At 35.4% G+C, this 72,089-nt stretch overlaps 2 protein-coding genes across 2 annotated transcripts; one reads left to right on the top strand and one right to left on the bottom strand.

The window, feature by feature from the left end:
• Positions 1-4,992: 4,992 nt before the first annotated feature.
• LOC129219882 (kinesin light chain-like) lies at positions 4,993-6,720 on the top strand. Its single transcript, XM_054854193.1, has one exon. It carries the CDS (start codon positions 4,993-4,995, stop codon positions 6,718-6,720), a length of 1,728 nt encoding a protein of 575 aa, XP_054710168.1.
• Positions 6,721-11,849: 5,129 nt separating this feature from the next.
• On the bottom strand, positions 11,850-65,325 carry LOC129220196 (deoxyribonuclease-1-like). The gene is made up of 10 exons (XM_054854560.1): positions 65,286-65,325; positions 44,669-44,910; positions 38,739-38,827; positions 38,093-38,176; positions 34,915-35,012; positions 33,620-33,735; positions 30,596-30,750; positions 23,696-23,792; positions 18,129-18,180; positions 11,850-12,264 (listed from the first exon to the last, which is right to left on the bottom strand). Exons 2-10 carry the CDS (start codon positions 44,885-44,887, stop codon positions 11,876-11,878), a joined length of 1,299 nt encoding a protein of 432 aa, XP_054710535.1. The 5' UTR covers positions 44,888-44,910; positions 65,286-65,325; the 3' UTR covers positions 11,850-11,875.
• Positions 65,326-72,089: the final 6,764 nt, after the last annotated feature.

Here is a 72,089-nt window from a genome sequence, read left to right as displayed (position 1 = left end):
TTTATTCTTTAAACACCATCGATAATACTTTTAAACATAATTTTTGAAGTTGGCGCAAAAACGATCGATAAAACCATTCACAGCCATAACTCAACTACAAGTATAAATTTAACCACGTGCAGTTTCTTCACTACCACATGCATTACGCATTGATGACAGCATATTTGAGTAACGATATAAATGTTTCGTTCCTAAGTTTGGATGATTTTTTGATAAAAATATGAACGAAGCATGGTTACAATGGATTTTACTTTTTGTTTTTGCGCCAACTTCAAAAATTATGTTTAAAAGTATTATCGATGGTGTTTAAAGAATAAAATTATTTTTCACTTTTTAGAGCAATTTTGAAGTCGGTTCTATTTTTTTTTTTTTCAAAATTTTTTTATTTCATTCTTTTTAGTGTAAATGTAGATATTTCAGTAAAAGTAAGAAGTTACCTAGTAAGAAGTGCGGCTCTATATCACTGTATTGCTTTAGAAAAGCCTTTATTCAAAATTATCATTACAATTACTATTAATGTTACAGTTATATGGCACTAAACTTTTATAACAATGAGTTTCATATTGTCGCGTAGATGAAGATAGCGAAAACAATGTGAAAGCCAAATGAAGCGAATACTCGTTAGTCTCAACTCGAGATCTTAATTCAGAACCACGAATGAACGTTACATCTCCTTATATACAACTTGAAAAAGTGCTGGAACTTTCCAGACTTGAAAAGATACAGAAATTAATAGAACATTCGAGAAAATACGGAAAACAGTAGAAACGAAATTTTAGTAAAATTCACTTTGTCCTAGTCGGGATTTGAACCCAGGTTGCTCGTGTGGGAGACGAGAATTCTACCACTGAGCCACCGTTATCCACGGATGACAAGTGAGAACTTTGCTACAATATCATTTTAATCATTTAATAGGGAAATTTACTGTTTTTTGCCCATAACTTTTTTTCTAAAGAACAAATATGGTCAAACAAAGTAATGGGACCTAAGTTGAGCCATCCTCTATCCATTAAAAAAAGAATCATCAAAATCGGTTCACTAGGTGAGACGCTATGAGTGGACAAACAAAAAAAAAAAACATACATACGGTATGAACTGATAACCGCCTCCTTTTTGAAGTCGGTTAAAAACAAGTCGAAAACTGCAAAGGAACGTTATTATAGTACATTTAACCATCTAACAATGATGATGAAGAGGTATTCTATTAATTTCGATTATATTTCCTTCAAAGAAGTAAAATTTGCCGCTTTTGGAATTTTGAATCATATGGGTAGCAAAATAAAAAATATATATTACAAGCAAATTGCCGAATTAATATTAAAAATTTGTCGTACCATTTCAGCTAGAACTGACAGCTGTAAGCTGGAGAAAATAGTTTTAGAAATTCTTCATCTAGTTGATTTCGGATGGAATGATATACGATGCATACAAAAATTAAGAGAAAAGTTAAAAATTAAAAATTCACATACTAAAAAAACTAGAACTGGTTGTCTGTCTAAAAATGACGCCAGATTTCAGCTATCAACTAAACTATGTTCCTTAAAAGATTTACTATTTGACATTGATTTATACGAAAAAATAGCTTTAAATTTCTCTCCATTCCTGAAGAATGAAAAATTGCAGTCACAGGTTGAAATGCTTGTACTTGATGTATTGTCAATTTATTCTGACCAGTGTCGACTTGAAAATAATCTATATTTTCTTGATCAAGATTTCCCCATATTAATTGGCAGATCCTTAAGAAATCACTTGGCTCATCATAATGACATCGTTGATGCAATTGCTTCGCCCTCAAAGTTCCTGGTTTTGAATGCTAAGAAACTGATTGAAGACGACGTCATTCAAAATCTGTGTAAAATTGGAAGATTCATTGCAGATGACCCTTTACGATTGAAAATAAACCGAGATAAAGATATCATGACTGTGGATGATCAAGAGAAAATGTTCAATGCTTTAGAGACGGGTAACCTAGAAATGTTTCAGTACTACCTAAAACAAGGGGCAGATACACGTGGGAGAGACATACATTCATGGACCGCTTTGCATTTTGCAGTCAAAGGTTCTACTCTGGAAACCGTGAAATTACTTATTGATAATGGTGCTGATGTTCACGCTGTTGATTGTAAAGGACAAACGATGTTACATATTGCTGCAAGATATGGAAGAGAAAATGTGATGGAATATTTGATAAAAAATGCTAGCTTACATATCAATTCGTCTGATAGTTACGGAAAAACGGCACTACATATCGCAGCTGAAAATGGCTATCTGCATATCGTTAAAATTTTACTGAAAAACAAAGCTAACTTTTCTGCCAGAGATAAGAATTATAATTCACCTATATTTTACGCTACAAGAAATAATCGTAGAGAAGTCATTGATATTCTTTTAGGAATGTTTCAGAATGTTGAATCTATAGAAGCTTCCTGTGGGTTAACCCTGTTGCACGAAGCTGCCAAACAGGGGTTCATTGGTTTAGTCGAACTCTTTCTTCTAAAAGGAGCGAGGATCAATGCTAGTACTGACCAAGGTTTGACACCTTTACACACCGCTGCTTCCAATGGTCACACAAACGTTGTTGATGTATTCATTTTGAATGGAGCCAACGTTAATGCCGAGACAATCCATGGTTATACCGCAGTACATTATGCGATTGAAAATGGGCACGGAACAGTGGTTGAAGTGCTCTTGGAGAACGGTGCTAATGTCGATGCTGTAGACAGCATTTACAAGAAAGCACCTTTGCATCGTGCTGTGAATTATGGATTTAACAACATCGTTCAGGTTTTGCTGAAACATGGAGCACAGGCTGATCTTCCTGATTCGGATGGAATGACGCCTCTTCATTTTGCTGCAGCAAATGGTCAATCGGAAATAGTAAAAGATCTTCTTGCATGTAACGTTAACGTTGATGCAAATAATTTATATATACGTACTCCTTTACATTTAGCAGTTGAAAATAACCGCACGGAAATTGTAGAATGTTTAATAAAGTACAACGCAAATGTTGACGCTAAAGATATCGAAGGTTTAACGCCGTTGCACATAGCTGCTTATAAAGGCAATGTTAACATTTGTCAACTTCTGATTGAGAAACACGCAGACGGGGACAATACAGATATCTATGGATTTGTGCCTCTACATAAGGCAGCTGCTAATGGTAACACGGAAATACTGGATCTCCTTCTAAACTGCAAAGTTGAAATCAATGCTGTTAATGATAGTGGAGTGACGCCCTTACTTTTAGCTGTTTTTAATGGTAATAAAGACGCTGTCAATTTTCTGATGGAAAACAAAGCCGAAATTAATATCCTAGGACATTTTAATGTAGTACCTTTGCTCATTGCGTCCATCTGTGGGGGCCACGTTGACATTGTTCAAATTTTGGTTCAAAAAACAGCTGACAAATTAACACTGACTAATGCATTATATCTAGCTGTGAATAATGGTGACGAGCAAATATTAAAGGCTTTAATTGAAAATGGTGTTCTGTTAAAAGGACAGACGAACAGTGTTACACTTTTAAACATGGCCGTTCAATTTGGTCAAGAACACATTGCTGAATACTTAGTAGAATATGTAGTTGAAGATGATACAGATGTTCACGATGCTCTAAATTTTTCCATTCTACGAGGATTTACAAATACTGTGAGGCTATTGATTACTAGATGCGATGTAAAGAATAAATTTTCTGACAATGTTACGTTTTTACATAATGCTGCTGCCGTAGGGCGCTTAGATATTGCTGAACTGTTAGTAGAAAAGGGGGCAGATATTCATGCTCAATCCGTTCAAAATAAAACGCCGTTGTTCTCTGCCGCAGAAGCAGGACATGATGATGTTGTTGCATTTTTAGTATCAAAAGGCGCCAAAGTGAATTTTGAAACAAATGCAGGTCTAACGCCAATGCATGCAGCTGCTGCTTACGGTTACAGCGACGTTGTAAAAGTTTTGCTGGAAAATCAAGCAAATGTTGCGAGCAAAAGTTACAAGAATAGGACTGCATTAGAGTTAGCAATTGGACATGGTCATCTTCATGTGGTGAAGACACTTTTACATAATAAAAATATTGATGTAGATTTTAGGAGTAGTGACGACTGGACAATTCTGCATATTGCTGCTCAAGCATCAAACCCAGAAGTTGTAAATTATTTAATAGAAGAAGGCTATGACGTACATGCAAGAGATGCTTTTGGTTTAAAGCCAATACACATAGCAACTAGAGAAGGACACATTGATACTGTAAAACTCTTTCTCAAACGTGGGCTGTCCATTAATGAAATTGATGACCTTGGTCTAACATTGATACATCATTCTGCCATGAAAAATCAGTTAGAAATTATGAAATTCCTTCTAGCAGAAGGTGCTGATGTTTGTGCCCAAGATTTGACAGGATTTACTCCTTTGCATGTTATTGCAAAATTTGGCTGTAGAAATGCCGTGCAACATTTATTAGAAAATGGAGCTATCTATGATGCAGTAGACATGCTCAATAGGAAACCTCAAGAAATGGCCGTTAATAACGATGTTACCGAAATATTTGATTTGACAAACAAGTTTTTTAAAGCTGTGGAACGAAATGTACTGTCAGATGTTGAAAACTGCATTGAAAAATTAGCATTTGTCAATCTAAAAAGCGTGCAAAACGAGACGCCATTGCATTACGCAGTTTGGAAAGGTTACGTTGAAATAGTAAATATCTTGTTGCAAAATGGAGCAAATCCGAATTTAACAGGAAAAAATTGATGCACTCCTCTGCATTATGCAGTTAAATATTCTTTTTTAAATATCGCGAAAGCTCTCTTAGCTAGTGGTGCAGTATACGATGTTGTCGATTACAGTGGAAAAAAGCCTCTAGATTTTTCTGAGGACAAAAGCATAACAAATGTACTGCAATTGTTGAGTAAATCCTTTAAAAATATTAAGGACGGTAATTCAAAATTTATTCATGATTTGAATAAAGTCAAGGACATTTCTACTATTAAGGCAATAATGTGTGCCAAAAATTCTGGAAATGAAACACTAGTTGTTTTCGCAATGAAAAATAACTTCGAACATACACAGCAGCTAAAAAATATAGCACAAGGTGATACAAACAGTCAAATAAATAAAGCTTTGCAGCTGGCTCATCAATCAAATTACCGGAAGGCTTTAAATCTACTCAAAACTTTACTGAAAAAACGAGAAGAAATTTTAGGTGAGGACAATCCTGGAACTTTCGACATTCAGAGCTATATAACTGATGTGTTGTTTGAGCAAGGAGCTTATCCAGAAAATTTAGATATACTTAAAAAAATGCTCAAGAAACAAACTGCAATACTAAGTTCAAAGCATAACGACACTTTAACAACAAAAAATTCCCTTGCTGCTGTATTAGGTAGTTTAGGACATTCGGAAGAGTCTTTGAAAGTTCATCGGGAAGTTCTTCAGACTCGAAAAGACATTTTAGATTCAAACCATCCTGATATTTTATATACCGAGTTTCAAATGGCGTTACTATTAAGCGAACGTGGAAGTCATGAAGAAGCATTAGTTATTAATCGCAAAATGTATGAAAACAGGCTGAGAACTTCAGGCCCAAATGACCAACATACTCTTCGTGCTCAAAATAATATTGCTATGGTTTTGAGAAAGCAAGGCAAGTATGATGAAGCACTAAGAATGTATGAAGAAGTGCTTGAAAGGAAGAAAATCTGTTTCGGCTTCAAGCATTTCGAAACATTAATAACATTACGGGGAATTGCTCTTGTCCTTCAAAACCAGGGAAAAGAACAATTAGCTCTAGAGACTTTGCGCAAAATATTGGACATACAAAAAACTGATCTCGGTCCAATTCACCCACAAACTTTGACTACGGAGCATAATATAGCGAACCTCTTCTATTCTCAGTATAAATACACCAGTGCATTGGAATCATATGAAAGATTTCTTAATCAGAAAAAAATTGTTTTTGGAGATTACCATCCTCTTGTTCAAGAATCTTTAGATAAAATAGAATTCATTAAGCAGAACTTTAAAAATCGATCAAATTTCAATATTGAAACCTATTTTCGCAATCAGAAGGAGATTAATGTAGCGGCCAGCAACGGTGACACAAAAAAAGTTCAATTTTTACTTGACAACGGAAGCAGTGCAAATGTGAAAGATATTGATGGCAAAACACCGTTACATTTTGCTGTGAGCAATGGACACGCAAGCGTTGTTGAAATCTTACTGGATAACGGTGCAGATGTTAGCGAAGTTACTAATGAAGGGAATACACCTTTGCACTTAGCAGTTTCTGAAAATCTTCACACAATTGTTAACATTTTGTTGCAAAACATGAATAATCGCGAACGAATTAAATTCCTGAACATGCAAACCTTTAAAGAAAGTATGACAGCACTTCACATAGCTGCCCGAAATGGTAACCAAGCAATAGCCAAGACGTTACTTGCACATGGTGCTACTTATAACGATAAAAACTCTGATGGGAAGACACCATTAAATCTTTCGGAAAATGAAGATGTATCGAAGCTGTTAGAATTACTTGATGAATTATTTCAAGATGCAGAAACTAATAATTTGGGGATTTTCAGCAAACTAAAAGGCTTAGACGATTTTGCAGTAATGACAAATGCTCGTAATAGTCTTGAGAATACATTGTTGCAAGTTGCGATTGTTAACAAAAGTAGAAACGTCTCTGATAAATTGTTGCAAATGTTGCGAAATGTAGAATGATTGGAGTAAGACTATTCACAAATCCGATAAACTATAGGAGGTGCTATACACTATTCCACCAATGGTTGCTGAAAGAGGGGAAACAAGCAAATCCAGTAACTTATAATTTGCTTTTAAGTTTAGCGAATGAAAGTAATTTTCTACCTATTTATAAGGTTAAATTTGAGGCACAAAGAAGCAAAGGGATGTAAGGGACAAAATTAAAAGTTTGGAGATAACCAGTACATATGGTAGGTGAACCTCTCCTCTGTCTTGGGGAAAGAGATGGTACTAGTCGCCATTGGTAGTTGCTGCTATACAGCATGATTTAGAAAAAAAAAAAAAAAAAAAACAATGGAAGCTTACCTAGGATGTCATCTTCAAGCGCGTTTTACTCAAAACTTGAAAATGTCCATTTACATCCCTTAGCTTCTCACTGTCTCATTTGTGTTCTTTTGAAATTATATTAACATCACAAAATACCAGAAGCCTACATCTTACCGAAAAAAAAAAAACCGAATCTATTACCCCTTTGACTAATTTCTTAAATCACCAGAAGTTGGCGTATTCAAGAACTAGAACTGCGAATTATCGAGACGGGACTTTTCGGTACATTAAACTTGGCAAGAGGTTCATGTGAAGTCACTAATTCATATTTTTCTTCGAACTGTATCCTAGATACTTTTTCGAGGTTTCACGATTCTAATTTTTCGCCTCATGCGAAGGACTTGGCTTCTAAGAGCAGGAATTAAAATGGGGGGAGCAAGCCCAATCATCGGCTCAGCAAAAGCTGACCCATAACCCCCAAGTCACGTGACTCAGCAACGACGAATGGTTGGCACGTTTTGCGTGAAACGAGCGGAAGAAACCTGATTTCTTCCAATTCTTCGCTTTAAAATCTATCACGTGACTTGAGGTCTTGGTTTCATGAATGAAAATCTTCACTCCCACTATTTTATCTCTTCTCAATGCTTGGCTTCCTCTAAATCTGATAGCAATAACCGACAGAAAAGTATGGAACGAATTTGTGATGTCATAATGCACGTAGTTCCGCGGACAATTTGATTTCTTCAGTATGATTGCACAAAATCTAAAACTCACGCTCCTTTTTTTTTTTAATTAATAGAAAGTTCCATGGATGACAAAATTTGACAAATGAAATGTTAAATGTTTTGGCAAACTTTTACTCCCTCCGTTCCAAATTAGTCGCTACATTTGTAGATCGAAAATTTTGTTCCAATTAGTTGTTACATTTGTATACTTGTGTCCTAAACATTGAACATTCTTTTGCATGACCCTAAAATGAAATGTAACATTATTGCACAACTTATCGCTCTCTCCCGATAACTTCTTAATCTTGAACCCTAAAACGCAGTTTTACGCTGTCTTTCATCGTCTTGATGGTTGATTGGGAGTTCAAGATCCCCTTGAATCCACGCTCGCTAGGTCGCGAATACAATTGTCTTAATGACTTTGTTTATCTTTGAATGGAGTTTGTACGAGAAATAATATGTATTGGAATTAATGTATTGAACTTGAATAAATATACTTCTTAAACAAAAGTATTTCTTTTGAACACTAAAGTGTTATTTTTGCAGGAGCGGATACAGGGGGAAGGTGATGGGGTCATGACCGCCATGGACCTCCCGTCATGGACCCCCCTAAACCATTGACAATATTACCCATCCACCTTGTGTTCAAACTACACTCCTGTTTGTGAAAATTGCAACACCATGAAGGACTTACGCGAGTGAGCTGAAAATTGCAGGAAATGTAAAACAGGGCATGATATGCAAATGATTAGAATTGCAGACCGGTAGCGCATGCGTATGTTGAGCAGCGCCCTCTGAACGGCGGATCAAACCGAATATAAATAGACGGCTGTAGCGAGGCGTGTATGATTATCGGTGGTTATATGCTAGAGTAAACGTTAACCGAATCTTTACTATGCCTCTTCGACGAAAGAAAGCAAAATTTGAGCAAATTTCGGAGTTTGAACAAGACAGAATCGTCGGCCTTCCTGAAGCTGGGTTGTCTTACCGTGCAGTAGCCGCTCGTGTGCAGCGTAACAGCAGCACAATCATGCGTGTTTGGAAGCAGTGAACGGACGAGGGTCGGACACCTTGGAAATCCAGGAGTGGACCCCGAAATGTGACGTCAGCTCGCGATGACAGACACCTGGTGCGTATGGCGCTGACGGACCGCACCGCTTCTAGACAATTGGCAGCACAGTGGTCAACAGCTATAGGTGTTTTATCGTGTTCTTCATTAATTCGGAGACGTCTGCTGCAGAGTGGTCCAAAGGAATCCTTGCACGATGTGCAAGGATTCCTTTATACAGGATTCCTCTCACGCAAAACCATCGCCGCTTGCGGCTACAATGGGCCAATGTGCATAGGAGCTGGCGTGCTGATTGGCAGCAGGTCGTCTTTTCTGACAAATCCCGCTTCTATTTGTGGCACCACGATGGCCGAATTCGTGTCGGGCGCTATGCCGGTGAACGGCACATTCCGGAGTGCATTATCGGACGCCACAGTGGACGAACACCCGGAGTTATGGTCTGGGGTGCCATAGCATATCATGGACGATCACAATTGCTACGAATTGTGAGTAATTTGAACAGTACCCGATACATAAACGAAGTTTTACAGCCCCAAGCTATTCCTTTCTTGCAAGGATTGCCAGGGGCTGTATTCCAGCAGGATAATGCTCGTCCACATGCCGCCAGGACAATCAAATCCTACCTTGATTCGCAGCATGTAAAGCTTCTTCATTGGCCTGCATATTCCCCGCATATGTCACCGATTGAACATGTCTGGGATTTCGTTGGGCGGCGTCTAGCTCGTAATCCTCGTCCTGTTGCTTCGACAGACGAACTTTGGTTGCGCATACGAACAATATGGAACACTCTTCCGCAGGCAGATATTCAAACTTTGTTTCACTCCATGCCGAGTCGAGAAGCAGCTCTTATTGCGGCTCGTGGTGGCCACACAAAATACTAATTTCTATCTCTTTTTATTGTTTGTTTGGTTTGAAAATGTAATCATTTATATTTGTACCATTACCACTCAACTGTGTATTAAATTTCATTCAACTATGATGCTTCCTTCATGGTGTTGCAATATTCACAAACAGGAGTGTATATAGCATTAAGACACAAAAGTAAACAATTGGGAAAAAAAAAAAAAAACAGAAGTGGAATGATAATTACTTTTTGTTTACGATTTTGCTCTGAGAACAAAAAGTAAGTTGAAAATAGCATCACACTGCCGTGCAAAGCGCAAAAGTCGTATCTGCAGCCGAGTTCAAAATGAGAAATTGCCTTTTAAAGTTTTGCACCTCCATATATTTGACTCAGATGCAACTTTTTCATTATTAAAAAAATATATACTTCTCTTTGACTAAGTGAACATCAAACATTGTATTTAGCTGAAATATGTAGAAACGAACCACCTGACGATCGTAACTCAACTTTGATAAAAAGTGAAGACACGACTTTTGAGCTTAACACGGCAGCCCAGCTGTTCGGGGAAGTAAATAATTTTGTGTTTCTTACTTAGCTCAGTTTCTAGGGCGTCGTGGAGTGAGAGTCGGACTGATTTTGGGGTAAAGGAGTCGGAGTCATAGACGGGAGTCGAAGGTTTGAAGCTCCAAGAGTCGGAGCCGGTCATTTTGCCTTCAGGTCCGCAACTCTGCCAGTGCTTGCGGAGTCAGAGTCGGACTGATCTTAGAGTAAAGGATCAGAGCTGGAGTCGAGTCATTTTCTCTTTGGCTCTGAAGCAATGATTTTAAGCTTAGAGCTGGAATTAAAATGGAGGGAGCAGGGTTCGCCGATACATATCATGATATATATCAGGATATATATCCGATATTTATTTTCAAAATATGATATTTTGATATTCTCGATATTTTTTTTTCAATCACAGTATTTTCAATATAAAAATTATATTAATCATAGTAATATTTTACATTTATTTTTGAAAATAACTAATAAGTTATGTACTATATTTTTAAGATGTATTAATACGTCATTAACATAACAAAGTAATATTGTATTCCTTTTTTATTTTATATTCTTAAAATTGTTAGTAATGTAACAATTTTAATTCCGATTAAAAGTGCTTAATTTAATATTGAACGTTGGTCAGAAAAAAAGAAAATTTCCTATGGCTGTGCACCGACTAATACACATTTTTTATTCCTCATTCATATCATAACTGTGTAAAACTAGCTAACAGAAGAAAAATGAGTAAAAATGCTAATGCTAAATTAATTCCATTTAAACTGATTAAAATATCAAATGAAATGCTAGATATAAATAATAAAAGATACCTTAATTTTATGTCTTCATATTGTAATAACAATATAAGAAAATAAAGAGTGTTTTGAAGATGCATTTGCCATTTTGAAGACTTGAGTTTGGGTTGATTGAAAACATCAGATATATATCAAAATATCCGATTTATATAAAAATTTCGGATAAATATCATGATATTTTCGAACCCTGGGAGGGAGCAAGTTCAATCATTGGCTAAGCAAAAGCTTGGGCAAAGAGCTCAAGTCACGTGATTCAACAAAGACGAAGGGTTGACACGTTTTGCGTAAAACTAGCGAAAAAACCTGATTTCTTCCACAGTGCTTTTCTTTAAAACCTACCACGTGATTTGGGGTCTTTCTTTCGCGAATGAACGTCTTCACTCCCTCCACTTTATCTCTTCTCTATGGTTTTCAGCCCGTAGCATCTCGCGGCTCAAATGGTTTAGCTAAGGCCCCTATATATACGAGCCGGCGCATCAGCTTAAGATCAGCCATTTTGGATCGGAGCGCGTGTTTGAGTGGTTGTCTTTTCTGGCGAGTTATCGCGTTTGGTAATAGTTCATTGCGAGCGATCATTAGTGGCCCATGTATTGTTTATTAAATAAAGTATTATTTTTGGCAAATTTGGCGAAACTCGAAACTTTGCTGTGGTAACCTTAGTAGCGCAACAATGAAAAATCCGATCCAAAATGGCTAAACTTAAGCTGATGCGTCGGCCTGTCTATATAGCGGCTCTAGGTTTAGCTACAGCATTTTTCTTTGCAGTTCAACATACCTTATTTTACCGGAAGCCCACGTAGAAAGGCTAATGTCCGAAGAAAACTTTTGTGGATATTTATTTTAATGTTATAAAATTGATTTAATTTATAGAAGTTGATCTACAAATCGAAGCACTAGAAAAGTCTTTCTTCACCAAAATGCTAATCTTGTAGACGGTATGTGCCACGTCAGCGTAAGAACTAGTGTCTTCCAAGCTCCCATGAAATGTCTTGTATTTTACAGCTTCCACGAGCTGCCGTGTGATGACGTCAGGTAAAGCTGCGTTAAGCATTTGCATGGCGCTTAACATAGCTTCTTCGTCACGCGTCTGGTTCTTCATGACGATGCCCGACGAAGATTTTGACACAGAAAAAAGAGCTTCAGAAGCAATTTTGGAGATGCTGTCAGTCAAGATGCTCAATCTGGTTGAGGAATCTTTTACTGTGAAGCAGACGTCGGAGCTTAGATGTTTTTCGGCAAGGGTTGATACTGTAAAATATTTCACACATAATAATAGACATTGGAGTATTGACCTCCATACTACATCCGTTGACATACCATTGACACATAGTATTGACATCTTTATTAATATTATGAATGTAAAAGTGAGTTCGGTTGGTTGTAATGTTTTCATGCCTTAACTACTCAACAGATCAGCATGAAATTACAGATAAGGTACCTTTCATCCAGAAAAACCGAACCATTCGAATTTTAATTTTAAAACCCAAAAATGACTTAAATTGGCTCTCTCTACTCGAAATAATTAGTTTAGTTTCATTCGAAAGCCCGTGAAAAATACCAGTTTAGATTTTTTTAAAAATGTATTTAAAACCACCAAAGGCCTTATCGGGGTTGTTTCCTTCAGTCAAAAGTAGTACTTTTTGTCACTGAAATTGATAGAATAAGCAAAAAAAAAAAAAAAAAAAAAAAAAACAAGGACCCAGAAAATACTTTTATTTTCTCAACAGTTTTTTTTAATTAAATTTTTTTAAAATGCCCGATTTTTGAAACAAGGCGTGGTCTTGATGACGTCACAAATGATGCACTTTGCCGCATCTTTCTACCACGATTCCACGTTATCATAATCAAGCAGCGAATTAAAATTGCGCTCTACGCTTGCTATCAAACATACCGTTGCCAATACGCGTGAGTAAAGATGCGAATTAAATGTTTTGCTCCGTGAATGGCAACACAGAATGACATTTCATCATTTGTGATGTTATCATAGACTAATAATAAGAGTAGACCGAGCTTCCCCAGACTTGCTGATGAAAAAATTGGTTCATGGATACATCATGAGACTGGTGGAAGGCTCGGCGAAAACTTTGGCGGCATGGTTGCCAGCTGGCAGGATTATCTATAGTTTGGCACTCGGCATGTATTTTAAGACGTAATGTGTTTTTATTATAATTTTTTTCCCAGGTGCAGAGATGATTAAACTGTTTTTCTTTTAGTTATGCATTATTTTGACATTAGTAATTAGTTTTTGATCGCAGTTTTCAGTAACTTTAATTTCATTCGGAACTACTACATCAGCGTTGGCGTAAACGTAATGGCGTAAACATTTTGCGTTAACGCAAAAATGTACCAATCGGTATCTTAAATTGAAATTGTAGGTAAAAATCTTACCGTTTGCCGATTCTTTTTGGGCGCTTGCATCTTTAATTGCTTAGAGAGTTATTAAAATTGAATAAAGAAAATGCACAATACTATCTAAACGAAAAACTCACTATATTAACAAAATATTTACAACTTAGAATAACAAATTTACAAATCAGACTCCATAAAAGATCATTCTTCCGTGTTTCATCAGTTCTATTTATTTTATTTCTCGCGGGCGTTGATCGTCTGCTACGATCAACGCCCGCTGTTGCTAGGATATCCACCAGTCACATGGTTTGGTTTATGAGCAGCAAAAGGGTTGCCATAGCTCGGTCTACTCTTATTATTAGTCTATTGATGTTATCGACAGAAGCATAAACATTGAAAGCACGCCGATTTAAGTAATTTTCTTAAAATATTAAACTTAAACAAATTATTTAAAAAATGGTTAAATCCAATGTATTTAAACATGCTCTTTCAGAAAAAAATACTTTTAAAATTTCGGAAACGACCCCATTCACCAGGAGAAAAACAAAACGCATTTTTAAGTTAGTAAAAATCAATTTGAAATTGGATATTTATCGTCTGCACAAGCTCAGTTTAATTAGCGTGAATAAATCATTGAGAAGAAAGATGTTGCCGTTTTTTCTCGAGAGCGAACAAATGTACTGAATGTTTAATTTTAATAATTAAAAACTGAAAGAAACAAAAATCGAAAATGTAAAATAATTAAAACAACGTTTCAACAACGACCTTTTTATTCGTAATTTTATGTTTAAAGTCTAGTAAATGCAAATTCTATTATATATAACTAGTCGACCCATGCGAAACTCCGCACTTTGCTTCGAATCGTTTCATGTTGCATTTCGCTCATTAAAAATTTCAAAGAAAGAACATCATGAAGAAGAATCGAAAAAAGTTAACGAATTAAAGTAAACGCAGAAAAGAAGGCATGTAATTTGAAGACATCAGCAACAAAATCTCGTTAAATCCAACGTTGTGAAAATGTGATCATCGCTCACCTTTTGGTTGTAAGTATTTTCTATGCAAACATAAATCATTAAAAAAGTGACTGAGTGACTCGTGAAAAAGCAGTAATTGTGCCTGTGAAAAAAACGGGTTGTGTCAAATACAGTCCTGCATATGTCAGCATCTGACGAAAAAAAAAGAAACATTAAAGAGATATTTATTGGCACGGATTTGAACTGGCGCCATTCTGATTAACAGCACGACACTCCAACCAACCGTGCAGCTGTGCCTTCGTTTTCGAATGCTTTTCATTGAAGCAATGTGTAATTAAAATCAGCAAAAAAAGCTTGTTGCTAAAAAAAAAAAAAAGAGACCATGCGTCTATGTTTTGTCATTAGCCAGCATGATACCCTATAAAATTATTCGCAAATCTGATTAAGGAATGAGAAAGATCTCGCGTAGCTATTGAAACAAACATTCTAGAGAAATAATTAATTAGATTGAAAATAAGTGTTTTTATTTTTGAAAATTGATACAATTTCGCATAGCAGACTTCTTCAACCGTTACAGCTTGAATGCCGGCACATGTCTTTCTTTAATTCGAACATTATAAAATTCAAAACCAAAACCAGTTGAACAGAGTCCATTTTTTAAGTGTAATTTTTCGAACGTAGACAAAATGCATCTCCCCCCTCCCCCGAAAGCAAAGGAGTAGAAAATTATTTCTTACTAATGAAGTTGATAATAATTTTAATATTTTACATCAATTTCGAATAAATTGTTGAAGGTTTAGTGGGTGAAACTCGTAACTTCAGCTTGGCGTAGTATTTTTTTTTTTTTCATTTATACAAAGGGTTGAATACTGCTATGAGAAAAATATACATTTCAGTATACAATAAACAAGTTTTCCTGCACAAAAACTCCCCTGAGAACTGAATGTTTAAATCTAATACTTTTTTATGCTTACATTATGATTATTGGTCTGAACGGAGTCAAAGCTTTTAAAAAAAAAAAGAACACCCGTCGATTACTAGTCAACTTATCTGAATAATAACTGTATCCAGCATAAAGGAGTCGAAATGCCAAGTAGCATTCACATCGTATTTATTTCATTTCGTTACGTGTGTCATCTGTTGTATGTTATGAGTGCATGTAATGCGCAACATTAACCTAAATTAGCTATAATGTAGGACAGCCATGGCGGGCCCGAAGTTCAGCTAGTTTATAGCCGAACGCTCTACCGAAAAAAAATTATCAATAAAACCGAACAACTCAGTCCCCCGTAAGTCTATTTTTCGTCATTAGCCGGCCCGATAAACTTTAAAATGAGGAGGAAATTTCTTCAAGAAATAAGAAAGATCTCACATGCCGATTGAAAAATAATCCACAGAAATAATATATAAGATATAAGATATTGAAGAGAAGTGTTTTTATTTTTGAAAATTCATGCAATTTGTTATTGCAGGCTGCTTGAACCATTATGGCTTAGATGGCAGCACGTGTTCATCATTTATTTCACCGAACGGTTAAAATACAAAATCATTTGAACTAAGTTCGTTGTCTACTAAGTTGTCTACGTTTATTAAGCGTAGCTTTTCGAATGTAGTAAATATGTGACTGGCTATTTGTTTTTTGCCAAAAGAAGGGGGGGAAAATGATATTTTACCCATAAAGTTGTTAGTAATTTTAATGTTTTACTTCGCATTCTAAAAAATATTCATAGTTTAGTTAAATGAAAAGTGTAATTTCAATTTGTGGTAGAATTTTTTTTTTTATTTGTACAAAGGGTCAAAAACTGTCATTAGAAGAATCTACATTTCACACACACACACACACACACAGTATACGATTTATTATTTTTTTTCTTAGCAAAAACTTTTCCATTGTATTCTAAAATCTTAAACCTGATACTTATATTTTGGCTTACAATATGCTTTAGCTTTCTGACCGGAGCCAAAAAGCTTTAAAAACATAATCTACAATTAAGAATCGATAAAGCTACATGTTGCATCAAGTTTTCGTAACAGCAAGGGACCGTATCAATCTCATTTATATTATTACCTCACTTGCATTATTTATTGCTTTTATGTAGTGCGTGATATAGATCTAATTTTTTGTTGCAGACCGTCCGGGCCGGGCCCGAACATTTGTTCTCCTAGTTACCAATCGAACGCTCTGACGATTGAGCTATACAGCTCTGTCGGTCACAGCTCAAGTTAAACTTATAAATTTAACCGAAAACCTCAGTTCCGTGCTTTAAAACAGGCTTTTTTGACAGAAAAAAAAAACAATTTTTATACCGTGAGTCTATTTTTCGTCATTAGCCTACACGATAAGCTTTATAATGAGATGTAAATAAAGAAATCGATCAGGAATTCAGGAAGATCTCGCGTAGGAACAAAAAACAGACTACAGAAATAACATATAAGGATATTACTTTGAAAGGAAATGGAGGTCATAAACCTCAATCCGGCCTCTTGGCCATGGTCTATTTAGCCAATATGTTAATCAGGGCTTGATCTTTTAAGTTTTAAGTTGTACTCTATGTGTCAAGGGAAAAGCTTGACGATCATCACATTAGTTAAGAAGACAATGTTTCATTTCACTGTGACTGAATTGATTTTATATCACTGTTTGTTTTAAAAGAAAAACTCTGTTGTCTTAACGTAAGTAAGAAATAAAATTCGTCGTTACCTATTTATCAAATTATACAAGAAAAAAAAAACGTTACAATTAAAATGAATTATTTGAATTCTTAGTCCTTTACATTCGAAGCCTTTTTCTATCAATTTTTCAACTTGAGTTCAAATTCGTTCGATTTAAGTTCAATAGTTCAGTTTTGCTCCATTTTCATTTCTCAAAAAAGTAGATTCAATGGAATCATTTTTAAACTTTGATGGTCCCGTAGAGAGGACATCCGAGGGTTATGCTGGAATTACGATGTTCCTCCGAGAAAACAAAGGAATGCAAAAAATTAATGAAATAGATGCCGATATATTAAAATTTAGTATTTCGGTTTTTAGGATAGTGACATTTTACTGCAACACTTATTGCAAAAACACCAGTTTCTTTTCTTACGCGCGCACTTTATGTCCTTTACTAGCTGCGTCGCCCGGCTTTGCACGGTTCACCTCGAAAATAAAAGTTATGTCAAGTGACGCGAGTTTAGCACTCAGGCTTGAACCAAAACAAAACAAAAAAAATTAGTGAAATTTTGCGGTAGATTGCGGAAAAAAACCCAAAAAGTAAACATTTTAAATCCCCTGATTACAGGAAAAGCCTCAAAACAAAAACAAGAATTTTACTTGTTCATATTCGAGAAAAAAAAATGGCATCACATCTTTCATCTCGATGATTTTCTTCACCGCTGTTCATACATTTTAATAAAAGCATTGTTGCGAAAAGTTGAGATGAAGCACTGAATAATAATTTCAGTGGAGGAAAGCTTTTGAAAAAAAGGGATTTTACGTCGAAATCTAAGCATCATAATTAATAGTTTTTAATTGACATCTCCGCTAATTATTATCGGAGGATTATGTTAAATAGCCAAACATGAAGACGGGAAGATTACGAATCCATCGGTACCTGGTTCGAAGGTCAGTTCACTGTCGTTCGGGAGAAGAAGCTTGGACATACATAGATACATAGGTACACACGCTCAGTTTTTAATTATATAAGATGTTTCTTCCATCTTTCAACAATTTGAAGTTCTTGTTAAAAATTGAGACAGTAATTTTCAATATCTAGTAGTCTAGAAAATTATAATTAAAAATACTACTTACATTTTCCCCTTATTTTGAACTCAATGGGCCAGTGGTCGGATACACTTCTAGTCTATAAGAAAAAAATTGCAGAAAGTCATCCCCAAGATGTAAAACTGGAGGTTTTCACTGCTGGCGTTAATCACAGAATTTTTCAAAAAAAAAAAAAAACACATTTGAATTTTGACTCCTTGAATTCAAATTATGTTTTTTTTTTTTTTTTTTTTTTTTGCAATCACGGATCAAAATATGTTTTTAATATAGAACTGGAATAGAAATGAAGAAGAAATTTGCACTCATCATACTATGACTGGTGGTTTTCATGATTAGGTAATACGAGGAATATCCATTAAAAAAAGAAATGGTCATTAGGTTGCGGTAATCAAGATCTGGTTATTATTCCAAATTTGCATCCGTACACTCTTCATAAAGATTAAATTTAGTGTTATACCTTTATGGTATATTTATTTCTTATCAATCTTAAATGATAGGGATTAGTAATTAGGAAACTTTGTATTAGGATGAAGATTTGCTTTTTAAGCTCATATTTTGATGTTTTTCCTGAAAAAAAAAGTAGTTTCGTAACCCCTTCCCCCCTTTTTAAAAGTAAATCTGCTTAAGTTAAACCGTGAATGAACACAAACGATTTGTAAGGATGGCGACAAAAATTTGTCCTCATAATAAGTAAAACAGTAAGAGCTAGACTTATTATCGTCGTCATAGTAGTCTGTAAAATCAAGGAAACGTCAACCTCGGTCAATTCGTGATTGTTCAAAAAGAAAAAAAAAAAAGGTTACAGAAAAAAATAATTTTCTTAACACTATCACTTTCCCCCGCATTCCCCTACGTGCTTGGGACTTTTAACAGCTTATTTGACAATGCCCTTCATTTTTAGATTTTAATGGACTCTTTAGGAAAACTCCCCTCTGTTTCCCACGGGAATCAAGGAATGCTCATTATTCGTTGCAGTCAGAAGGGGTGTTCACTTCTTTCTCAAAACTAAACAAATCTATGCTTGTATGATCCATTTGACAACTGCTGAGACTTAAGGTCCAAGCCAGTTACTGAAAAATTCAATTTTGAAGGAAATCACTTTGTGCGGCTCCTTTTTATAGGTCTGTAAGTAACTAATTTATTAAAAAGTCAATTAACATCTTTTCATAAATTTGGTGATAAATGATAACTTACGATGTTTAAACGGAAAGCCGAAAGGCTAAGTTCAGAAAGTCAGTCAACAATATAACTTACATTGAGAAGGAATAGATAGAGAGAGTGCAACCCTACTATCCCGATACGGCAACAATACCATGTGACCTGGGGAGCAACTTCGAGTTGATCGTAACCGCTGAAGGAGTTTTCATTAGCTGAAGCCATGAATGATAAAAACATTTAACTGTAGAAGGGAAAAATAAGATTTATAGTAATAGTGTAGTATTGTAGCATTATAAACTGTGAAGAAAAAGCCACACCAGGAAATCCAGTAATTTTTCATAGGTATGTACGAATGTTTTTTTTTTTTTCTGAATAAAGAAAAAAGTAATATATATATATGCATTCAACGAGTACATATCCCACAGTTGTCTATAATTTTTACACGTTTGCACTGATTTTACCTATAAATGTAATAAAACATTGTATGTCATGAGTGCAAACAACATTTTAGTCATATCAAAACACTTTTTACTTAACTAATAACTATTTTAACGGCTCTCAAGTACGTTTGCTTTGTTGGTGAGTAGCTTCTCGCCAAGCTCCTGTGAACAGCAGATGCGTTTAGAACAAGTTTTAGATTTGAAAATAAAGATTTGTTACTTTTATGATTTAATTTAAATGCTATTATGCCCGTGTATGAGATAGTGTCAAAACATTGATTACAAGACCCAAGAATCCATAAATGATGCGTTTTGGCGCATCTTTCTACCACGGTTCCACGTTATGATAATCAACAAGCGAATTAAAATTGCGCCCTACGCTTGCTATCAACCATATCGTTGCCAATACACGTGAGTAAAGATGCGAATTAAATATTTTGGTCTGTGAATGGCAACACTGAATGGCATTTCATCATTTGTGATGTCATCGGGCAGAAACATAAACATGAAAACGCACCGATTTAAGTAATTTTTTTAAAAATATTAAACTTAAACAAATTATTTAAAAAATGGTCAGATCCTATGTTTTTAAGCATGCTCTTTCAGAAAAAAATACTTTTAAAATTTTGGAAACGACCCCATTATAAAACTATTTTTATTCACAAAAAAAAAAAAAAAATCAGACCCCCCCCCCCATGGAGCAATTGACGCCAAAATTGAATCAACGCCTGTTTACACATGGATTTAATTTATTTCAAATTTCATCCAGAACGTAGCATTACTTCTTGAGGTATGGCACTCACAATGGGGAATAAAAGAACGTTCAATTGCGCCACCCCCTTTTCAGCTGTTGACGCCAAAATAGAATCAGCTTTTATACCCTCTAAGAGCTACTTGTCGATACATTTTTGTTTGATTCTGTTTATTATTTCTTGAGATACAGCAGTCACAATTGACGACAAAAACGTTCTGTAGCTCAAATTCCATTGGAGCTATTGACACGAAAATTGAATCAACACCTGTACCTGTTAGGGGCCACATATGGACCAAATTTTGTTTGATTCTACCAGTTACTTCCTGAGGAATGGCAAGCACGCATAACTCAAAAAACGTCCCATTGCTCCACCCTCCTTGGAGGAATTCGCGCCAAAAATCAATAGGCACTAGTTCACATAGGGGCACATATGTGTACCGAATTTCGTTCGATTTCATGCGGTAATTTTTGCTGCAGAGTGGCCACAAAAAACTGGTCACATACATACGTGACACACACACAGAGAGACAGACAGACAGACATTTTCCAAAAATGGTCGAAAAGTACTCAGCAGACCTCAAAACGTTCGAATCTGTCAAAATTCGAAATGCGAAAATTTGCACGAATCCAATACTTTCTTCTATATATTAGACTAGTAAAAATACCCGGCGTTTCCTGGGTCAGTAATAATTATGAGAAGCAATCGTTACCTGCCCTTGTTTTCTGTTTTAAGCGAGAGAATTTAAGACAAACCTTTTTGACGTGATTAAAAATCGAGCTTCTTCCTTACTCATTAAACTAAAATAGCAATAAGTATAAAGAACAAAATAGTATTCAATTAGAAACGAAAGCACGACATTTAAGCATATACAAATTTGAAGAATTCCCGAAACATGAAATTAAACTTTACATGTTTAAAAAGATTTATCTGTTAGTACTTTTTTTTTTAAATCTAAAACCTTCTCTGTATGGCTATTGATGTACGAACTGTTTTAAAAAATGTAGCCCGCCCGTTGTTCCCCTTACGCTTGCTTTAGTTATTTTGGGAAATTTCAACTTTTGTGGGCACTTCGTGCGGTTTAAAATCTTACCAAATTTGCGAGAATCATTTTGGGACACTTTCGATAATACTCCCCTTCCTTACTAATTTTTATTATAGAAATATTGTTGCCAGATGCTGAGATACTTTTGGTCAAAATAAAATATCGCTAAACGGTTTCATCCGAAATGTTTCCAAAATAAGTAGTGAAATTTGGCGATTGTTTGAAATCGTGCAAAAAGAAAAATTAATGGAAGTTTTTGTGCGGTTTATGGATTTGCCTAATTTAGTTGTTGAATTATTTTACAGTATATTTTTTTTTTTTTTTAAGTATCTTTGATTGGCGATATTTTGTTTATATGGTGAAAGCTGAGAAATATTATTACGTAGTTTTTGGGCTCAAAAACAGCGACAGTGGAAAAAACTGCCAAATGCATCAGCTACTGAAATCTTTCTGAAAAATTCTGGCGATATTTCTGCTGGTTGGTTGGATATAGTGAGCAAGTGTCCAATCAGCATAAATAATAATAATAAACCATTAATTACCAAAGTTCCGTTTAAAAGTAAAATGATCAGCCAAATCCATTTATTTTTAGCCAATCTTGTGGAAAAACAAGATTGACTTACTTTAAGATTTGACTTGAGAAAAGCCTCAAAAAGTCAGACGAAACGCAAAAATATTCAACAATACAACAATTATTGGGAGTTGAGATGACACACTAAATAAGGACTTGGGTTGATGAAAGCCTTTGAACAGGGAACAAAAAAAGCTCATAACTCGTTTTTTATACAACGTAGAAACTTCGAACAGATGCTTTCTTCAGCTGGAAAATTGGCGCTTTCGATGGACATATAATGCTAATATGTGCACGTTTTTTTCCACCCCCATATTGGGGCATTTATGCGAAAATTGGGACTAAAATTGGAATAAAAAGGAAACTATCAATGGGATTTTTTTCGAACTGGTCTATAAACCTTCCCAGTACCAAACTGAACAAACAGTGAAAGTTTCAGCCAAATCTGCCGGTTAGTTTCTGATATCTTAGGGAACAAATTTACCAAACTCCATTTTTATATATATAGATATAGAAGAAAGTAAAAACTTGCGCTATAGAAATTTATTCTTATGTTTCTAGCGCTATCTATGAAATAACTCACTAATTAGACACTTTGATCACCTTCTTCACTAATACAGGGTGATTTCACCGTATTTTGTCCACAGGTAGAATCCGCAACGTAACACTTTTCTTGCCATAACAATTTAATTTACTGTTTGATTAGCACATTGTCTTATTTTGAGTTTGTGTGTTGGTAGGACTAACTTAAAATAAAATTTTGTGCTAATCAAACTGTAGATTAAATAGAGAGAAGAAGAGGATAATTCGCAACTCCAATAAACTATAGGGGAGCTGCAGCCACTGTCTAATGGCGGAAGAAAAAGGTAAAACAAACAAATGTCGTAACTTATAACTTGTTTTGAAGCTTAGTGAATGACAGTAATTTTTCATCGTGTTTGTGGGAAGCTTTCTTTTCTATTCTTCTGAAATTACATTCTATCACAAACTGTCTGAAGCCTGTAATTTACCCGGAAGAAAACACGTGGAATGGAATGAATTTTACCTTGTTCTTTAGTATTGTTAATCACCGCAAGGTAGCGTATTCGAGCTCTGGAGTAGCCAATTATTAACAACTAAAATTTTACGATGATATTTCAGAAAATTACATATTATTCTGGTGAAAAGCAATAAGATTTTTTTAAATACAGTTAGAAAAATAAACGGTTTGGTATTCTCCCAATGTGCGATCTACTGCTCAAGTAATATAGTTACTCAATAGATAGCGCCACTTACATGTAAAGAGCAATTGGTTTTAATGGCGCTTTCCGTTGAGCACCAAAGTTTTTCTTAACATGCTGTTGATTACCTAAATGAATTATCCAACTTTCCTCCCGATATTTGTGCAAAGCCTTTGCATTTATTTATTGTTTTTCTTATTACCGATTGGCAACGAACTGTAAGAACTTTTTCAGCATTATATGACATGTGTTTTGTCATTCAACCATTATGTTATGTGAAATGTAACTGTGTCTTTTGGTTTCATGTTAACAGTGCTTATAGTATGCTGACTTAAAATAAAATAGTTATTTAAAATTATACAGTCCACGCTTATTCCTTTGCGAGCCATCGAATTTACACATGCTTACCTCGAAAACATTGAGATCATACTCCTCTTGGAAGTTAAAAATTTTCGCAGATGACATTATTACCCCTTCATTCAAATTTTCACCGGCATACACTGCTCTGAAAAAAGAAAGGCAAACAAATGGATATGCAGTTGAACTTTCTTAATACGACCATTGTTAATACGAAATCACGGCTAAAATAAACATCTTGTTTGTAAAGTTCGTTTGCTATTTAATAACGTTCAAAATTCGACGCATAATACATGCATCTCTGGTAAGACGAGCGAGAATTTCTGAGCTCGCCACTAAAACATTTCATGGAGGAATATCAAAACTTTCGTTTATAAATTATTCCGCGTATTACGTGGATGTAGAAAACTCAATAGGTATTGAGAAGGAAGTGCTAAATCTTTTTGTATTGTAGAGCATTGATTCTCAACCGGTGGTTCGCGAGGTGTGCAAAGGCGATTGCGAAAATAAAACTCTAATGGCGGAGTTTTAACACGCTTACTTCAGTTTTCTCTGTAGTTCTCTACCGGAAAATAGTTCATTAAAACTTAATACGAATAAAACTTAATACAAGGAGTATATGCGAATGTCTGAAACATCTTTAAGTAACTTTCGACGATTATAATCTGAACCGATTGAGCCAGAAATATCAGCGGGAAACTATCAATATTTTTTATTCCTCAGAAAAATTGCTGGAGGCGAAAATTGTCAAAGTATAAGGTATGTAGTAAAAAAATGGTTATGGAGTAAAATGACCCAACATAATTTGTGTGTGTGTGTGTGTGTGTGTGTGTGCAAAATACACTTGCAGTAAAAGTGAATAAAAAATATTTTTGCAGTAAAAATTACTTTTTTGCGCACTAATTAGAGTTAAATTTGACCTTTTAGGAAAATAATCTTTCCAAAACAGAAGGAGAAAAAAGGTTTTCATTACTTGTTATGTGCAACTCAAAACAAAAAATGTTATCAAAAATTCATTGTCTTTATTCTTATTTTTATTCTTATTTTTATTATTGTTTTAAAACTTACTGACTACAAATCGTTTACCAATTTCTTTAAGATATTGCTAAAGGTTCGCAACGGAAAAAAGGTTGGGAACCACTGGTATAGAGAATAAAGCCCACACACCTGCTTACTTGTAGACATTTAAATTTGTTTAGAGATATATAAAACTGTTTATCGTTCATTGTGGACTGGAGTACATAATTTTATGGGGTGATTTGGCGTTTTACGCCGAGATATATGAGTTATGAAATTCACTAGGCCTAAAGACAACTAAATATATTCTCTTTTTTTCTTCGAAAATGTTCGATTTTTAAGCAGTAATTTAAATTTTCTCAATATAGTTAAACTAGAAGGATGTATTAGTAAGAAATAATATTTTAAACATGAATATACGATTTTTTTTCTATTTTACTTACTCACGATTAATACAAAAAATGTCTAATGCGAACAAATTTTTGAATTTTTGGCATTTCTTGTTCACCGAATTCGAATTGTTTTAGGTATAGGTAGGTACACTGCAAATTTCTAATACACATCGGATACACGTTTAGAACATTTTAATTCCGTAAAGTTATTAGGGCTCGACCCATGGCATTTTTGGCCGGTTGGCCGATGCCGATTGTGGGCCGATTGTTCAAAGATGGCCGATGGCCGATTGCCGATTGTTTTCCTCTAAATGGCCGATTGCCGATGGCCGATGGCCGATGCCGTTAGTCGATGGCAAAAAAAAAAAAAAAAATTCTAACGGAAATAAATTGATAAGATTGTCAGGGATTTAAAGGATCATTTATTCATTTCACTTTACTTCTTTCTACGAATAAGGACTTGTATAATAAAAAAAAAAAATTCAAATTTCGACCTAATTTTTATTTTACGATCACCCAATTTAAACATCACAAGTTTTTCGGTACATCTGTACACGCGTATGTACCTAGGAACATATAGATGACCAAAATATCCATTTTGAACACCTCCTCAGTTAATTATCGCAAGTTCTCATGTGATGTCTTCATACGCGTAAACTTGCGTCACTCAGAAACGTTATGAAATAGTAAGTTGAAAATTCATACGTACGTAGTATGATCTAAAAGTTCGAGGACAAGCAGTATAAAACTTTACCCTGAATAGTTCACATTACCGAAGCACATCTATCTACAAAATTATCACCTTGAACGACTATGCACTTCTGCCAACGTTCGTATTGCTTTTAGAAGCACTCCTGGCAGCCATTTTTCGCAACCTTCTGTAAAGCCTCTTGCGCTGCTGCTTTAACTTCATCATGGGGCAGAAGGCGACTTTCATGTTGAGGATGCGCGGTTTGATCGATCAATGCTCTAATATGACAAACAAATGACATAACGTTTCGTCGGACTTAGCTCCGTGTGACTCTTACCTGTTCCCAGCAAATAAACATTTGCATGGACGCCGCTTTCTTCCTTCAGGAGAAGATAAAGCTGCATCATAGTAGGTTGCGAAAAAGGCTTCCAGGAGTGTTTCCAAAAGTTATATGAACACTGGCAGAAGTACTTAGTCCCTCAAGGTGACCCTTTGAAGGTGGATGTGCTTCGGTAATGTGAACTATTCTGGGTAAAGTTTCATACAGCTTGTCCCCGAAATTTTGGATCGTAGTGCGTACAATCTATATAGGATGTATTTATGCTTCTCTTTTTTGACTGTTGTATGATGATAGAGAAAAAACAACAGCTAAAAAAAGAAGAAGAAGAAGAAGAAAAACAATAAAGACACTGTTTAATAACCAACGGATTTGTTTTTTTTTTTTTAAATTGAACATATAACTAAGATTTCAGCAATGTTGTAATAATGTATGGATTATGTACAGTATACAGAGTTAAAAAACTTTAAATTATGTTGTTTAATCTTTCAAAAAAAAAAAAAAAAAATAAGAATAAAAATATAAAACTGTCAACAAATTACGCAATAAAGTGGAAAGATTGCACGTAGACATTTTTTAGTCATGAAATTAAACAAGAAGGTAACAGATCATTTACAATATTAAATCATAATAGGAATATTTTTATACTTATTTAAAATTTATGAATAGAAAAATTTGGCTTCGTTCCCAACTTCGGCCTCATTTGTTTAGTACAGAACCGCTACCACCAACGCTTCGGAATAGTTTCTGAGTCGACTTCAGCACTTCGGAAGAAAAAATTCAAAAGTCCCTTTTATTTCCGAATTATGTCACATTCAAAACGTCTTTAATATCAATTTCTCACACTAATGCTCTAAATTCTTCCTAAACAATAGATTAAGTTTGAAAAAAAGATCTCTAGTTTTATGAATGGTGTTAGTTTTAAACAACTCGGAAGTGCAACTAGAGGTTGATTTCAGAAATACAAGGAGAGGGGGCACGCAAGTGTTCTAAAAATTACCGTCGGTTCAACGTGAATCTAACAAAACGACACAAAAACCGGTTTCGCCATCTCATATTTGTTTCCATGGTCTCCAATTCGGCAGTATACATACACTCTATAACAAAAAAAAATCGACGCATCAAGACGCAATCATCCGATTGCTTTGAAATTTTGTATGCATGATTGTTTTGACCAGAGTGCAAATGATTAAAATTTGGTGTCCAATGAATGAATAGTTTGATCTCCAGCGCATCGAAAATGCGCATCCAGCAGATGTATATAAAGAGCAGTTCTTCAACAGTTGTTAAAACTTTCGGTTTGATTGCGATTCAGATTACCTTCACTGTTAAAAATTTTCCGGAAAATTTACGGTAATTGTTACTGGCATCCATGTTGCCAGTAACTATTACCGTAAAAATCAAATGTTACTGTAAAATTTTACGGTTTCCTCGGTAGGCCACAGCAACCAGTTGGCGCTGGGATCGCTTATTTCTCCGGTATAAATTACCATAAAAATCAGCGATGCGTCGGCGATGCAATTTTACAGTAACAATTACCAGAAAATCTTCCTGAATTTTTAACAGTGTTCCAACAACTTAAAAAATGCCTCGCCGCATGGCTCGTGCTCATTACGAGCAACTGTCAGAGTTTAAACGAGGTCATATCATTGGATTGAAAGAGGCCGGTTGGTCAAATCGGAGAATCGCTCGTCATTTGAGTCGAAGCGATGTCGCGATTCGAAGATGCTGGCAAGGATGGGTGGAAAATGGCTGAGTTCAGCGTCAGGATGTTAGCGGTCGACCTAGGGTCACAACAGATCATGATGACACAGTGTATGTCCGATCAGCTGTCACAGCGCTTTCTTCATCTCTATGAACCATCAGACGTTCAACCCAAACACCAGTGTCCATCATGACCATTTACAGACGGTTGGGACAACGAAATCTACGCTCGCGCCGACCGTACACTGCCCAGCCAGATTACAAAGGTGCATGGCTCCATCAGGTTGGAATGGTGCCGACTGGGGATGTATAGTCTTTAGCGACGAATCCCGCTTCCAACTGTGTCATGACAATCATCGAAGACGTGTTTGGAGACACCTAGGGCAGAGGAGGGATCCTGGTTTCACTTTTGCACGCCACACTGACCCTCAACAAGACATTATGGTTGGGGTGCCATTTCCTTTGATAACTAGACCCCTTTGGTCGTAATTAGAGGTACACTTACTGCCCAGTGGTACGTCGACGACATCCTCAGACCTGTTTTTTTGCCGTTCCTTTTGCAGTACCCTCGGCTGGTTTTCAGCCGAGGGTGCCGAGAACCCGAGGGTGGAGAGAACAATGCCAGCTAACATACGGCACGTGTTGCTATGAACTATCTGCAAGCTTGTCAAACTCTTCCGTGACCTGCCAGATCGTCAGATCTCTCCCCCATCGAGCATGTCTGGGATATGATGGGATGGCGATTGCATCTGGCAAGGAATGTTGATAATCTCGTCCAGTAATCGGAGCGAATTTGGCCGGAAATACAGCAGGACAACATCCGGGAGCTTTATCGCTGTTTTCTACGTCGTGCTTCAGCTTGTATCTAGCTTAGAGGCGGGTCAATACTTTATTGAACTTGTTACTGTAACTCTGACATAAATTATTCAATTGTTCTAAGAATTTAATCATTTACTATTCTGTGCATTGTCTTCCTATCCACCAATTTTCGTCTCAATCGGATCACTCCTTCTTGGTGCGTCGATTTTTTTGTTATAGAGTGATCGTCAGTCTGAGACGCTATTTAGTTTTGTACTGAAATAAGTAATTAATAGCCACAAAAAAATGAGTAAATAGGTTTTTTAGAACACCCGATCGAAAACAAAAAGGGAAGTGCACAACTGGAACGTACACACACCCCACATTCGAAATTTTAACCTTCTAACAGCTTACTATTTTTGAGTTATGACTTATGAGAGATACATACGTACATCCAGCCGCAAGAAACAACGCAATAATTAACTTGTTTGGTACCTGAATGCAGTATTAAAAACTGTTTCAGGGGTGACTAAAATAGAAATTCATACTGAAGTTTAAGTAAACAATTTTATATAAAAACAATAACTGCCTTTATTTTGCATTAAAAAGTAAAACAGCAAAGGTCTTATTTTTTTCGAAAACATCGGCCAATTCCATCGGCTTTTCGATGCTTTTAAGGCCGATGGGCCGACGTTTCCTGCAAGTTAGCATCGGTCGCCGATGCCGATGGCTAAATTGTTGAACCATCGGCGCCGATGCATCGGTCGAGTCCTAAAAGTTATTCCAGTTGCCTGAACGTGCACAAAAATGTGTTTCGTAAGTGCTAGTCGCTGTGTTGTAGTAGTGGTGTTTGTATTCGAAATAGTAGTTATCGTACTTGTAATATAGTAGTAGTAATCGTACTTGCAGTAATAGTAGTAGTAATCGTACTTGTAGTAGTAGTAGTAGTAGTAGTAGTAGTAGTAATCGTATTTGCAGTAATAGTAGTAGTAATCGTACTTGTAGTAGTAGTAGTAGTAGTAGTAGTAATCGTATTTGCAGTAATAGTAGTAGTAGTAGTAGTAGTAATCGTATTTGCAGTAATAGTAGTAGTAATCGTACTTGCATGAAAAGTAGTAGTAATCGTACTTGCAGTAAAAATAGTAGTAATCTTACTTGAAGTAGTAATATTAATAATCGTACTCGTAGTAGCAGAAGTAGTAATAGTAATCGCACTCGTAGCAATAGTAGTATAATCGTAGTCTTAGTAACGCTAGTAGTTGTAGTAGTAGTAGTAATAGTAGTAGTAGTAGTAGTAGTAGTAGTAGTAGTAGTAGTAGTAGTAGTAGTAGAAGTAGTAGTAGTAGTAGAATCGTACTTTTAGTAGTAGTAGTAGTAGTAGTAGTAGTAGTAGTAGTAGTAGTAGTAGTAGTAGTAGTAGTAGAATCGTACTTGTAGTAGTAGTAGTAGTAGAATCGTACTTGTAGTAGTAGTAGCAGTAGTAGTAGTAGTAGTAGTAGTAGTAGTAGTAGTAGTAGTAGTAGAATCGTACTTGTAGTAGAAATATTAGTAATCGTAGTAGTAGTAGTAGAATCGTACTTGTAGTAGAAATATTAGTAATCGTAGTAGTCGTAGTAGAATCGTACTTGTAGTAGTAATATTAGTAATCGTACTTGTAGTAGTAATATTAGGAATCGTACTCGTAATAGCAGAAATTTTAGTAGTAATCGTACTCGTAATAGCAGAAATAGTAGTAGTAATCGTTCTCGTAATAGCAGAAGTAGTAGTAGTAATCGTACACGTAGTAATAGTAGTAGAATCGTAAGTACTTGTAACAATTATCCTAGTTTTACATAGTTACTAGTTTCATAGTTATACTAATATCAGTTATCCAAACAAAGCGAGCCTAATTTCTAGTGGAATAAACATCAACTTCGTAGTGGATGCTTCTGTATTTGTTTCACTGTGTAGTTCTATCTACTATAAAATGATTATACAACAGAAATGATAACAGAACGAATCAATTGTCTTACCTGTCCAAAGCACAGCTTTTGTAGTTGGTAGTTGTATCCAAATGGTTTCCCAAGAGCCAAAAGAATTCGGGTCGGGTCCACAGAGATATGTTTTCCCAGTCGTTTTCACCTACGTAACTGCAATCTGCATTAAAATCTCCCATGATCAAAAAATCCTGTGGACAATGTTTTTTGTAGCGATATCAGCGATAGCATTAATGTAAAAAGGTTACTTTAGTGTAAAAGCAATAAATAAGCATGTTGTAGCCATCAAGAAATTTTAATCTATATCTTTCATTTAAATAATATCTTTCAGAATTATTGAAAAGCGTCATTTTCTTGCAGCAAATGGCACTTCAGCATGATCAGCACCTGCTCCTACCGGGGTCCTCAATGACACTAATTTTTGCTTTAATCCTTGGAATAGTGATATTTCTCAATGATTTATGAAACAATTATTGGTATCCTAATTGTTTCTTCTACCGACAAGGGCTGGTTACATTTCGGCAACAATCTTTTTTAGCAAGTGGAGAAATCGAAGTTTTTTTATATTGAACGTCCTTTGTGCATTAAAAAGAGTAATCCAAGGTCTTAATAAAGTTTTTATGTTCTTATGGTTGTCAGAATGGAGCTAGTGAAGATTAGTTCTTAGTAAAAATTACTTTAAAAGTGTTGCTAGTTTCCTGTTACATTAAAAAATATATAAAAGCATTAATAATAAAAAAAATATGTAACAAAATTTTATGATGGCAACAACGTACTTAAAAACTTATTTACACCAAAATTCATTTTGAAAACTTATGGTGTATAATTACAAACTTAAGTGCACAAAATAAATAAATAAATAAAACTAAAAATGAATTGGGAAGGTGTGGATAGAAACGGTTTCAAAACGGAATTTGAGGGGAAGAAAAGCTACGAGTCATATGAATTGCGCCAAGCGCTAAAAAAAGAAGAAATAATCTCATTATTTAAACAGCATCGATACTACGTAATAATTTTCAAGCAGGCACAAACATACTGCCTTGGGTAGGTAAGGTGCCCACTAATTCTTAGAATGGGACATTCTTTTCGCGCTTTATGACTATTCGATATTCTACTAAACTTCAGGTAAGTTTTGTAAATCCAGCCTCAGTATTCTTTACTAATAATAAAGCTGAAAGTCCCTCTGTTCGGATCTCTGCCTGTCAGGATCTCTCTCTGTCCGGATCTCTGTCTGTCAGGATCTCTCTTTGTCCGGATCTCTGTCTGTCTGTCAGGATCTCTGTGACGCGCATAGCGCCTAGACCGTTCGGTCGATGTTCATGAAATTCGGCAAAAAGTTAGTTTGTAGCATGGGGGTGTGCACCTCTAAGCGATTTTTCAAAAATTCGATGTGCTTCTTTTTATATTCCAATTTTAAGAACAAAATTATCATAAGATGGACGAGTAAATTACGAAATTATCATAACGAGGAATCTTATTATGGGCACAAGCCAATTGGCGAGATACGACACTATCATAACGTGGAACCGTAACATGGGTACAAGCCAATTGGCGAGAAAATTCACCATACATTATTTGTAAATATACAAGTGAACCAAAAGACCTTTTAATTTTTCTATTACGGGCAAAGCCGTGCGGGTACCACTAGTAAAAAATAAAATAAAATACGCATTACAATTAGAACAAACAAAAAATCCACCTCCCTCGAAGATTTGAAAATCCACTATATCCACTATAATATTAAAATCTGTTCGCGTCCGTCTGTCTGTCTGTCTGTCTGTCTGAAGATCGATCTTCTCGAGAACCGTTGCGAATCGAGAGTCAAACGAGATACCGATCAATTCGAAATTTTCCAAAGAAAACAATAGGATCAAACTCGTAATTGTGCGACTTTAATTATCGGAGATATTAATTAAAACGTTAATTAACATAACGTTATTCAGGAATTTTTATTTCTTACCTGTTGCCATTTTGCATATGCATGAGCAAATAAAATTCTAATAATTGTTTTAAAAGAGATTTTTTTGGCTGCTGTCCAAATCTTAAAACTACGTTTCCATCTAGAATTTCATTTTAAATTTGTTTAAAATTGGTTGCCCTATTCGGACATAGCCTTTATTTTATCGTCTGTCTTTTTTTTATTTTTTACATTCAACGTTCTTAACTCTTTTCAACATATGAAAGTTGTTTCTTTAGCTATGTTTATTGATTGTAATGTAAGTTTATCATTCACCGGCCTCATATTTTGGTACATTTAGGATGTGCGACTAATTGTATTTATTTTGCTGGATTTTTTCCTGTCATATGGGTGAGTTTTCGAATTGTAATAACCCTCTTTTTTCTTCCTGTTTCTATTTTTAAAATACAGTTTATATCGTTAAAAGATCATGTTAAATTAAGATTGTTTGGATTTCTTTGTGAAACAGAGTTGAATAAAAAAGATTGTTTTCAAGGATTTTAACTAAAGCTAAATTGGAATCTGATGACTTGGTATTAAATTAATGCTTATTGGTAGTTATTTAGTCTTGGTGCTTCAGTTTCACGTAATCAACCAAAAAGTGTGTGTCATTTTATGTAAAAAGCTGATTGTAATTGTACATAAATAGTTCAGATATAGTCTATCAGATGTAATTCATTTCAACGTGACGTGAGCACAGATTATAGTTGATAATGCATATATTTTCATCTTTTATGCAAATTGAAAATACTCATAACTTGTATCATTGATAACTATGATTAACGTTAAAGAGATTTTTGACAAAAATATGCTCTACTGGTGTTTTGCAAACCTTGCATTACGCGTATTTATTTACTCCTTAGCGCTTTAGAAACTGATGTCAGAGTAATACAAAAACATCAATTGGACATCTCTTTCATTTTTTAAGTAGCCCGTGCAACGCCGGGCACGCAGCTAGTAATAATAATAAAATGCGCTTTACAGTTATGCAGACTAAAATTAAAATTCCCCCGCCTCTTGAATTCAAGAGCAGATTAGGACCCCGAAGAATCATAACTAGTTCATACTGGTGCTCGTACTCATATAACTGCCACAGTACAAACCTGAAGCTTATATTTGCCTGCCATTTCGTCGTAGAGACCAGCGAGGGCATCTATTTCTTGCACAGCATTGGAAGGCTTTGCATGATGGCCGATCACTCCAAACTTTGAAACATCTCCTGGATTTTAAAAAGAGAATGATATTGAAAAGTAAATAAATCTGTTTTTACAGAATTAATGATCTGCAATTGGTGGAAAAATAGTAGCACAGGCAGAAGTTACATGGTTCTAGAATTATTAAAACCTGGAAAGGATTGTCCCTCATTGCATAAAAACGGTCCTACGGTAGTAGGAATGAACTTCTAAATTGTTTTTTTGCATATGAAAGAGTACTTAATTTAAATATTTTAAAAATGTCGCTTACGACAAGTTTTGTAAAACCAGAAAATGAAAACCCCCGCAGAAAACAATCCAATCAAAATAGAAAAACAAAAACTAATGTACTAAGGGGTCGTCCACAAAGCATGTCACGCTTTGAGAGGCAGGGGTTTCAAAAAATTGTGATAGTTTATGACAAGGGGAGCGAAGGAATAACAACAAGTATGATTTTAAAATAATCAATTATCCAACGTATTGAAGCACAAAACATGCAAATTATTGCAGACACGTGTTTCGGTGTTACAAGGAACACCTTTTTCAATGCAAAGAAGTGTGAGCTTCTGGATGAAAAGTCATCCGAGAAAAGATGTTGGCTTTTCTCGAAAAGATCTTGGCTTTTCTGGAATGACTTTTTATCCAGAAGCTCACACTTCTTTGCATTGAAAAAGGTGTTCCTTGTAACACCGAAACACGTGTCTGAAATAATTTGCATGTTTTGTGCTTCAATACGTTGGATAATTGATTATTTTAATTTTCAGCACAAAGGTATTTATTCGTTATTAAGTATGATTTTAGTTTAAGCTAAGGTTGTTTTATAGATGGTATTAGGCTGAAATGTTTTCTTTTAACTTTCTTATTTGAAAAATTCGGTGATATTTACTTGAAATTACCTTTTTGCCTACCTGCTTTTCCCCCCAAAAATATTGTGTACAGTAATTTGTTTCGTATTTTCCCCTTTTTCAGAGTAACAAACACTTTAAACTTCTGGTTCAAAGCAGTAATCACAAATTCGCGAACGTGTACAATATTGATATTTTCTTCCTGCTTTGAAAAGGAGTTTATTTTTTGAAATTTAATAAACATGTTTTTTAAAAAACGGATAAGCGCATAAATTCAACAGAATGGCATATGTTTTTATACTCCTGGCAACATGAACGTTGCAGCAGAGATTTAAAAAAAAAGTTTTTGATAATGCTTACTTAATGTAGGTGAACTGAAAACGGCTACAAGTGGCTTTCGGTAAAACTTCTCAGGATCATTGTATGACTCAGTCCGGATCAGTGTCAATTTGTTCGTTCTGAAAAAAAAAAAAAAAAAAGAGCTGACGTGTGCCTCACATGACTTTCTTTTACTCCAATTTAATGTCATTTTCCCATTATTGGCAATTTTAATGTGATTCAATAGTTTACTTTCTAAATATCACCAACAATGGCCAAATTGAAACCAGATAATTAAAAAAAATCGCCAAATTGTTACCAAGTTGGCGACAAAACTTTGCGACCAAAAGACTGGCGATATATTGCCAAGTGTCCGCCAAATTGTAACACCACTTGAGTTTACATCGAAATTAACGATGATTTCCCCCCAAAAGGGGCAAAAGACACCCTTAGAAACACCTAAATTCAACCAAAAGGAGCACAACTAGGCCTCACAGGGAGTCTATGTACAAATTTCAACTTTCTAGGACATACCGTTCTTGAGTTATGCGACATACATACGCACATCCGCACATCCAAGCATACGCACATCCGCGCATACGCACATCCGCACATCCGCGCATACGTACATCCGCAAACACGCACATACATACATACGTATATACAGACGTCATGAGAAAACTCGTTATAGTTATAACTAACTCGGGAATCGTCAAAATGGATATTTCACGTGTCTATACGTTCTTAGGCACTTTTCCACGTGTAGTCGAGTCGAAAAAAAAAACTTAATATTCATTCGGGGTAGAGCAAAATGGAAATTAAGGTCGATTTTTGAGTGAAATTTTTTTTGCGAATACAATACTTCCTTTTTTGTAAAAGGAGGTAAAAAGAAAGAAAATAATGCACGGTATGCAAATAATTTCGTGTGTTACCCCGTCTACCACTACCGAAACTCTATACCTCAGAGGGAGACCGACGCAAGTCCAAAAGTCTTAAAACAAAATCCTTTTCAGTTTTTAATCAAGGTTAAAAGAGCGCGCGTCCCATCCTTTGCATGCACCAGAAAAACGTTTTTTCTCCCTATTGTAAAATTACCATAGTGTGATTTTACTGTAAAATTACTGTAAATTTTAATGTAAAATTACCATAGTGTGTGATACGTTGTTCTGGCTCTATAGCGGAATGAAAATTAAGATCATAAAATTTCGCCAAAAATCTTCTTCCGAAAGTCTTTCAAGCGTACTTTTAGCAACTCCATAATTGGCAGTCTACAGTGGGTTTTGCAAGGTTCTAGTTTTGGCGAAAAAGGTGTTCTAAAGACAGTGGTGTTCCCATAAGGTATACTCCATATACGCCGTATATACTCTCAAGCATTTTTTAGGCATACAGCGTATACCATCAAGCTTCAAAAATTTTCAATATTATGACATATTATGTATATCATCGCATACACATATTGTGCATAACTGATTACTGGGAGCATACCCTCAGAAAAATTGATTGGAACATCACTGTCTAAAGAATGCGTCGGATACAAACTTACTTAACTGAATAAAATACTCCCCAACTGTATTTCAAATACATTGTGTCTGGAAAAAAAGATCAGTATTGTCAGTGCGTCGATTACAAGTCATTTATTAATCCGACCGTAAACACACACATAAATGGTTTTAAAAGTTCTTTCTTCTCTCGTCAAATGTATCCAGCGAGATTTACGACCGTCCCGAGAGTAAGAACAGGCACTTTCGGGAAGTTTGATTTTATCCTTCATGCAAGTCCCGCTCGATTGAGTAAAAATTTACCATCGTGTTCAGGACACCACACTAGGATAGGCATATTATGTGACATCTAGGGTTCTGGGAGGGGCTGTTGTAACCAGGGTTGCCAGATTAAAGAACAGTAAATACGGGACGGGCTTCTAAGAGTGAAAGGGGGGGGGGGGTATTTTTGAGATTGAGTGCAATTAGTGGTTATGGTGTATTTTTAAGGAGCGATAAACAACAATGGTTTTATAGCTTTCCTAAGATTCCTTTCAGTATGTTTATGGGTGAGCACAATTTTGGAGGAACTATATCTCAGAGAATAAAGCAAGCAATAGAACGATGTTCAGTGTACGGATCGACGTTGATAAGAACAGGTGCTAATTAGTTTTTTACTTGCGTTTGCTTTAAGAGAAACAGTGCAATCGAAAACATTTTTTGTTAAATGTGACTACTTTATCAAAAATAGTAATGGAAGGAATCGTGGAGCAAAAATTATTTTTTAATGCCGCATCAGCCAATGTAAAAATTTGAATGAGTAAGCCTCATGGCATGCCGCGAAAGCAAAATTGAACGAACCAAATAAAAACGATAGCAATTTTTACATTTGCTACCAAATTATTTTCTTTTTGCTCTTTTTTTCACATGTTTTATTATTTTCTTCCCTTAAAAAAAGACTCGTTTTTTAAAATACTGTTATTAGCCAGAATATGGGACTTTAGCCGTCCCGTATGGATGTTCCCCGGGACGCAGGACAATTTTTCAAAATACGGGACTGTCCCTTGAAATCCGGGACGTCTGGCAACCCTGGTTGTAACCCCTAGCCCTCGCTGCATCTTCGGTTTACAATACTTTCTATGAGAGCATTTAAGCGAAAAAATATTCTCCTTGATATGTCTTTAAGAATGGGGTGGTTTCCTTCAGTTAAAATTACTACTTTTAGTCATTGAAATGGATAGAATGAGCAAAAAAAATTTACTTGGACCCAGAAAATACTTTTATTTTCCCAACAGTTAGTTTTTAATTAATTTTTTTAAATGTCCGATTTTTCAAAAAAGGCATGGTCTTTATGACGTCACAAATGATTCAATTTGGCGCATCTTTCTACTACGTTCCCACGTTATGATAATCAAGCAGCGAATTAAAATTGCGCTCTACGCTTGCTACCAACCATATCGTTGCCAATACACGTGAGTAAAGATGCGAATTAAATATTTTGTACCGTGAATGGCAACACTGAATGGCATTTCATCATTTCTGATGTCATCGGCAAAAGCGTTAAACGATGAAAAAGCACCGATTTAAGTAATTTTTTAAAAATATTAAACTTTAAGAAATTATTTAAAAAATGGTTAAATCCTATGTTTTTAAGCATGCTTTTTCAGAAAAAAAAATACTTTTAAAATTTTGGAAACGACCCCATTCACGTTTTAGGATTTAGAGGAAAAAAGTTTTCTTACCTATAAAAAATAGCGTAGAATTCTTTGCTCGTCGGATGGCGTTCGCTCATTGTCATATTATAGGTGACACCCTGTGGTGAAAACCTGCAAAAAAGAAAAAACAAATCAATCATGTTAATACATATACAGGGTGGGGCAAAAAAAACTCGGACAAAGTTTGCATTGTTGAATGGAAATAAACTACTTTCTTTTCAATGAGTGTAATAATTTTTTACACACACCCCTACACGCTTACACACACTCACACCTACACGCTTACACACACTCACACCTACACGCTTACACACACTCACACCTACACGCCTACATACACACACGCACACACACACACACATACACACACATACACACACACACCTGCACACTCGTGATTGCGAAAAACATAACTTGAATTCAAGATGTCAAAAATTTAAATTTTGCTTTTTTTAATGATCACTTGGTTGTAATAACGAGCAAATATAGCGAGTCTTACATGCGCACTACAAGCAAGTTCGACTGCACTTCGTATGCATATTTCTGTAATAAATTAAATTTGGGAACAATCAAACAAAGGATGGTTGCTTTTTCAAGGTATGGCCAAGTATACCGTTTACTGATATTGTTCGTTCTTAAAATAACAAGTTTTCATATCTTATTTTATACTCACTCATTCACATCTCTAAGGAGTTTTCTCATATACTGCATGTCAGTCGTCATGATCTCCAGTACCAGAAGCAAGTCATACCTTTGAATAATCTGCAGTGCAAGAAATAAAACAATAATTAGAATAACAAACATATTGAGGTGGAGCACTAAATAATTGGAGGGGTATTTTTTCAGGTCTTCTTTTCAGTCCCGGTATTAACACACGAAGGGTATAATAATGAATGGAAAAAAATGAAATAGGTAGTAATCAAAAGAGCATAGTCTTTCTCTTTCTGCGTAAAATTTATTTGACCTCGTGCCCCCCATGACCGATATATTAAGACTTACAATCTGTCAAAATTTTGGAAAAGTACAAAATTTAAAGCTTTGGCGAGAAATGGAAGGAGGAACGGCCAGGGCCGTTCCAAAGGTGGGGCGAGCGGGGCAATCGCCCCGGGCGTCACGAAATGAGGGGGCGCCGCAAGGCGCACCTCGTTTCGACGGAACACGACGACACTCACACGAAATGATTGTATAAAACTAGGGGCGCCTTGTGGCGCCCCCTCATTTCAGGTATCATAGACACACAAAATAGATAATCATTGCAATGATTCTTTATTTTGTCCTATGGCACGAAAATATTCCTGTCTCTCAGTCTCCAAAACATTCGTTTCCTTTGTATCATTGAAACAGATACAATTTCTGAGAATATAACTGTTTAGAATCAACCAAAATGCACTTCTCATTTGTCTAGTTCTCACCAAATTTGCTTGAGTTTTGCCCCTGCATGCAGTGACGTAACCAGAATTTTTTTTAAGGGGACACATTAAAAAAAAATATATTGATTGGATAGGAAAAAAGATCAAAAGGTGTCCGGTCAAAATTTTGAAACTTTCAGTTTTAAAAACGCAATTTTAGCCTTAAAACGCGATTATAGCCCGTGTTTATTGACGTTAGGGTAAGAGAGAGGGAGTTCAGACACTGTTTCCGATCGATTATTTTTTTAAATAGATTGAAATCAATTCCTGCAAGTTTTCGAAATTGAAGTTTCAAAAACGCAACTTTTGACAAACTTTGAAGATTTTATGAATAGGAGGATCTGGAGCATTTCTCATTAAAATTTTTCAAAACTATGGATCAAAAAATTTTAGCAGTGTTTTACTTTCAGGTGCTATCCCACTTAAATTTTTTGTGAGTGTCGTTTGAAAAACGCGTTGCTTGTGGTATTAAAGAAAGGCGGCATGGGGACCCTTACACGAATATTTTCTTAAACTCAAGTCTTAAAAGCAATTTGTAAGGCCATTTTATGTAATATTAGAGCAGTGCTTTTTCGAAATTACAACTCCAAAAATGATGCAATTCCGAGCGATTTTCGGTGCTGTTGGGGGCTTCTTCTTAAAACTTACAAATATTTGATGCAAAAGAATAATATCTTTGTTTATAACATATAAGAAAGCTGATATTAAATTGGTACAACTAAAACCAAAAAACTCTTGAAAAGAATCATTGGATGAGTCCAGATCGAAATTTATTTTTGATGTAATTTACTCCGATAAATACATTTTCCATTTATAATCAGCAAATTATTTATTCGTGTTCTTAGTTTGAACAATATGAATAACCAAGTCAGTTTTAATTGTTTGTTTTTTATCTAGTGAGATAACATTTTACTATATAAATATTTGGATTTTTAACATTTCTATTTTCGAAAAGTTTTTGGGGCATTAATGTTTCACTATTAAAAACAGATTCATTGCTTGCGTTTTAATTTGTATGATGCATAGCCCTTTTATTGTTCTGTTTATCAATATGTAAAAAAAATCATGTATGTATTATGCGCTGGTGTTATAACTAACTTGATTTTTCTGTGTATATAGGGGAGGGGGTACGCCAGGAAACTTTCGCCCCGGGCGCCGTCAGCTCTTCGGACGGCCCTGACTGCACCTTCTGCATATGACAGGACATCCATCTACAAAGTTTGTGAAAAATGTGTTTTATTACTCACCGGAACCTTAGAGCAGGAATTAGTAAATGGATAGAGCAAGTCCAATCATTTGGCTTAGCAAAAGCGGAGACAAAGACGTCAGGTCACGTGGCTCAATAACGACAAATGGTTGACATGTTTTGTGGGAATCTAGGGAATGAAACCTGATTTCTTCCAATGCATCACGCGACTTGCTTCACGGATGAAAGTCTTCACTCTCTCCTTTTTATCTCTTCTCAATGGCCGGAACTCGATAAATTTGGCGACATTTCTAAAATTTTGTCGGATTTTTAAAATGTGATATTTCGAAAACGGGGACACAAGGGCAAATAATTTTCATGTCGAAATCATGTTCTACAATGTCCTTTCGAGTGCTACGTATTTAGATTTTTTTTTCATTATTACGATATTCACACATGTGGTAATATCCGAGAATGCAAAAAAGGGGATTCCATTTCGACTGCGTAAATATAAAACATAACGTTAAATTTATGCCTTTGGCCAAAATTTTATATTTCATCAAACAAGTAACATATATTAGGGGGAAAATTTATATCAAATAAAAATGTGTTTAATGTTTGTTCAAAAGAACTCTGAAGAATCAGGTAGTATGAAATCTTGCAATTTGGTGGAAGCTGCTCATACTCTCCGAAACTCATACTCTTCTGTTGTTTGGATATTGTATGTTCTGGGACATAGTAGGGGGGGGGGAGAGGGAGTTAGTACCCGGAAAAGAATCCGACGGCGCTTGTGGACGTATACAGTAGGTTAGGATTCATTTCGTGGGTTTTCTTTAATTAAGAACTAGGTATCTATCTGAAGATGAAAAATTAATGCTTCAAATTTTTGCTTTTCTACAGTTTAACATCTCCTGTATAAGCAAGTGAAACTTCGCTGTGAAATGTATTTCATTTTTAACATGACTTTTATTTGTTTGAGTCATTAGCATGGAGGGGAATGTGGGGCAAAGTGAAATAGTGAAATATTTACTCCGCTTTTAGCAACACTTACCTAGTAATACAGTCTGTCCGAGAAGTCTTTGATACATTTCCAAAATTCGGTGAAAAATAAATAAATAAACGAGATAGAAAGTAACATTAAATTACATTTATTACCTCATATAGTAAAGTTTTTTTAATGCAAAAATGACCGTAAAATTGCAGTGCGGGAATTGTTAAATCGAGAATTCCCAAGCAGGTGGATCGGACGAGATGGTCCTATCCAGTGACCACCGCTTTCTTTCTTTGGGGATTCGTCAAAGACACTGTGTATTCCACCAAAGTGCACAACATTTCAGATCTTAAACATCGCATTACAGTCGGCATTAAAAATTTTAAGATACGCAGTACGAATGGTAGGTGATCCTCTCCTCTGTCTTGGAGCAAGAGGTAGTACTAGTAACTACAAATGGCAAGTGATCCTCTCCTCTGTATTGGGGCAAGAGGGTAGTACTAGTAACTACAAATGGCAGGTGATCCTCTCCTCTGTCCTTGGGACAAGAGGTAGTACTAGTTACTACAAATGGCAGATGATCCTCTCATCTGTCATGGGGCAAGAGGTAGTACTAGTAAACTACAAATGGCAGGTGATCCTCTCCTCTGTATTGGGGCAAGAGGTAGTACTAGTAACTATAAATGGCAGATGATCCTCTCCTCTGTCCTTGGGGCAAGATATAGTACTAGTAGCCCTGGTAGGTGCTGTTATACAGCATGATTTAGATAAAACCTTTCAGTGAAAGCCTACCTAGGACCTTATCTTTAAATGCGTTCTACTCAAAACTTGAAAATGTCCACTTACATCCCTTTTCTTCTCACTGCCACATATGTAGGTCTATTCCAGTCAAGAAAAAATTACCTCTGAAATCCACAGCATATGATATTACAAGCAATTTGTAAAAATGGGTACTCAAATTGTAATATTTTGTTATAAGTCAAAAAATTATTTTGATATTATCAAATGATAAAGATCTTGTAATCAATATTTTAAAATATTAATTGGGACCTTCTAATATTCGGTGCAGTATTTATTTAGTTAATATTTAGTAATTATTATTAGAACTCACAGGCGAAGAAAAATAAAAATTGTAGCTGATTTTCGGATAAAATTTCTAAGGTTCTGTGTATTAAATTTTAACAGACAATATCCTTCAGGCGACAAAAATTGTTGGTTAACATTTTTGGGGAAAAGAAGCAAATTGAACGAACATCGCACTAGAAACACCTTTCTAGTGTGGTGTTGCTTGAACTGCTAAATGTCGAGGTGAACTTTCGTGAGTTTTCGAATTTGAAAACCATTTAAATAACTATGTGCCATCTTTCGTATCATATTATCTGTCCACGGTTGCTGTAGAATTGGCAAACGTCCAGTTAAGACGAACCTATCTTTCTCATGAGGGAGAAAAGCGAAAACTTGATAAGCGTATTTCCTTCATTTCAATGGGACCCTGCTGAATTTAGAGGCTAAGGGGCAGTCCACAAATGAATGTCACGCTTTAAAGGGGGAAGGGGGTAGTGAAATTGCAATAGTTTGCGGCAAGGGAGAGAAAGGAAGTAACAAGAAGTGTGACATCACACATTTTTATAAGAATATGTTTATTTAAAAAATAGCATGACTTGGGACGAAGGGGGAGGAGGGTAAGATGAAGTGTAAGGCTCTGTGACAAAGAAGGGGGGGAATAAAAAATGATGATAAAAAGGGTGAGACATTTAACGACAGCCCCAACATACATCTGCAAAAGCTCTCCATTTCATTGGTGGTCAGACAGTAAACGTAAGTTTTTTGTGACGCATAAAGAGTTAAGTACTTTCATCACTCACGCATTGAGTTTTCTTTTAAGTCTGCAAAAATAAAAATAAAATTATTTTTCAAAAAACCAAAAAAAAAAATACTTTTGTACTTTAAAGCAATTAGAAACTAAAAAGTAGAAAAGAAACATTCGCCTTCGACAGAAGGAATTCAAAAACACAGTTTTTAAACTTTTTTTTTTTTTTTTTTGAATAAAAGCAAAAATGAGACTCGTTTATTTATTTTTTTGCTGATAGAGGTGAAAAAAATCTTTAAAATAATGTCTTACTTATGTAATTTCAATGCTACAACACAAGTGTGGTTTGTTACCTTGCCCCTATAAGTTACGAGCATACATTCATAAAAATTTGAAATCATAATTCAGCTGAGGAAAATTAGTCATTCAAAATAATATTTTCTGATTCATGGGAGGATCGATCCCGTCACCTTCGCAGGACTAATAACGCAAAGAGTTTCAGCGAACGCGCTAGCCGATTGCGTCAAGGATGCTTCGCTACATTTGAATTGGGGTTTTTTTTTCCGAAATTTTGAAAGTACTTTTTTTCTGGAACAGCATGTTTAAAAACATAGAGTTCAACCATTCTTTAAAGAATTTGACAAAGTTTAATATTTTTAAAAAATATTCAATCGGTACGCAGATTGAAATTTATTTACGCTTCTGCACATGACATCACAAGTGGTGAAATGCCATTCACTGACGCCATTAGTGCACAGCGCAAACTATCATGTCCTAGCGACGCGGTTGACAGCAAAGCGTAAACATTTAGCGTGCCAATGGAGTTAGCGCGCCAAAATGCATCACTTGTGACGTTATAAAAACCATGCCTTATTTCCAAAATTGTAGATTTTCAAAAAATTAAATAAAAAATATTTGTTAGGAAAATAAAGATTTTTTGGCTCTATTTTATTACCTTTTTTTTTTCTTATTCTCTCGATTTCAGTGAACTAAAAGTACTACTTTGGACTGAAGGAAACAACCTCTTTGTATTGAACGATTTTATATAAACAACACTCTGCGCATGCTCGTTGAAGTTAGCAAAGCTGGAACGTTTCTTTTTCTTCCCCTCAGTTCACTCCAGCCGCTAACGTCCCATAAAAAGCATAGCTTCAAAATTTAAAAACGGGTCGCATGACAGATGAATATTGGAAATCGATCGACATACCTTTTCGATTATGTACATTATTCCTGCATTTGTGAATTTATTCTTTCCTAAGGTCTGGATGTTGAATGACCCCATCAACAATGGCGGTTCGACTGGATTCTCGATGATTCCTTTCGGTTTCGTCCACCTTTGAGCATCCTGTAAATGCTTTGAACTTGGCTGCCATACCCTTCCATTACACAGGGTGAGACAAACCAAAAACAGTACATTGTAAAGCATTATTCCAAGTATTTCAGCCTAAACTGAAAGTGGAGAAAAGAAAAAAAAAAGCATAAGGTAGAATCCCTGTCAATTCAACAAGGGGTGTAACATGATGGTCTCGGATTTTTTTAAATTTAACATATGTATCAATTCATAAAAAATTAAGAAATACTTTTTTTTTGTCCAAAAAAAATTCCTGAGCCAAGATACAGGTCGCCAAAGATGGCGGTCCTGTCATGATTTCTCATTTGGGATTTTCGTCAAAATTTTTCAAGTCCATTATCTCAGGAACAGTAGAACATATATTGTTGAGGTTTGTTTTATTTAAAAGGATATTTTCTCTTGTTTAAAAACATATGCAACATTTTGAAATATGTGCTTAAGTTTTTTTTCCAGTCTTTTGAGAAAAAAGTTTAAAATAATTTTTTTAATTTTTTTCAAAAATGCCAATTTTAAAAATTTTCATTTTTTTTTTTTTTTTTTTTTGCAATTTATTAGTACCACTAAGCACTATGTTCCCTGAAAAGGAAAGCTTTCACTTTTTTGTTTCACAGATTTTAGAAGCATGTGAAAAAATGAGGGTATTTAAGGAACTCTTTACGTAATGGCAGACCTGAAAATTAAAAAAAAAAATTGCAACAAGTGACCAGAGAACACTTTTAATTAAGTTATATAGCGAAATTTTTATTTTCAGTCTCCACTTTATCCAGAAGCTTTATTTTTTAACCAACTTCAAAAAAGGAGGTTATGATTTCGTCTCGTGGCTTTTTATTTATGTACTTCAAGAATACGGGACCAATTTGAAAAATTCTTTTTTGTTTGGAAGGGTATGCTTTCCAGATGGTCCTATGTTAGTTTTATTTGGATCCGATAAGGGGTCCCGGAGAAATCTAAGAAACTTTAAATTTCATATGTTGTGGCTACGTAGACCAGCTTTCGTCAGCGGCGCGATACGTCACAGGAGGTCACGTGGTTTTGGCGTGAACGATGCATTTTTTCGACGGAGAAATCTTGTCTTGGAACAATATTTGATTCTCACGCACGGGATGTTTGATTTTCACTGCGGCGCCTGTTAATTTTAATTATGATCTTACTAATGTACTTATTACTCATGTAGCAAACCAGTAAATTAAATGTATTTTGCTACGAAAATTGTTGAATTAATTGAATTATTATAAATTGTTTTTGCTAATAAATAACTTCATTTAGTCATTAAAGTTTTTTTTCTTTTTCTTTTTTTAAATATTTCAGTTTTGAAATATATATATATATATATATATATATATATATATATATATATATATATATATATATATATATATATATATATATATATATATATATATAGTGTTTAATTCAAGGGGATTTGAAGACAAAAATCCCCCCCCCCCATCCGACAATTAAATTTATATTCCTTACTAAATATATCGTAACTGATGGTGTCCGATTTATGAAGTTTGACAAGTATTCTAGATTTAATATTTCATGGCGTCGTCTGTTTAATTTACAGTTATGGCAATACTAATTAATAGACTTCGTAGGAACTTTTTTTTTTATGTACTATGCTCCCCGCTTACTAGAAGACGCCTCGACCGATTAGAAAAATTCTTTTTCTATTTGATACGGTATACTTCTCTCGGTCGTTTTATGGTCTTCAAGTCCGGATATGAGGGATCCTGGAGAAATCGTGGGGAGTCTTCAAATTTCATACTCGCGATTTGTTGTTTGTAAATTCAAAAGCGTCTCACTTAATGAATCGAATTTTATGGTTTTTTGTTTAATGGAGAGAAGTGATCTAACTTAGGTCCCAAACCTTCGCTTCACCATATTTGTTCTTTACAAAAAAAAGTTATGGGCAAAAAACAATAAACTTCATTTAATTTCAATATTAAACGATTAAATACAAAATCCATTGTTAAAGATAGTGCCATAAAACAAAGGTACTTTTTTTACTCAATGTTAAAGTACCATAAAACATTAATATTAATCGGGGGAGCCCGTTAAGGGCATGGGAGGGGGGTTTGAGGGGTATTTTTTCTCTTTAGGGGGCTTTTGCTTTGGAGGAATACCCCCCCGCCCCCTAAATATTACCCTGTATTAAACAGTAGTAGTCATATCGCAAATTTTGCGTACAAACTTCTGAAGCAAGCAGGAAATTCATTTAGTATCATTGCTTTAGTAGTATTTTGATCTTCATATACACAACATTACAGTAAATACTCTGTTTCTAATGTGGTGTAGATCTATAACGTGGCCAAGTAAAGAGAATTGCTACTTTTTCACGAGTTACGTAACACGTATTATTGTGAAATATAAAATAATTAGGAAAACCATTGACATTTAAATGGTTCTAATTAAACTAGCGCACAAATAAATCTTGGAGAGGATCAAAGATCAGTTTTTAGTGCCAATCGCATAAAATGTAATGCGCATTAAGAGTTTTTCTTTTTTTTAACCGACTAAAAAAAAGACGTTCTCAATTCGTTGGAATCTTTTTATATATGTCCCCCGTAAACTCAAACACACATAGACCAATTTGGAAAATTCTTTTTTTCTCTCTCTTTTGAAAAGGTATATACTTCCCAGGGGATCTCATGGTCATCAAGTCAGTATCCGAAGATGGGATCCTTGAAAAATCAAGAAAATTTTTCAAATTCTATGGGCTAAGTTAAAGCGATTTCTGTTTTTTTTTTAGTGACTCGTGATTTTTTTTTCGAAAAGCATACTTTGATAACGTCAAACTGATGATGAAGACAATTTTCTTTGTAAACAATTGCGTATTTGAAAAAGCCTTTCTTCACAGTCTTCGGAAGTCTCCGAGACGCTGTGCTCTATTTTGTTTTCTCTATTTTGCCAATCTTAGCTGTTTTCAGACTCCTGTGCTTGACGCTTTCTCATTTTAGATAAACGTAAGGAGTGCACCCCATGCTCTACCTTACGTACTTATTTTATATTTACACCACTAAAAAGCAAAAAATAAAGTATTTTCAAATAAAAAAAGACTTTAAAAAACAGAAAAGATCTAAAAAGTAAAAAAAAAAATTGTTCATACTTGCATACGATTTCCTACCCAAACGTATAAATCAAATTTATTTTACAATTCCTGTACAAAAATCAACTAAACTAAGCACCCAATTATAAAATAAACACCGATTCTAATTACTATACGATGAATTATTTTAATACTTAACTAATTATATACGATCGTTTAATTTTTAATAACCATTTAAAGTCGGGGCCTCCTATAAACTACTACCTAACGTAACTGAGTTGGTTTAGTTTTAAAGACTCGCGTTCTGTTAAATTAGTATTTAACTCAGGATAAGTGAAGTTGTCATATACATTAGGTAGTAGTTTATAGGAGGCCCCGACTTCAAATGGTTATTAAAAATTAAGAGATCGCATATAATTAGTTAGGTATTAAAATAATTCATCGCATAGTAATTAGAATCGGTGTTTATTTTATAATTGGGTGTTTAGTTTAGTTGATTTTTCTACACGAATTGTAAAATAAATTTGATTTATACGTTTGGGTAGGAAATCGTATGCAAGTATGAACAATTATTTTTTTACTTTTTAGTTCCTCTTTGTTTTTTGAAGGCGGTTCTTTTTTATTTGAAAATAATTTATTTTCTGCTTTTGAGTGTTGCAAATATAAAATAAGTACGTAGGGTAGAGTATATGGTACACTCCTTACGTACATCTCGAGTCAGAAAGTATCTAACACAAACACATGAGTCTGAAAACAGCAAAGATGAGCAAAATAGAGAAAGAAATAAAGCACAACGTCTCGGAGATTTCCGAAGACTGAAGAAAGGCTTTTTCAAATGCGAAATTATTTACAAAAAAAAATGTTGTCTTCATCATCAGTTTGACTTTATCAAAGTATGCTTTCCGAAAAAAATCACGAGTCACTAAAAAACAACAGAAATCGCTTTAACTTTGCCCATATAAATTGAAGAGTTTTCTTGATTTTTCAAGGATCATATCTTCAGATATTGACTTGATGACCATGTGATCACCTAGGAAGTATATACCTTTTCAAACGAGAAAAAAAAAAGAATTTTCCATATTGGTTTATGCGTGTTTGAGTTTACGGGGGAAATACATAAAAAGATTCCGACGAATTGAGACCGCCTTTTTGAAGACGATTAAGAAAAGAAAAAATCTTAATATGCATAACATTTTATACGATTGACACTAAAAACTGATCCTTGTTCCTCTCCAAGATTTATTTGTGCGCTAGTTTAATTAGAACCATTTAAATGTCAATGATTTTCCTAACTATTTTATATTTCACAATAAAACGTGTCACGTAACTCGTGAAAAAAGTAGCATTTCTTCTTGCTTGGCCACGTTCAACATCACACTAGAAACAGAGTATCTACTGTGATTTTGTAGATATGAAGATCAAAATACTACTAAAGCAATGATACTAAATTAATTTCCTGTTCGCTTCAGAAGTCTTTATGCAAAATTTGCGATATGACTACTACTGTCTAATACAGGGTAATATTTAGGGGAGAGGGTTTTTTAACAGACTAAAAAAAAGACGTTCTCAATTCGTTGGAATCTTTTTACATGTGTCCCCCGTAAACTCAAACACACATAGATCATTTGGAAAATTCTTTTTTTTTTCTCTCTTTTGAAAAGGTATATACTTCCCAGGTCATCAAGTCAGTATCCGAAGATGGGATCCTTGAAAAATGAAGAAAACTTTTCAAATTCTATGGGCTAAGTTAAAGCGATTTCTGTTATTTTTTAGTGACTCGTGATTTTTTTTTTTTTTCGAAAAGCATACTTTGATAACGTCAAACTGATGATGAAGACAATTTTCTTTGTAAAAAATTGTGCATTTGAAAAAGCCTTTCTTCACAGTCTTCGAAAGTCTCCGAGACGCTGTGCTCTATTTTATTTTCTCTATTTTGCTCATCTTTGCTGTTTTCAGACTCATGTGTTTGTGTTAGACACTTTCTGACTCGAGATGTACGTAAGGAGTGTACCATATACTCTACCCTACGTACTTATTTTATATTTGCAACACTAAAAAGCAGAAAAAAATTATTTTTAAATAAAACAAGAACCGCCTTCAAAAAACGAAGAGGAACTAAAAAGTAAAAAAATAATGGGACATACTTACATACGATTTCTTACCCAAACGTATAAATCAAATTTATTTTACAATTACAGTACAAAAATCAACTAAATTAAACACCCAATTATAAAATAAACACTGATTTTAATTACTATACGATGAATTATTTTAAAACCTAACTAATTATATACGATCTCTTAATTTTTAATAACCTTTTAAAGTCGGGGCCTCCTAACGTAACTGAGTAGGTTTAGATATAAAGACTAATTTCACGTTTAGTTAAATTAGCGTTCAACTCAGGTGGGTTGTCAGTTACGTTAGATAGTAGTTTATAGCCGGCCCCGACTTCAAAAGGCTATTAAAAATTAATTGAGTGTTTAGTTTAGTTGACTTTTGTACTGTAATTGTAAAGTAAATTTGATTTATACGTTTGGGTAGGAAATCGTATGTAAGTTTGACCCAATATTTTTTGCTTCTGTTTTTTGAAGTCGGTTCTTTTTTTATTTGAAAATATATTTTATGAAAACCAGAACGCGGCCTCCAGCCGATTCTCTGCATTTCCCTACCCAACCTTTCAGCGCAGCACCGAAGGAATCGTTAAGCGCAATATGCCATCTTGTTCTCATTGAATTCAATATCCTGGATAAAATGGCGACTCCAAATGAAAGTTTCGCTATATGACTGAGTTAAACGTTATCCCTGGCTACTTGTGTTGCGATTTTTTTTTTTTTTTTTTTGAATTTTCTGGTCAGCCATTACGTAAAGAGTTCCTTAAAAATTCTCATTTTTTTTCAAATGCCTCTAAAATCTGTTCAAAGAAAAAGTGGAAGCTCTCCTTTTCAGGGAACGTAGTTCTCAGTGGTACTAATAAACTGTAAAAATATATAAAAAATTTTAAAATTGGCCTTTTTGAGAAAAATCAAAAAAATTATTTTAATTTTTTTTTTTTAAAGACTGTGGAAAAAAAACTAAAGCACATATTTCAAAATGTTGCATATGTTTTTCAGCAAGAAAAAATATCTTTTTAAATAAAACAAATCGCAACAATATACGTTCTACCGTTTCTGAGATAATGGACTTGAAAAATTTTGACGAAAATCCCAAGTGAGAAATCATGACAGGACTGCCATCTTTAGCGGCATGCATCCTGGCCCAGGAATTTTCAGGAATTTTTTCAAAACAAAAAAAAAAACGTATTTCTTAATTTTTTGTAAATTTTAACATATGTTAAATTCAAAAAAATCCGAGACCATCATGTTACACCCCTTGTTGAATTGACATGGATTCTACCATAAATAAATTCAATAAATAATTATTTTGAATGGAAATCATTTTGAACGTATGTTTTTTTATGAGCAATCCCTTTTTCAATAGGGCTCGACCGATGGCATTTTTTGGCCGATGGGCCGATGCCGATTGTTGGCCGATTGTTCAAAGATGGCCGATGGCCGATGGCCGATTGTTTTCCTCCAAATGGCCGATTGCCGATGGCCGATGGCCGATTGCCGATGGCCGATGGCCGATGCTGTTGGCCGATGGCAAAAAAATCTAACAGAAATAAATTGATAAGATTGTCAGGGATTTAAAGGATCATTATTGATTCATTTCACTTTACTTCCTTTCTACGAATAAGGAATTGTAATCCAAAAAAAAAAATCAGATTTCAACCTAACTTTTTATTTTACGATCACCCAATTTAAACTTCACAAGTTTTTTCGGCGCATATGTGCATGCATATGTACCTAAGAACATATAGATGACCGAAATATCCATTTTGAACGCCTCCTTAGTTAATTATCACAAATTCTCTTCTGATGTCCTCATGCGTGTAAACTTACGTCACTCAAAAACGTTATGAAATAGTAAGTTGAAAACTCATACGTACGTAGTATGATCTAAAAGTTCGAGGACAAGTTGTATAAAAATTTACCGTGAATAGTTCACATTACCGAAGTACATCTATCTACAAAATAGTCACCTTGAACGACCATGCACTTCTGCCAACGTTCGTATAGCTTTTAGAAGGACTCCTGGAAGACATTTATCGCAACCTCCTGTAAGGCCTCTTGCGCTGCTGTTTCAACTTCATCGTGGGGAAGAAGACGCCTTTCATGTTGAGGATGCACGGTTCGATTGGCCAATACTCTGATATGACAAACAAATAACATAACGTTTCGTCGGACTTAACTCCGTGTGACTTTTACCTGTTCCCAGCAAAAAAACATTTGCATGGACGTCGCTTTCTTCCCTCAGGAGAAGATAAAGCTGCATGACAGAAGGTAGCGAAAAATGGCTTCCAGGAGTGATTACAAGATTTATATGAACACTGGCAGAAGTACATAGTCCCTGAAGATGACCTTTTGAAGGTGGATGTGCTTTGGTAATGTGAACTATTCTGGGTAAGGTTTTGTACAGCTTGTCCCCCGAACTTTTGGATCGTACTACGTACAATCTGTATAGGGTGTAGTTATGCTTCTCCTTTTTTGACTGCTGTATGATGGAAGACAAAGAACAACAGCCAAAAAAAAAAAAAAAAAAAAAAAAGAAGAAAAAGGAATAAAAACAAAGAGTCTGTTTAATAACCAAGTGACTTTTTTTTAAATTGAACATATAACTAGGATTTCAGTAATATTGTAATAATGTATGGATTTAGGTAAACTACACATAGTTAAAAAACATTAAATTATGTTGTTTAATCATTCAAAAAAAAAAATTAAGAATAAAACTATGAAACCGTCAACAAATTACGTAATTAAAGTGGAAAGATTGCACGTAGACATTTTTTAGTCATCAAATTAAACAAAAAAAGGTAACAGATAAATTACAATATTAAATCATAATAGGAATATTTTTATATTTATTTAAAATTTATGAATAGAAAAGTTTGCAGTTTTCGTAAAATGTATAACAGTGACATAAATTTTGCGGAAAAAAGAAATAGCCAAGAAAATAGCGAGGTTCTTAAAACGCAGCTACAATAAACAAACTCAATATTTACACCAAGTTAATAACTGAATACATATACTACTTGATCTGATGTTTGCACACGGAATATTGAACAATTTGATTGTTTAATTTTTTATGAAGCACTGCAAACAAGTTCAAATTAAATTTTTCAATTTAACAATAATTTTCTAAAATTTAAAAAATTTCACAATAGAAAATCCTTGAAACTTTTTTATAACATATTATTAAACATATGATGAAAACGAAAATAACTTATTCATTGATTTTATATAAATACATAAAAATAGTTACTTACAACAGAAAAAAAATCGATCGCTATTTATGATGCAAAAAAGATGACGCATTACAAAATATAGGTGAAACAAGTATAAGAAATACGCAAAATGACATTTCTTGACCAAAATAAATAATCGCTAAATATTTAAGAAATGCTTGAAACGACGAGGGTGGGTAGGGGGGTCACCCTCTGATTTTGGAGTAACTCACAACGTTAAACTTCTGCCCCAACTTCGGATTAATTTTTTTAGTACAGAACCGCTACCACCAACGCCTCGGAAGAGAGTTTCTGAATCTACTTCAGCACTTCCGAAGAAAAAAGTCAAAAATCCCTTTGTTTTCCAAATTATGTCACATTCAAAACGTCTTTAATCAATTTCTTACAATTATGCTCTAAATTTTTCCGAAGCAATAGATAAAGCTTGAAAAAACAAATATCTAATTTTATGAATGGTGCTAGTTTTAAACAATTCAGAAGTGCAACTAGAGATTAATTTCAGAAATTGAGGGAGTGGGAGGAGGGGCACGCAAGTGTTCTCGGAAATACAAAAAATAGTCGTAAAAAATAGAGTTCAAAATAATCATAAACATTGAGCAGAAAAACCCTTTTAAAACTTGCACCCGAGTTTGTTTTGACGTGCAGTGGCGGATTTAAAATATGGCAAATATTGCAATTGCGCGAGAGGCTCCATAACCATAGGGGCACCGTAGGAGTTACAAAAATTCTTATGATGAATGTTTTACAACTTCTGTGATAGAGAAATAGGGCCCCAAAATGTATTTCGACGGGCCCCAAACTTGTAGCTCCGCCGAAGCGATACAGAAAAGACTGCATTACTGTGGTTCATATTACAAATATCGAAAAATTAAAAATTACCGTCGGTTCAACGGGAATCTAACAAAATGAAACAAAACCGGTTTCGCCATCTCATATTTGTTTCCATAGTCTCCACTTCTGCAATATATCACCAAATGATCGTCAGTCTGAGACGCTATATTAGTTTTGCATAATAGCCACAAAAAATCAGTTAATAGGCTTTTTAGAACACCCGATCGAAAAGAGAAAGGGAAGTGCACAACTGGAATGTGCGCACATCCCACATGCGAAAATTTAACCTTCTACAGCTTACCATTTTTGAGTTATGACTTATAAGCGATACATACGTACATTCAGCCGCAAGAAACAACGAAATAATTAACTTGTTTGGTACCTGAATGCAGTATTAAAAACTCTTTCAGGGTTGACTAAAATAAAAATTCATACTGAAATTTAAGTAAACAATTGTGTTTGAAAACAATAACTCCCTTTACTTTGCATTAAAAAGTAAAACAACAAAGGTCCTTTTTTTTTTCAAAAACATCGGCCAATTCCATCGGCTTTTCGATGTTTTTAAGGCCGATGGGCCGATGTTTCCTGCAAGTTAGCATCGGCCGCCGATGCCGATGCCGAAGGCTAAATTGTTGAACCATCGGCGCCGATGCATCGGCCAGGCCGATGCATCGGTCGAGTCCTATTTTTCAAGCGAACGAAATTGATTGGAACATAATTTCTCTTTGATACGTAATGTACTGCTTACTTGACCCTGATTTTTTAAGCGATCTTATTGGATTTATTTGCGATCATCTCATACGAACGTTTTTACAAGTGGCCACCTTTTAAACTACTTCCCTCTCAGAATAAGCAGAATTATTTCTTAGAATAAGCAAATAACTTGTTTATGATATAATTCACATTCTGTATTCATTCTTGTTGTCTGTGAAACTTTTTCTTCTTCTTTTTGATACTCCTCCGAACACGCTTACGCTTTCTGTTTTCCGTTTCCTGCTTGATCATCTAGCAGTAGGGAGTCAGCATATTTACATTTCATATTCGTTAGTAGCGTTTTTCGCTATGCCGGACACATATAAACAACTTTTACTTTGCTAGAGACCACGTAAAAATGTAGAGTCTGCTGATTGGCTACCACGTGAGAACGTCAGTCATCCTCTTAAACGCTTCTGTAGCATGCTCTAATTCTTGTTTCTTTTTTAAAAAAGATCTCCTAGACATTCTTCGAGGAGGGGGAGGGGGGGTACTGGTAATACTGGTAATAACATTCAAACGTAGATTCAGAATTTCTGAGGAACCAAGTTTGTTCACATGCTTTGGATGGGGGGGGGGGGGGAGAACCACCGGACGCATTTGCAACCGGCTTGCCAATCACAAGTTCCTGAACTATTGCAAGGTTCCTAGCTGAGTAAAGGTTGTTGATATGCATCACGTACACCTAGTGAGATCGATTTCGTTTACCTTGCTTATCACTATAGGCTCCCAATAGGTGAGTAAGAAATAGACCTTTAAGTTCATCTTGCAACTTTGAGCTTTGTATACTGCCAACATGCGTTGTACAATGGTTTTGTAGCGATGGTCTTTAGTGTTCCCCAAAAACGTGTTTGCAAAACATCTTTGACGAATTTTCATGCTTCTGAAAAGAGTGGATTGGATAACAATTTTTGTATGTCGGTACCAGTAAAAACTCTTTCTTTCAACTTGACTGCAGTCTTGGGAATTTGAAACACAGATATGTGAAACATTTCCCATCTTTTGGCAGTGATTTTACAAGCTGCTTCATAAGGCATGATTTAATGTGTAGAGGTGGTCATAAACCTTTTCACGGACAGGCATAAGAAGCAGGGATATTTCGTATAACCTGCTGGCCCAACAGCATAGCTAGTATTTTGAAGTCGCCACAAACCATCCATTGATGTTTTTGACAGTTAACTTTCTGAAGAATCATAGCCAAAGAATTATATTTTTCTTCCAAATGTACCGAGTGTCCCATAGGAAGTGATGCAAATGTGCTGCCATTATGCAACAAGACTGCTTTGAGGCTCCTTTTCGAAGAATTAATGAAACATGAGTAAATGAATGTATGCGTTTCGCAAAAAAAAATAAATAAAAAAATAAAATAATAATAATAATAATAATAATAATAATAATAATAATAATAATAATAATAATAATAATAATAATAATAATAATAATAATAATAATAATAATAATAAATAAATGAAAATAATAAAATAAATAAATAAATAATTGACCTGCTGGAAATTTTTTTTACTGTGTTTTCCGGTTTCAGTGAATAAAAATCCACATATGGAACAGAAAAAAAAAATCTCATCCACCTTTTTGGTTGCAGACCTGTACTATAAAATGATTATGCATTAAATCACATCTAACTGAGGAGTATCTTATAAAAAACATATTCAAATGAATTCATTTAAAATATAATTTCTTTTTTCATTTTGTCTGATTTAAAAAGAAAAAAAAAACTTTTTTTTTTCTTCTCTTTAAAATTATGATTTTCGATTTTTGTATAGTATCTTTTATTTGATACTCAGTATTGCGTTCATTTGCGACTGGACAGATAATTTATTTCTTGAGGCTTTCAGGTTTCATCTAACTTTTAAAGTTTGCACTAAAAATTTAAAAGTATGCTCTTCATAATTTTTGTTTATTTAAGTAGAGAAAAATTTTCACTTCTTAATCGGTAATGGTTGACCTTTCTATTTCTGTATTATTTTTTTTTTAATTTTATAAACGCGACCCTAACTAACTATTTACACCGGCGGCAAGAACGGGGCGAAGTCCCCCAAAGTACACCGCTGAAGGCGGCGAATCATTGCCGCCCTGGTGGCTAGTTCTTTATTAATTTCGGATGTATGTGGCCTTCAAAATGGATGAGCCGTCAGTGCAAATACTTCAGAAAATGCATTGCTTACATTTAAACGAACAAATAGCGGAATAAGGTTTTAAAATCAATTATGCAGGTGGAAATCGTGAGATGAACAAATTTTGTTTCTTCTACGTTAGAAATCTCTGGATAGACAGCGAGAGAGTTCATAAGTGTTGTTACAAATCCTGTAAATAGTAATTATTGTAGTAACGTAACCTGTAAATAGTTTCCCGTAATGAATATACAACCCCTTTTCATATGGCTAAAGTATACGACCCCCCTATTTCCTTTTTGTTCATTGATAAAATTTGATAACGGTCTACTATTTTCCAGAAGCGTGTGGAATATTTGAGAGATTTCTTTTCGGTGTGTATATAAACCGTTACGCGGGATAAAGAGTGGAGTTTCGATTGAGATTTCGAACGGAGAGCGTATTTGCTCTGTTTATAGCGAGGCATTTCGCTGTGTTGTTTTCGTATTTGGAAGTAAATACGTGTGTAAACGTTGAGTTTACGGTGTTGTGTGATAATTGCTTAATTGCTGATGAATAATTTAGCAGTTGTTGTAGTCTTCTTTCCTGTACATAGTGTAAATAAATTTCCTGTGTTTTTATCAAGAACTGTGTCTTCATTTCAAGAAAGTGGAAGTCGCACCGAATCCGTTACAATTTGGCGCCCAACGTGGGGCTTCTTCTGGACTTTCTTGGAGTAAGTGTGACTTTGGACATTTTTTTCATAAAAACTTTTTGAATTTGGACTTTATTTTTATGGTGATTACTCGCGCAATGGATGAACAATTAAAGCAACTTCTTGACGCAATCAACTCTGTGAAGGGTGATATGGCGGCTAATCAAGAACAAATAAAAAATGATATGGCGGCTAATCAAGAACAATTAAAAAGTGATTTGACTGCAAGTTTTACTGCAAATCAAGAACAATTAAAAAATGATATGGCGGCTAATCAAGAACAATTAAAAAATGACATTGCGGCTAATCAAGAACAATTGAAAAGTGATTTAATGGTGCTGAAAAATGATTTAGCTTCTAACCAAGAGGAAATTTAAAACGATCTTACTTCGGTAAAGACTGTGATGGAAAATAAATTTAATGAGATAGAGCATCGAGTTGATGCTATTGAAGGAAAGTTTGAAGCAGTTGAAGGCCGATTCATCGCAGTGGAAAATAAAATCGAAGAGAAATTTGAAGAAAAATTGAGTACCGTTGAAGGCCGATGTAATGCTGTAGAAAATAAATTGGAAGAAGAAGAAATTTCATCAACCTAAAGAAGACATCTTTAAAGACCTGGAAAGGAGATTGGCGACCGCGGAAAGCAGCTCTGTACAGTTTGGCGCTCCCACATCGGTTGCTCGACCGTCCGTTAAACTTGCAACATATGATGGGAAAACTTCGTGGCAGGTTTACAAAACTCAATTCATGATAGTGGCGGAAGCGAACGGATGGGACTCTGCTACCAAGGCCTGCCATCTTGCAGCATCCTTGAGAGGTGACGCAGCGGACATTCTTCAGACCCTTCCGGACAGCCAGCGCCTGGATTTCGCCGCCCTCACATCTGCGTTGGAGTTTCGCTTCGGTGAGAAGTGCCAGAAAGATTTCAGCCGACTCCAGTTGAAGTCCCGTTTCCAGAAAACCGGGAAAACCCTGCAAGAGCTTGCGGCGGACATCGAGAGACTGTCTCATCTTGCTTTTTGCGACTGCCCTGCGGATGTTCGAGACAACCTGTCACTCAACTACTACATCGACGGGGTTCGAGATCCGGAAATCCAGAAAGCTTTACGGATGGCGGATGTCAAAGACCTGAATTCTGCTGTTGTGTATGCGATGAAGTTGGAGGCCGCCCAGCAAGCAACCCGTGTGAATCGCCATCCCATCCGAACTCTGGAAGCTGATAAGTCTGATTCCAGGTCGTCCCATCTCGCTGAACTTGAGAGACAACTCGGTGACTTGGCAAGACATCTGAACAGCATAACAGCCCAAAAGAAACAAGAGCAGAAGTGCTGGAAATGCGGTAGTGAAGGACACCTGCGAAGGAGTTGTCCGGCTCGCCAAGCTACGTGAGGGAAGGAAATCACCACCACCAGAGCTCTGGTGGTGGTTTCCTCTTCTAGTAGTGGCAGTGATGGACTTTTCATTTACGCATATGTAAATGGGAACCCCTGCAGACTGATTGTCGACACTGGAGTCAATGTGACAATCATTAGGACAGATGTGGCTCGTGAATTTGGATTGAAACTGCTGTGGACATCGCCACGCGTAAGTCTCCAGACTGTGACAGGTGACAAAATCGAGATTGACGGTAAAGTAGACCTGGAAATAGTGTTTGGGAATGCCACCTACCATCATACGGCATTCGTCGCTAATATCACGGACCCCTTCATTCTCGGATTGGACTTTTTGAAGAAATATGACTTCACTCTCGACTTCAAGACTAATGAACTGCACTCGATGAGAGAAGACGTAGCCGTTTTCCCTGCAGAAAGTGATGTAAAATCCGCTCATCAAATAATAGCCCAAACAGATTTATCGATTCCCTCAAGGTCAGAATCATTAATACCTGGCTCCATTGAAGAAAGCAATAGTTTTCGATTTGGACTCATTGAATACCCCAACTTAAGCAATAGCCTAAAAGGAGTGCTGGTAGCATCTACGCTTGTGGACCTTTCTAAGGATGTAATTCCTGTGAGAGTCGCCAAAGTGAGTGAAAGGCCAAGGAATATCCGAAAAGGTGAAGTGTTGGCAACTTGTACTCCAGTAAACTGCATTATTAGAAGAATCAATTTCCCCGAGACTGTGTCTTCTGACTCATTGACATCGAAGTTAATTGGGAGTGCGCCATTATCGAAAGATCAAAGAACTGCTGCGGAACAATTAGTGGACGACTTCAAGCATCTGTTTTCATCTACATCGGAGGATGTGGGCCGGACGAATTTAACGCAGCATAGGATCTACACTGGAGAACACCTCCCTATTAAACAGCATCCAAGACGACTACCGTTCGCCAAAAAGGAAGAGGTTGAGACCCTCCTGAAAGAGATGCAGGAGAATGATGTCATCGAACCCTCGTCCACTCCTTGGGCCTCTCCCATCGTCTTGGTCCGAAAGAAAGATGGCTCCACTAGATTTTGTGTCGATTACCGACGGCTGAATGAAATCACCAAGAAAGACAGTTACCCTCTTCCACGGATAGACGACACCTTGGACACTCTTTCCGAACACAAGTGGTTTTCGACCCTGGACTTGAAGAGCGGCTACTGGCAGGTTGAGATACACCCTGATGACCGACAGAAGACAGCGTTTACAACTGGACAAGGCTTATGGCAGTTTAAAGTGATGCCCTTCGGCCTCTGCAATGCACCAGCTACGTTCGAGCGTCTTATGGAGACAGTGTTAAGAGGACTTTCCTACGAATCGTGTCTGGTCTACTTAGACGATATCATCATTGTGGGACGCAGCTTCGATGAACATCTGGCTAATCTTAGGAAAGTGCTGCAAAAGCTTAAGGAAGCCAATCTGAAGTTAAGCCCGTCCAAATGTAATCTGTTCCGCCGGGAAGTGAACTACCTTGGTCACATCATCTCTTCTGAGGGTGTTCAAACCGATCCAGAAAAGGTATGTGCGGTCAAGAGTTGGAGTCGTCCCGAAAACATCCATCAGCTGCGAAGTTTATTGGGACTCTGCACGTACTACAGGAAGTTCGTAAAGGGTTTTTCCAACATTGCACGACCTTTGCATAAGCTGACGGAGAGCAAGCAAAAGTTTGAATGGTCCAAAGAATGCGAAGATGCATTTCTACGACTGAAGGAGGCTTTAACATCAACGCCTATCCTCGCCTATCCTCAGCCTGAAAAATCCTTCATCCTGGACACTGATGCGAGCAACGAGGGCATCGGAGCTGTTTTATCTCAAGAAATTGACGGAAATGAACATGTCATCGCTTACTGGAGCAAATGCTTTTCAAAGTCGGAGCGAAATTACTGCGTCACTAGAAAGGAGTTACTGGCCATAGTGAAAGCTGTAGAACACTTCCATCATTACCTCTACGGCCGAAAATTTCTGCTTCGGACAGATCATGCCTCATTAACTTGGCTTTTGAACTTCAAAAATCCGGAAGGCCAGATAGCCAGATGGATACAGCGGCTCCAGGAATATGACATGGAGATCAAGCATCGAAAAGGGTTATCTCACGGTAATGCTGACGCTTTATCAAGGAGACCCTGTCCTGAGAACTGCCACTATTGTTCCCGAATCGAGAAACAGTATGGAACGACTAGCCCTACCGCCTATCAGGTGACAGTGACTCCAATATCATCAGAACCTGATCCATGGAGTGACGACCAAGTTCGAAAAGATCAACTTGAAGACCCCGACATAAAACCAATTTTGGAGTTCATGGAAAGTGACAGTCGGCGACCTAGCTGGCAGGACGTTTCCATCTTCAGTCCTGCAACAAAAAGATACTGGGCTTTATGGAACTCGCTCCATTTACGGAACGGCGTGCTACACCAAAAATGGGTATCTGACGACGGCAAAACATCTAGGTGGCAGTTACTACTTCCCCGATCAAGGATTTCAGATGTTCTGAAAGAAATACATAGTAGTGCGACTGGAGGACATTTTGGTGTCTTGAAAACCCACAATAAAGTTCGGGAGTGCTTCTTCTGGAGCAAGGCGAAGGATGACGTGGAGAAGTGGTGCCATTCTTGTGACGCCTGTGCTGCTCGTAAAGGACCGAAGAAAAGAAGCAGAGGGAAGCTACATCTGTACAACGTTGGAGCTCCTTTCGAACGAATTGGGATCGACATCCTGGGTCCTCTACCAAGAACGGCTGATGGGAACAAATACATTCTTGTTTCCATCGACTATTTCACCAAATGGCCCGAAGCGTATCCCATTCCAGATCAAGAAGCTACCACCGTAGCAGAGACTCTAGTCCAACATTGGATCTCGAGATATGGAACACCTTTGCAGATTCATTCCGATCAAGGGAGGAATTTCATCTCTGCTGTGTTTAAGGGCCTATGTCAAATTTTCGGAATTGAGAAAACTAGGACAACACCACTTCACCCACAATCGGACGGCATGGTGGAGAGATTTAACCGCACAATCCTGAATAATCTCTCGCTTATGGTATCCAGAAATAAACAGGATTGGGACAAGAAGCTACCTTTGTTCCTGCTGGCCTACTGCAGTGCTGTCCACGAGACTACCGGATATGCCCCATCTCAGATGCTCTTCGGACGAGAGCTAAGGCTACCTTGTGATCTCGTCTTCGGTCGTCCTCCGGATGCGCCTGCATCGCCTGAGGAGTACATCCAGGATCTCCAGGCCCGGTTGGAAGACGTTCATAACTTCGCACGAGAGCGAATCAACATCGCGGCGGAGAAGATGAAGACCCGATACGACACAAGGTCTACTGGACATGAATTCAACGAAGGCGACAAGGTTTGGTTATGGAATCCCATCCGGCGGAAAGGTGTTTCACCCAAGTTGCAGTCGCATTGGGATGGACCCTGCAAAGTCCTTAACCGACTGAATGACGTCGTAGTGAGGATCCAAAAATCACCTAATGCAAAACCTAGGGTTGTTCATTATGATCGGTTAGCCCCCTACTATGGCCATAGTTCATGAGTATTACGTAAACAACCATGGTTGATAACATAAAAGTTGTAGATAATTTTTGCTTTTAATGTTTAGTAATATTTCTTGTTATTATTGTGTTTTCTGTATCTGTTAGTTATTAATTAGTGTGTAATTGTGAACTTGTGATAGACGTTTGGCACCCTTTCTGGGGATTGTACTGCCCGGGACGTGCAGTCCTTAGGAAGGGGGCAATGTTACAAATCCTGTAAATAGTAATTATTTTAGTAACGTAACCTGTAAATAGTTTCCCGTAATGAATATACAACTCCTTTTCATATGGCTAAAGTATACGACCCCCCTATTTCCTTTTTGTTCATTGATAAAATTTGATAACGGTCTACTATTTTCCAGAAGCGTGTGGAATATTTGAGAGATTTCTTTTCGGTGTGTATATAAACCGTTACGCGGGATAAAGAGTGGAGTTTCGATTGAGAATTTGTACTGAGAGTGTGTATTAGCTCTGTTTATAGCGAGGCATTTCGCTGTGTTGTTTTCGTATTTGGAAGTAAATACGTGTGTAAACGTTGAGTTTACGGTGTTGTGTGATAATTGCTTAATTGCTGATGAATAATTTAGCAGTTGTTGACGATCTTTCCTGTACATAGTGTAAATAAATTTCCTGTGTTTTTATCAAGAACTGTGTCTTCATTTCAAGAAAGTGGAAGTCGCACCGAATCCGTTACAGTATTTATGTTACAAATTTGCTGTTTTTATGCATTTATATGCACTAAGGTCAAAGGAAATAAAAATATGCAGTTGCATATGCATATTGCGGTTGCATATAATCTGAGCTCTAAGTTATTAACTTGTATTAAGTCCGCAGAACCATTTAATACTTCACACTCCAGGACCCCCCGTACCTATCAATGTTTGTGATTTAACCTGTTCGATGGAACCCTGACGACAGTTTTGATTTTTTGATCCAGACCAAAAGCCGAGCAAATCTTTAGTCCAGCACCCCCGGAAGTATTGATTCACTTGGAGGACTCTGTGACCACGAAAATATTTAACGTGCCCCAGCCACCATTAACGAACACGGACGAACTTCAACCGGCTGAGATCGAACCTAAGCCCCTTCGGTTACGAGTCCGACGCCTTACCGATCAGGCCGCAAACTAAAATGTTTGGCAGGACAGAGAATTTTAAATGCCGAAAGGCGCTCCGAATTTCGCCGAATGATGATAGTTTTGCCGAATGCAACTCCACATTTTGCGAAATCATGATAGTTTTGCCGAATGCAACTCCACATTTTGCCAAATCATGATAATTTTGTCGAATACAACTCCGCATTTTGCCAAATCATGATAATTTTGTCGAATGCAACTCCGCATTTTGCCAAATCATGATCGTTTTGCCGAATGCAACTCCACATTTTGCCAAATCATGATAATTTTGCCGAATGCAACTCCGCATTTTGCCAAATCATGATAATTTTGTCGAATACAACTCCGCATTTTGCCAAATCATGATAGCTTTGCCGAATGCAACTCCACATTTTGCCAAATCATGATAGTTTTGCCGAATGCAACTCCACATTTTGCCAAATCATGATAATTTTGCCGAATGCTACTCCACATTTTGCCAAATCATGATAATTTTGCCGAATGCTACTCCACATTTTGCCAAATCATGATAATTTTGTCGAATACAACTCCGCATTTTGCCAAATCATGATAATTTTGCCGAATACAACTCCGAATTTTGCCAAAAGAAATTAATTTTGCCGAATATAACTCCAAATTGTGACAAAATTTGCCGAATAAGGAAATTTTTGGAAGTCACAGTGATCTCCCGGAACCTCTCATCGGGGTACCCCAGCATGTTTGTGGCGAAGGAACACCGCTCTAAGAACTGGGAACCCAACTGTGAGGAAGTTTATTTTCGAAAGCGACTAATAAGGGGTGACAGTACCTTTCAAACATTTTTTCTTAATTTAAGTAAATTTTATATTTCTTTGAAACCATAACATGCATACTTATTTCGTAATCAATAATTTATTTTTAAAACTTAAAAATATTGTCTACATTTTTTAAAAAATTCAAAACATTGAGGAAATTTTCAATTTTTTGAAAATTTCTAAGGCTTTTTCATTTTTGCACTAATTTAAAAAACGTTTTTTGCTAAACGATCACTATAATCATCTCTAAAAATCTGTGCATTCATTTGCTTATGAGTTTATTAGAAAATTTTCTGTGATTGATTATGTAAAAAATCAAAGTTTTTTTTAAAAAAAATTTGGATTTTAAAGGTTTAACATGCTCTAAACGTTTGGGTAATTTATAAAATGCTTATCCAATGCACAGTTTTGTCTAATATGTTATCCCAATTGCAAAACGTATTACTTTGAAGCTGTATCTTTAATAGAAAAAAATCCTTAGGGATTCTAATGATATGAAAACGCAAAAAAAACATCATCGAGAAAAGGCAATTTAAAGTTTTTCTTTTGCATAAGAACACATAGCGAGCATGGCCTAAAACGACTCATAACTGTTTAAATATTTGAACTAAAGCAATGAAACTTTTCCCCTGTGTTCAGAATAGTTTTTAGTTTTGAAATAAGCAATGAAATTTTTTTTTGATCGTTTCATCATTTTTGAGGTCTGTAACCCCTTAACCTTGTACCTTCGAGATAATTTCCAATACCATTATTATTTGCATGCCATATAATTTTGCAAGTCATGAATAACAATGAAAATACTTACTGCAGAAATCTTTGTACGTTCTTAGTAGAGTATATCTAAAAGCTACTAAAAAATTAGGAAAGAGGATGTGTCAGTAAATAATCGTTTGATAACAATTATCAGGGTAACAGATGTTTAAGAAGTTTTTAAATACATCCCCATTCTTTTATCAAAATGTTGCTCCTCGTACCGATTTTATTGTGTTGGTTTTTTAACCGTTGAACGTAATCAAAAATCAACAGTTATCAAAATGTCAAAATTATCTAAGCTAAAAAATCATAGGTTTCGAGAAAAGCAAGTCATATGGAACATTGCGCGAGATGACTTCAAATTTTTTCGATTTTTTAATTACGAGTAATTTAATTGTAACAGGTCCTCGGGCAGGATAAAACAGTTAACAAAAGCTATCTGTGTTTATATGTCTATGGTACAGTCATAGAAGAAAAAAACACAAACGAAATTCTCGTTCGTATTCAAAGACTATTAAGACTAGGGACAAGTGCAAAGTATTTCAACAGAAATAAGAAACTCGACATAAAGGGGTCGTTTCCAAAATTTTAAAAGTAATTTTTTTCTAAAAAAGCGTTATGCTTAAAAACATAGGATTTTAACATTTTTTAAATAATTTGACGAAGTTTAATATTTTTTAAAACGTATTTTAACCAGTGCGCAGATTCAATTTCATTTTTTTCGCTTCTGCGCATGACATCACAAGTGATGAACAGAGCGCAATATTTAATTTGCATCTTTTCACACATGAACGGGCAATGATATAGTTGATAGCAAGCGTAGAGCACAATATTAAATTCGCTTCTAAATTATCAGAATCTGGAAACGCGATAGACAGCAAGCGTAAGCATTCAGTGCGCCAGTAGAGTTGCGCGACAAAGTTCATCACTTGTAACGTCATAAAGATCACACCTTATTTGAAAAATAGGACAGTTTAAAAAAATAATTAAAAACCGAACGTTTTGAAATTAAAAGATTTTCCTCGCTCCATGTTATTATTATTATTATTATTATTATTATTATTATTATTATTATTATTATTATTATTATTATTATTATTATTATTACTTTTGCTCATTCTATCAACTTCAGTGACTAAAAGTAGTACATTTGACGGATAGAAACAACCCCATTCTTTCATTTATATGTCATTAGGGGTCGTCGTTATATTAAAATATGAATCAACCTTAACATGTTCTCTGAGAACACCCTTTTTTATCACTTGTTTGTGATCAGCATCATCATTAAACTTTGTATGATAAATTTTGTTATATTTGCTCCTGCCGTTGCTTCATAATTAAATTGAGAAAAAAACCATCTTGTAATATTAAAAAGATTTTTGATACTTTTGAGTATAATACCTAAATCACCCTTGTTGCGGCAAAGTTTGTCTTTTATATTAAAGTATGAACTAACCCAGCGTTTCTTAATTTGTGTTCCGCGAAACCCCACGGTTCCTCGGAGCTCTCTCAGGGATTCATAAGACTTGCATGTTTTTCTTTCACACCTTTCAAATTTGTTCTTTAAAAAATCGATAAAACTAACGCATTTTCAAATTTAAAAATAAATTTACTTCTTCTTTCGTATACTAATCTGAGCGGTACTACCCATCAGGGTGAGTCACTAATATAATTTGAATAATTTTATCTGTTGACTAAAATAATGCAAATTTTATACAATCAAAAATAGCTTGAAACTGTGCCTTCAGGATTTCAACTTCATATTTTTTCCTAGATCGATCCCAAACCACCTCCTTCTCACCTAATGTCTCCAAAGATAACCTAAAATTGCGTTTTAAAAGCTTCTATTTCAAAAAAAAAAATCCAGAAGAAGCTGTTAATCCCCTAATAATACCAAAGATATTTCAAAAGAGATTTCGATGTTGAAAACATTTTGGGAGTGCACACCAAACCCCTTTTTCTACAATATTACAAAAATTTGCCTAAAATTGCGATTTTTGACGTCAATTTCATATATTCTGCTCTTGATACTAGGCACTCTTCGTTTATCTATGGCAGCAGCTGAAAGGACAATTTCAATATTTAATAAGTGAGGACCAATTTATGGAGCAGTCCTGGTCAAGGGCGTCTAAATGTTCTAACTCTGTCTGACGTCAACACATAGTAGTATTTATAAGCAACTAAAAAATTGTTGAAAAATCAACAGACATTTTAATTTTTGAGGCTTAAAAACTTTTCCTGTGTAATGTTTTAAGTGAATTATTGATACTATTGTAGTGTTTCTTTTCCTAATTGAAAAAATATTTTAATCATGTAACTCATTCATAAATTCTGAGCTCTACCAATGAGTCATTCCATGTCAACTGACCTAATTTTTCAAATCGTCCCCACTCGACCATCTCCGATTTGGATGAAATTTTATAGAAGCGTAGAGATGCCTTTGAAATTAACCTATGCAAATTTTCAGCTTCCTAGATCCAAATCCTGAGGATCTAGGATCTCCGAAAAATGTGATCCAAGATGGCAAATTGGCTTTTTGTGCCAAATTTCCAAGTTTACACCAAGTTTACAGGAAATTTTATTGCACTGGCAGCTTGAAATGTTAGGTGCTTAAAGTATGTTTAACCGATAGTATATTCAAGTATTTTTGTGAATTTGAGCTCGTTAGATTTTGTGTGGCATGAGCGTGAACTTCGCGAAAATCGCGATGGGAAAATTTTATCCTGGATTTTAAGTTGTCATAAAATCTGAACAAAAATAATTCAAAAGCTCGTACTGCGTGATTCCATTGTAAAAGTGCTTGTTTTTAATGGGTTACAGTTACAGAGCTTAAATATCTATTTTCTAGAAGATATTGTTATTCAAGGTGACTATCAAAACCGTTCAAGTGAAAAATAGCACATTTTCAAAGCGCTAAGGCTCAAGTTTGTCACACCGCATCTTCTTTTCGTTTATACCATTAAAAATAACACAATTTTTCCTTTCAAATAAAGTTTTTTCTTCGATGGTGTTCTTTCGAATAAGGATAAAACAAGAAGTTCTGTCTAGAACTAGACGAGCCTACTTTCCCGTATAACCATACTACTTTTTAGTACCTGATCAAGATTCTCAAAAATAGCTAAAATCGCAAATTGTTTCAAACAGATTTTTAAAATACTTTAAGCTGATTTCTAGGAATAAAATATTTTTCACTCATCTAAAAAAATTAGATGAGTAAAAAAAAATAGCAGCAACTTTTAAACAAAGCAGCTAATACACTTTTTACCATTAAAAAAATCTTTAACAGCTTTCAAAACAAAAAAAAAATAATAATTAAAATTAATAAGCTCACTAAAATAAATAAATCATATAAAAAAATCGTTTCTTTTTCCCCTGTTGCCAAAAACAATTTTTTAAATGAATTAATGCACTTACCAAAATAAATAAAAACAATAAAATGTCAACTTAAAGAAATAATTTTCATTGTCAAAAAAAAAAGAAAAAAATCGTCTGCGCGTATCTTTATGTAGAAATATAAATGATTTCGACTTTATTCGCCAAAAACTGAATACCTAAATTAAAACTTTAGCGTAAAAATAAAAACAAGGCAGATCAACAATAATTATTTCACAGTCAAAACCATAGCTGCGGAGTCGGAGTCGGAGTCAATCTCATTTTGGGGTAAAGGAGTCGGAGTCGACTAGAGCCAGTCATTTGTCCTCCGTGTATAAATTTTTGCCAAAGCTACGCAGTCAGAGTCGAAGTCGGGGAGTCGGAGTTCGATGAATTGTCGGGCACAGGAGTCGGAGTCGGAGTCAAGTGCCCCTAAATTCTCGGAGTCGAAGTCTGGAGTTTGGCGTCAACAGCTCTTTCCAACAAAATTTGTTTGAAGTAAATCCGCCTTCAAGTACGGAATCTACATTGACTTACAGTTTCCCCGTACACTGTAAAAAATCTCGGAAAACTCTCTGAATATACAAAAAAGTTTTCCGTAATACACAGATTCGTACGCCCTCCGCAGTTTTCTGCTATAATCAAAACCCCTTTTCCGTTTAGCAAGAAAGTAAGAGTCGACGCATGCGCAGCTCACACGGCAATTTTATAGTCCAGCAGCAAATCCAAACTGAAACTTTCGAAAGCACGCAATGAAAACACGTGCTGACTCATGTAACCAAATAACTGCCGAGAGGACGCCATGTAAATTCATTGCGTCGCATAACTTGTGTAGGTAATTTACCTTTTTCTTGGATACTTTTCTTCTTTCTACCAAATGGGTAATTTTTGTTGGCAGAATTTTATTCTGTCATAAAAATCACCTTTTTGGTGACCAAAGCCTGCAAAAGACCACCACCGACGAATAGGTAAGTCGCTTTGCAACTCTATTACTTTAAAGAGATTTAGTTCATATAAATCTCGTTAAAAAAAAACTATTTTCTTCAGTATCATTTTTTCGTTGTGAACTATTGCAATTGAAAATATTTTGTATTACATAGAACACATATTTAAAGTGCAAGTGTGTCTAGTTTTATTCTGTAAAATTTATGAATTGAAGATTATAAAAAACTTTAAATAAGTGTTATTGTGTACTTTGTTTTTATGTGTCAATCTCAGTTAATATTTGGCTGAACATTTATGTATCAAGCATTATGAATTAAATGTTATAATATGCAAATTGTCAGGTTTGATAGTTCGTCTTTAAGGTTGCATGTTTTCATTCTCTTGTAAACAGTGCAGCTAGATTGTATGAAGTAAAAAAAAAAAAAAAAAAAACTATCTCTTGTAATTAGGAACATAGTGCTTCAGTATTATCTAAATGACGATATCTCTTTGAATATTTGCATTAGCGAAACGCTTTAAATTAGTTAAATGTGTATTAATTTCTTTAACAAATAGATACATATATGTATTTAAAAGTGGCTTCATTTTTTTCGTTTTACGAGCCTCAATTTTACCAAAAGCAAAAAAAAAAAAAAAAGACTTAATAAAATAATTTTGTATTTTTACACCATATTAAAGTATTTGACTTATAATTTATATGATACTTTGATTTATAATGTATATGATACTTTGATTTATAATGTATATGATGTTGCTTTTTCAAGGGGGGTTGGGCGCTTCATAGCATTTTATGGGTGCACCATCACTCTTATGGTGGGGGGGGGGGGGTTCTCGTATATATGAAATGGAATAATCATGTAATAGAGTTCAATGTTTTAATAAATAAAATATATAATGCATTTTGCGCACACTGTAAAAATAAAATCAGTAAATGGAACAGCTGCATTTACATGCCAAAAGAAAAAGTAATATTATTTCATGTCATTGTTTTAAAAGTGATCATTTTTAAAAAACTATGTTATTAATATACAATGTACATATGGGGAGAAGACGAGGGGCGTTCACCACGCAGACTGTGCCATTGACATTTTCAGGGGTTGCTTTTTTAAGGGGGGGGGGCGCTTTATAGCATTTTATGGGTGCACCATCACTCTTATGGTGGGGGGGGGGGATTCTCGTATATATGAAATGGAATAATCATGTAATAGAGTTCAATGTTTTAACAAATAAAATATATATTGCATTTTGCGCACACTGTAAAAATAATATCAGTAACCTATTTTGAATAAGTATTTATATTTGTGATGAGCTGGAAAAGGACAAGAACAGAAGAATCAACCCGAATGGTTCCAGTAGGGGGACTTGGTGTCATATTTAAATTCATCAATTTCTCTGTTGGTACTTTTCGGTACACTTTGTTCGTCAGAGAAATTGACTTGAGGTGAACGAATTCCGGAACGCGAAGGGTAGGTAAGTCCTGCCAAATTTTATCCGTAGATAAAAGCTATCAAGTTTGATACAAGATATGTTTTTAAGTTCTGCATTAAAAATACAATATGTTGATAGTTTTGTCTTGAAAATATTGAGAGAAAAACTGAAGTTTAAGATTGTTTAACAAACAGTCCCCACCTTTCAGAAGGTACCCCCACTCCAATTCCCCGACGATTTTGTGATTAATAATGAAACTACTAGATTATTTCACAATTTTTCAAAAATTTATAACTGTGCATATGTTATGCTGTTAACCATGCTATTTGTCATTAGAAATTCAAAAAAAAAAAAAAAAAAAAATCCACAAATGATTCTAAAATTGCTTGTATTATTGCTCTTAGATATGAAAGAATTGAAACTGATATGGTATGCAATACTATAATAAAGAATTACGTTTTAGAAAAAATCACGGAAAAAAGGATTCCGAAATGCTCGGAAACGTTTTTGAAAATTGTTTGGAGAATTCCGAAATACTCGGAAACGTTTTCGAAACTTTCATGAACCACAGCTGCACAGAATACTCAGAAACTTTTCTGGACATTACGGAAAGAGGATTTCGAAATACTCAGAAACGTTTCTGAATATTACAGAAAGAGGATTCCGAAATACTCAGACACGTTTCTGGACATTACAGAAAGAGGATTCCGAAATACTCAGAAACGTTTTTGAAACTTTCATGAACCACAGCTGCACGATATACTCAGAAACGTTTCCGGATTTTTTTTACAGTGTAGGCGCTAATGTTAAGGAATTTGAACTGTTCAAAATTGAACGGAATATTGTTCAAATCAAAAAGATATTTTATTTACAAGTTTTTCATCAAAAGCTTTTTCCTACAAAGTTTGTTTGAAGCAAATTCGCCTCACAGTTCGGAATTGCCTTGAATTTCCCCGTAGGCGCTAATGTTAGTTTTAATAAAAGTCAGAAAAAGAAGAAAAAAGCATGAAAGAAGGCTTAATGCATCTTAAAAATATCCCGAAAAACAAAAAAAAAGTCAAAAATAAATAAAATAATTAAATAAATATCGAAAAATTAAAAATTGGAAAGT

This window comes from Uloborus diversus, chromosome 4 (genome assembly GCF_026930045.1).
Source record: "Uloborus diversus isolate 005 chromosome 4, Udiv.v.3.1, whole genome shotgun sequence".
Taxonomy (NCBI): Eukaryota; Metazoa; Arthropoda; class Arachnida; order Araneae; family Uloboridae; genus Uloborus; species Uloborus diversus.
Note: the sequence above shows the minus strand (reverse complement) of the source record. Positions and strands in the feature narration are given on the sequence as shown.

Coding starts and splice junctions, on each gene's coding strand:
- LOC129219882 (XM_054854193.1), top strand. CDS start 4,993: ATGTGTGCCAAAAATTCTGGAAATGAAACACTAGTTGTTTTCGCAATG.
- LOC129220196 (XM_054854560.1), bottom strand. CDS start 44,887: ATGCTTTACAATGTACTGTTTTTGGTTTGTCTCACCCTGTGTAATGGA. Junction 38,828..44,668: donor TAATGTACATAATCGAAAAG/GTATGTCGATCG, acceptor CTTGCACTGCAG/ATTATTCAAAGGTATGACTT. Junction 38,177..38,738: donor CTCCTTAGAGATGTGAATGA/GTGAGTATAAAA, acceptor TCTTTTTTGCAG/GTTTTCACCACAGGGTGTCA.